Source organism: Carlito syrichta, unplaced genomic scaffold, assembly GCF_000164805.1.
Source record: "Carlito syrichta isolate Samal-C Ts95f unplaced genomic scaffold, Tarsius_syrichta-2.0.1 Scaffold263577, whole genome shotgun sequence".
Classification (NCBI taxonomy): Eukaryota; Metazoa; Chordata; class Mammalia; order Primates; family Tarsiidae; genus Carlito; species Carlito syrichta.
Window position 1 is genome coordinate 293,164 of NW_007207673.1, and position 72,089 is coordinate 365,252.

Sequence of the window (72,089 nt, forward strand, 5' to 3'; positions counted from 1 at the left end):
AAGAGCTTTATTATACAAACACTCATCACAGGTAGGCTGGGTAGTTTGTTAATATAGATAAAATAATATCAGGGCAAAGAAATTACCAGCAATAAAGACAGGCATTACATAATTACAAAAATGTCTATTAAAAAACTCTAATTGTACTAAAGGTGAGTTCACCTAACAACAGAACTTGTAAATGCTGTTGAGGTAAACACTCACAGAACTGGAAGCAGAAATCTATACATCTACAATTACAGTTTGAGACTTCAACATGTTGCTCTCAGGCAAAATCAGCCTGAAAATCAGTATAGAAAAGTGAACAACACCATCAACTACATTATCAACTGGGTCGTATGATATTTATGGAACAGTTAATTCAACCACATCAGAATATGCATTCATTTTGAGTACACATGGATACTCACTAAAATAGACCATATCCTGGGTTATAAAACAAATCTTAAGGACTTAAAAAAATAGAATGAAACAAAGTGTCTTCTGATGATATAGATTTAGCCTAGAAATCAATAACAGAAAGATAACAGAAAAATGTTTGAATACTTTGTAAAGTCAACAACATATATCTACATAATCCATAATAAAAGAAATCAGAAAGAAGACACATTATGAATATTGATAATGAAAGGAAAATATTACTACATAGCCAATATATATTAAAAGATTAATAGAGTAACACTACAGACAACTCTACTTATATAAATTTGACAACTTAGGTTAAATTGATCAATTTCTTTTTTTTTTTTTGAGTTGGAGTCTCACTCTGTCACCCAGACTGGAGTGCAGTGGCCACTCCCGGCCACCGCAGCCTTGACTTGCTGGGCTCCGGTGATCATTCCACCTCAGCCTTCCAGGTAGCTGGAATTACAGGCGCTCGCTACCATGCCCAGCTAATTTTTGATTTATTGTAGAGACGAGGTCTCGCCAAGTTGCCCAGGCGGGTCTTGAACCCGCGGGCTCAGGCAATCCACTCACCTCAGCCTCCCAAAGGCGCGGGATTACAGGCTGAGCCACCGAGCCCGGCTTAAATAGATCAATTTCTCAAAAATTGCAAACAACCAGAACTCACCCAAGATGAAATATATAATATATATAGTCCTATGACAATGCAAGAACTTGTATCCTTAGTTAAAAACCTTCCAGTAAAGAAATCTCTGGGCCCAGATGGCTTCACTTGGCAAATTCTACTAAATATTTAAAGAAGAAATAACATCATCTCTATACAATCACTCTTATAACACAGAAGAGGAAGAAACACTTCACTACTCATCTTATGAAACCAGCCTCATCTGATTGCAAAATCAAAGAAAGTAGAAAAAGAAAAATATTACATCTTTCATGAACATGGATATAAACATACTTAATCCATATATATATACATATATATACATGCACATATATATAAACACATACATATGTGTATATAATGTACTACATATGTATATGCTAATTACATATGTAATGGGATTTATTTCAGGAATGCAAGACTACTTCAGTATTCAAAAATAAATCAATGTAATCCACCAAATTAACAGTCTAAAAAAGTAAAACTATCTGATTATTTAAACTGATGCAGAAAAAGCATTTAAGAAAATTCATTCATAAAAAAATCTAGCAAACTAGGAATAGAAGGGAATTTCTTCAATGTGATAAAAGACATGTACAAAAAAAACCTACATTTAACATCATACTTAATGGTGAAAAACTAAATGATTTCCCCCTTAGACTGGGAAAAAGGCAAGGATGTTCATTCTAATTTATCTTATTCAACATTGTACTTTAAGTCCTAACTCGTGCAATAATGAAAGGCGAAGAATGAAAAAATATGTATATTGAAAAGTAAGAAATAAAACTATTCTTATTTGCAGACACCTTGGTTGCCTAGGTAGAATATTTCGTGAAACCTATAAAAACACTCTTAGAATTAATAAGTTTCTTTGTCTGGATTATTGGGTTGGACACATGTTCAACATACAAAAAACAATCATATTTTTATAGACCTGATGAACTATTGAAAACAAATTTTAAAATGCCATTTACAATGCTCTCACAAATGAAATACTTAGAAATAAATGTAATAAAGAATGTAGTGGAAACTTTATGTTGAAAATTACAAAAGGCTCATAAAATAAGCCTATGTAAACAGAGATACATACTGTGTTCCTGAATTGGAAAACTCAATCTAGTAATAATAGCTCTTCTTCCCAGATTGATCTGTATATTTAATGCAATTAAAATATTATCAGCATTTTTTTACAGATATAAGCAAGCTGGTTATAAATTTTTCATGGAAAACCAAAAGAACCATTGTAGTGAAAACAACTTTGAAAAACAAACATAAAATTGAACAAATTACACTGTTCAATATAAGATTATTGTAAATCTCCAGTGATTAAATCAGGGTGGTATTAGTGAAGGAATAGACACATAAATCAATGAAACAGAATGGAAAATTTGAAATAGGCCCAACCAAACCGGGACAATGAATGTTGGACAAAGCATGTAGGCAAATCAGGTGTTTTCAACAAATGAGGATGGAACAACTAGACATCCATAAGCAATAAAATCTCCATCGAAAATTCACATCTTTTGTAAAAAATTAACTCAGAAAAAAATTATAAATCTAAATGTAAAATATAAAAGCCATAAAACTTTTTAAAGAAACCATAGAAGAAAATCTTCATGAAGTTTGGTTAGGTAAAAAATAACACTAAAAGTATGCTCCATAAACAAAAAAAGTTGATAATCTGGGCCTAATCAAAATTAAAAACTTGTGTTCTGCTAAAGACACTATTAACAGAATAAAATGACAGGCTACAGATTGAGATAAGATATTTGCAAATCACACATAAGATAAAAGACTTATAACCAGACTATATGAAGTTCACATAAACCTCATCAGTAAGAAATTAAACAATCCAATTGAAAAATGGGCAAATTATCTGAACAAACTATTAACTGAAGAGGACATATGGCAAGTTAATAAACACATGAAAAAATGTTCAATGTCATTAGGAAAATATAAATTAAAACTACAAGGAGATACCACTACACACATATTACATATTATAATGAATAATAATTTTTAAAAAAATTAAAAAGCCCAAATCTGACAGCATCAAGGTTTAGACAGCAAGGATATAGAGCTACTAAAACTCTTATACATTGCTGGTAAGAATGCCAAATGGTGCAGTACTCTGGTGAATAGATGGCAGTGTTTTATAATATTAAACTTACATGATCCAGCAATTCCACTCCTAGATATCTATCTTAGAAAATAGAAACTTATGCTCACATAAAAACCTGTGCATGAATGTTTATAGCAACTGCAGTCATAGTTGCCAAGGCAAGAAACATTTCTTCCATGGGTGAATGAATACACAAACCACAGTATATGGCATTCTCAAAAAAACAAAATTATAGTGACAGAGAACAAATCAGCGGTTGCCAGGGGTTAAAGATGAGGAGAGAGTGTGACGGGAGAAATAGCACAAGGGAGCTTGGGGGTTGATGGGATGTTCTCTGTCCTGATGGTGTTAGTGGTTATATAAATTTAATTATGTGCAAATTCACACTGTTGCACACAAAAGTCATTTTTACTGTATATTAATTTAAAAAATAAAATTGAAAAAACATATACCAGGAGGGGTTTTGTATATTTTCTCTGTTCTTTCAGATAGTGTATCTTTAATTCATATAACACAGGCTTGGTACATATTTTAATAAAAATCAAGATAGTATCAATTCCACTCTTAGAAAACTTGGAAATTGATTATCATTCATTGTGTATTTAATTCACCATACATAAATGCCGCACATGTTTTACAAATATGGTAAAAGCATAACATTGATAATAGTAAAATCCAGAGATCCAACATTGCAATATTTTCATTTGCTAGGTATACCTCAAAACTTTATTTTACCTCTTTCTATATCAGTTTTGACACTTTTATTTTATTTATTATTATTATTATTTGAGTTGGAGTCTCACTCTGTCACCCAGACTAGAGTGCATTGGTCACTCCTGGCCACTGCAGCCTCAACTTGCTGGGCTCCGGCGATCCTTCCGCCTCAGCCTTCCAAGTAGCTGGAACTACAGGTGTGTGCTACCATGCCTGGCTAATTTTTTTCTGAATTATTGTAGAGATGAGGTCTCGCCAAGTTGCCCAGGTGGGTCTTGAACCCGCGGGCTCAGGCAATTCACTCACCACGGCCTCCCAAAGCACTGGGATTGCAGGCTAAGCCACCGAGCCCGTCCTGCTTTGCCACTTTTAAATAAGGGTGATTGAAGCATATGGTCATTATTGTCCTTCTACTTAAAAACAAATCTACAAATCTATTCTGACAACTAAAATCTGGTTTAAAAATGGAAATAATACTTGCTACTTCTTTTCCAACACAAAATCCATAATGGTTTTCTTATATCATATTTCGAAGTGTCTCTGTACTCTCTGGACACATATTACTTTTATGAAGAATGAAGTGATAATGTCTCTAGAGTGCATATGACATCACTTATTTTAGCTGCATTGTTTGGTAACCAGCACAATGCTCCACGTGCAACAGCATTAATGAATTACATTTGTTGATGGTGATGACAGGGAAAGACCTAGAACAAAATTCAACAACTAAGAAGATAGGGATTGCATGCAGGGGGATCGCCAAAAGCAAATGTAATTTGTATGGCCAGAAAATTACTCAAACATTGAAGCCTGCATATATATGTACATATATCGTACATATATACTTATAATGTATACAGTCAGAGCTGCTACTCTCAAACTCTCCACAACCCCTATCTCATTGTTTAAGCCAAGTACAGAGTCAATTATTTATGAATCATGTCTATCTTTTTTTTTTTTTTTTTTGAGTTGGAGTCTCACTATGTTGCCCAGGCTGGAACGCAGTGGCATGTTCATGGCCACAGCAACCTCAACCTGCTAGGTTCAGGCAATCCTTCTACTTCAACCTTCAAGATGCTGGAACTACAAGCCCAAGCCGTGAGTTTGTCTTTTGTATAGACATTTGAGTTTCAAACCTTGAGAAGTTCCATCACTTCATAGATATACTCTGTGAGTTCTCAGGAAAATGAGAGTTTGACACTCATAAACAGGGGGCAATTTCTTAAATGGAAAGCAAGATATTTTTGGACCATAGAATAAGTTACCTTTTGTCTATTGAAAATTATATTTCCTGTCTCATCCAAATTAAGTATTTCTTAAAAGGAAAAGTATTTTGGAATGTATTGATATGTTTACTGGAAGGATATTTTAAAGAATATTGTTATAAACATATCATCTTCAGAGAACACTGGGAGAGATGCCATTCCATTTTCCTGAAAACTGATTACTTTTTAAATCTAATGGAGTTTTGAACTATATAACAGACTGTATTTCCCTTTCAGTTTGACTTGCAGAAGGTTTTGGGAAAATTTGTGGCCTACCTATAGTCGGTGACCTCTATATTGTCGATTTTTGTTTTAGTCACATTCCAGATTCTTGGTCCTGTTTTGATTTATTTTCTTTCTTTTTCCCTCTGATTGTTGCATTTTATACATTTCTGTCTTCTTTTTGTGCATTTATGTAAGGATATCATATTTGTAAAAATAATTATGCTTATAAGGGGCCAGAAGAACAGTTGTCAAATTCTAAGAATAATTAATTTTTTTGTATCAGGAGGTAGAATTACAGGTGACTTACGTTTCCATATTTTGAATTCATTTTACTTTTTTGATCTCTTGTAGGTATAAAAAGTAGAACCTATATTAAATTTCTGGACAAGAACAGATAGATAAATGAATATATTTATCTGGTTTTTTTTAAGCTTCTGTGTATTAAATGTGCTTAGATCATGTAGGATTACTTATCAGAACTGTTTTCATTACTTTTATCCCAAGATGATGCAATGAATGTTGTGAAATGTGGGCTAACTACTGTGACTTCATCAATCACTCAGTTTTTCCTAACTTTTCTGAGTCAGAACACTAGGAAGACACATTCCCAGCCCCTTTCTTGGTCCTACCCAAGTGAATTTTCCTAATAGGAAGAGTCTTTCTTCTCTATCATGGTCTATTCCCAGTTCCCTATCAGTACTGCTCTTTCCTATAGTCTCTTGCTGCTACATTCACGTGTTTGTTGCTCCCAGATTACCTTTCTCTTTTTTGTACATGTCCTCACCCAAAACAGGATTCTCTCAACTCTTCTCATTTCAACTCTTTAATTTTAAAAAGTTAGATTTCTTTCTTTGCTGATTTGAAAAGATTATTCAATAAATATTATAGGGACAAGTGGTTTACTGAGTAAAATAAATAAAATTCTTCTCTATGTTATATAATAATCAATTTCCAATAGAGTCTAGGTAAAAAGTGAAAACCTATTATCAGAGGAAGAGCATATTGGTGATTAATTGATTTCTGAGAAAGATGGAGCTTCTAAGCATAAAATAATTGATGAAACCATCAAGGAAAATAATAATAGTATTGACATGAAAACTGGAGGTGACCATATATTAAAAACAGAAATATATAAATGACACTATGAATTGGACATTGAGGATAGACAATAATAGTTAGGGATGTGAGAAAACAATAAAAACGTATTTCCTAACTACAAGATTTGAGCAAGGACCTTGATTTTTTGAGCTCCTTTAATAGACAAACCAAATTTTTGATGAGCCACTTAAAAGATGAATTGCTTTAAAAAGGGGGGGGAGGGGAGCAACCCCTTTTGGTTCTCTCCCACTGTGGGAGTTTTTCTGTCCTCTCAATAAATCCTGCTTTCTCAAAAAAAACAAAAAACAAAAAAAAACAAATTGCTTACATTTTTTCTTATAGTCATACATTTTAATTAGTTGTCCAAAATATCTACAGAGTTTCTTTTGAAATTATTTTTCCCCTCAATTGTCTTCATAATAAGACTGGTGGTAGTGGATTTCTCATGAGGCAGTTACATTTCGTGAAGCTAAGTGATAACATAGGCAAAGGAGGGATTCTACTATAATTAATAATTGTAGATTACATTGGTATATGGTAGAGAACCTATTTTTAAACCTCTCCCCAATGTCTTTAGAATTGTCACCGTATTTAAAGTTTGCAGCATATTTGTGAAAAGGTCAGTTTTCTTCGTATTTTAGTTAAGAAAACTAAAGTTCAAAGAACTTTCATGACTTACTCATAACAAAAGAAATATGAAAATGAAAGCCAAATACAGAAACTCTGGTTTTAATACCTACATCTGCTCCTATATATATAATGCTTCTGGACATTGATGGGGACAGTCAATAAAAAACATTTTGCTGTGTCTGGTTTTCATCTTTGGGCATGGTATCTGCTGTTATATCTACTGTTCTATACTATTTCATTTATTTTTTTCCAGAGTTAACATGTTATTCTTTGTAGAGTCATTAGTTTTAAAAGAATATTTTTCCTCTTGTATTCCTGAAACAGCAACATCAAATACTGAATAAGAGAGTCAGTAATGGCAAATTCTTATAGAGAATTTGACATCTACCATGTAATCTTCACTACTCTCTGAAGAAAGGCTATGCTATTCCCATGTTACAGATAAGAAAACTACAGCACCAAAAACTTGCTCATGGCTACATGGCTACATAAAGCCATTATTTTATAAGTATATAGATCTTCAACTTAATTCCATATATTTTATGTGGAGTAAAACATAGAAAAGATTTTAAAAATAAAGATGATAGTTCCACCATTAATCTTTTACTATGATGATATACTAAATGTAAGTTACATTCAGGTGACTATACCTGCCAGCAGTAGCTCCGAAGCCTCTTATTTTAATCAAGAAAATATTTTCAAAACTGTTTCACAGTTTATGTATACAGTGAGAATCACTTCACACTTTGGGAATGTGGGATAAAACAAAAGTAGGTGCTGCTTCTTTTATCTGAGCCAAGAAAAACGGGTTTGTCAATTCTTTTCTCAGATTGTTGAAACAGTTTTTCTCCTAAACCCTTCATCTCTTTTTTCTTGAAAGAAATGAATGCATATAAAAATGTTAGTGGTGAAAGATATTTCTGGTCACATTTACATCATTGAACTTAGATTATTTAGTGACACATTTTAGATGCTCATGACAAAACAAATGCTTTTTGTCCACCCGCGTTATGGAATAATTAATCAGAACCATCACTCGAGGAGGACCCATCACATTCGGTGTTGGTTTGTAAAACAGGCCTGGGTGAGAGGCCTCTCAGCAGGCCTCGTTACGTTACCTGTAATTTTTCACATGCGTATACTTCATCACTAGTGACATTCTGGCTTTCAGATCAGTCATCTCTTAGGACTTAAAATTGATATATCAGTCTCAGCATAAAATGCTATCATTCCCGTAGACCAACTGTTTACCGGAGTATAACTCCTCCTGTGTCTCATTTCATCACACTGTTCCACACAGTGATGTTTCAATGTGAAATGAAGTTTTTTCATGCTGTGCTTCTGAGTAGAAAAAAGACAGAAACATGTATGATAAATGGTGAAGGTTCCACGATAACCCTTGCAAAACAATACAATGTGGAAGCATTATACTTGCTTTAATAATTTAATGCATAAATGTGGCTTTTAAACTTTTATAACAAATACTATTTATGTGGTGGGGAGGGGAAGATCAATTATATTTGCTGTAAATCACTTTATCTTCCAACTTATTTAGAAATTAGCAAAATACCACTGCTGTCAAATTGTCATGGTGAAATATCTGTGGAGACTACACTATTAGTAAAAAATAAAATTATCATCATGTTTTTCAATTGTTCATATATTTATTTACAGTTTTGTAAGACAGAAAGAATTTAAAATGTTATCAAACCAATACTCTTCCTCTATGTGGAGCTCAGGACTAAATTCTGGTTTTCAATAGCAACAACAGAATTTAAGAAAAACATCTTGTTTAATTCCCTTATTGTCTTAAAGACACTAGTATTTGCATTCTTTCTTTGGCCAGAGAGTGCATTTTCTTTGAGCCTCTGAGTGTAGTCTGGCTGTGATATCAGCATCCCACTGATTTCTAGGGTTGTTTCAACTGATTTGGCTGACTGGGTTGGGGTTTGTATACTTTCTTCACAACCCTAAAAGCTGTGCATTGGTGGAGGATGATGACATCCCTGGGGAGACCAGAACCACTTAATTTTTGTCAAAATGGAAATGATGTTTTCCTTTTAGCATGTCTTGATTTAACCTGTGACTAAAGATCTGATAGACTGCTTTAAAATGAAAAGCAAAATTGTTTAACCAAAAGTGGGTTTAAATTATGTTTTCAATGTAGCATTGCAAATACTCAGTGTTTTCTCTGAAAAAAAAATTTTTATCTTGCACTAATAATTCTTGTTTTTCTGTTTTCAAAAATCTTTAATATATATGCTTTTTAGACTATTATGGTGGAAACTATAATATACTGTAAGATAATATTCAAGCACTAAGCTTCAGCTATAGATGTGCAATAAATTTGTTGAATGAACAATGAGTGAATGATTCCACAGAAATGTAGAAAAAATAGAAAAATATTTTACAGCAAGTATATTTTTATGAAAACAGTTTAACAGACATTTCTATCCTTTTGAAGAAATAAAAAAAGTCACCAAAAATTAATTGGTTTATGTTTCTCCTGTGTGTATGTGTGTGCATGTGTACACAAACAATACTCAAGAAAATAAATAGTTCTAAAATTATTTACAGAACTGACCTTTATATCTTAAGAATTAAAATTATTTTGAATCCAGTGTTCTTAGTAGATGGGATATTCTGGTAATATTAAAGAAATATGGCACACTGAAGGGGAGCTATCCATCCGAAAACTAGAGGTAAGTAGGGCTTCTATGCTTTATACCAGTTTAACAATCTATAGCCCATATAAAGTGAAATGAACACAATAAAGGTTTTCTGTTAAATAGTTAAGATAAGGCTACTCAAGTCCAAAGTTAGTTTGAAAATAGAGTACTCACATATATTCATTATTTAGGAAACTCTCAACAGCAGTTGTATTTTTAAAGCTCAACTCAAATTGGCCTATTTTTAAATGTAAAAAATAGACATTTTTTAGAGTCGTTTTAGGTTTACAACAAAATTGAGTGAAAGGTACGTGGAAGTGTATGGGTTACCATATACCCCAACTCACCACCAACAGTCTCCTCCTACCATCAACATCCCACACCAAAGTGGCACATTTGTAACAATTAATAAACTAATAGCAACATTTTTAGTTTTTGAATAGATAAGTGAGTTTTATTATTCAACTCTTGTAAGAAGCTGTTTAGCCATCAAAGGGAGATTCAAAATCATCCTGGAAAATGGAAACAGTTTGTTAACCTATCAAGTCCAACTAAGATGACTAAAATGCTTATTTATAGACATTCAAACTATTTATTGATTGGTAATATAGGTCAATATGTGATTTTTAATGTGAGGGGGAAAAATAAGAAAAGATCACCTCTTGGCCCCAAGTCTCACGGAGAGGAATACGGGACATATGTACATGAGTGGTTTTGACATGAGTTAGAGTATGTGATATCAAAAAAGAGGCACATTCAAATGCTCTGGAGGTAGCACTGGAAGAAAGTAGGAAGGTTTCAGTAAAGGTTTCAGAGTGGAAGAAACGTTTGAGTCAGAACTTGAAGTATAGGTTGAGCTGTGGCTAGGGTTACCAAATAAAATATAGTTTCTCAGTTAAGCTTGAGTTTTAGATAAGCAATGGATTATTTAAATATAAGTGTGTCCCAAATACTGCATGGGACACACTTATACTAAGATAATTATCCATTGTTTATCTGAAATTCAGACTTAACTGGTAATGCTGTATTACTATACTTGCTAAAGGTGGCAATTTTAGGCATGAAGTACTTTTGGGGAAAAATGAATACATATACATTGCAGAGTATATAGGGAAAGAAATAAATGTTTGACTGTGTTGAATGTAAGGAATGGTTTGAATTGGGTGAAATGAGGTGTATTTATAATTGTGCTGGGATTAGGCATAAACTGCAACTGCCCTGGTCAAACAGGAAGTAATAATGGTGAGACCTGAAAGGATAGTGGGACCATAGCTTAGGAGTTACAAAAGGGGAGAGGTATTTGGATCCTAGTTAAGGTAGCCAGTGGGATGCTCAGGAACAGCTGTCTGTGGCAACCAGAGAATATAATAATTTATGGAATATGATAGTGATCTAATCTTTGAACCTATTGTGCAAATGTCTATGACTTTAGAACATGTTTTTGGGATTGTGAAACCCAGAATGTGTGCTAGGCAAAACTTATTATTATTATTATTTTTTAAGACGTGGGATACAATTCAGGATTAGGTATGGAAGTAGTCATAGTACAGGTAAAGTTTGGTCCCTTTGGTCTTCGCTTCACCTGGTTTGAGATCAGGCACCCTTATTGATGTTGTGTCCCACCCCCTCCCACTACTCTGGAAGTATCCTGCTACTTACTGATCCCTTTCTTATAGTATTATGGTAAATGTTCAGTGTCCACTTATGAGTGAGACCATGTGGTACTTACTTCTTTGTTTCTGTGATAGATCACAGAGAATGATAGACTCTAAATCCCTCCAAATTGCTGCAAACTCCATATGGCAAAACTTCTTAAATGTATCTCAGAATGCTGGTGAGCGATAACGGTATTATTGCTGAGGTTAGAGAATTCATTCCTGGCACCATGGAGGCACAGATCTGGCCCGTTTGGAATGAGATATGGCAGAGGTAAAAGGAGGTTTTCACCAGATACTTGTTTGTTAAAATTGGTTGGGACATGCCTGAAGAGTCTCCTTCATTGCGTCTAGAAAAATTGAGTTAGAGATGGAACAAAGTAAGTCCCTTGCTCAATGCGAAAACATGGAAGTTTATAGTACAGTTTTCCCTATGATATAAAAAGAGGACATGTTAACAAGTGAATGAACATATACTAAGATATTTAAAAATATGACATTTGAATTGGCAGTTAAAAGGCTTAAAAAGTATTTTCACCATGAAAAATTTCAAACATACACAAAAGTAGACAGAATAGTGTGATGAACTCCCATATGTCCACAATCCAGTTTTAGCTAGGATCAAGATTTGTTACTTTTGCATCATCTAACTTCTCTTTCCTTTGTTGAAATACATAAAAGCAAATCATGTGATTGACACTTTTAAAAATCAGCTAATTGAATATACAACAACAAATTGACAGGAGTTTAGAAGGAAGTGCAAGATGTAAATGATCATTTGGATTTTGTTTGCATAGATACAGTCTGTAACTGAAAAAAGCATATTTATATGTTGAAATAATCATATATTACCTGAATTAAATCCATAATGTTTCATGAGGAATGTTGAATTACTAGTCTTTTGCATTTGAATGCTATTTAATTGTATCCTCAAAATCTTGCCTTTTATTAAAGCAGCATGTACACGAAGCTCTAAAAACTTTAACAGGTCTATTTTGCCCTGTTTCAGAGAATAAAAAATTTATAGTGATTTGACTATAGTTATACTAGAATACAATATTATTAGCCTGAAACAGAAAAAAATGACTTTGATTTTATTAATGTATCATTTGCCCTCATAAAATGGTCTTAGTTTATCAGAAAAAATCATCAAGATCGTCCAATAATAGTTAAAAATCTATGTTTCTCCTAGAAACAGTAGTAAGCTTTAGTAAAAGATATTTTATGGATCAGAAAATACAGATAAAAGGACAATATATATGAATATAGTTATTATTGTTAGAACCAAGAAAAAAGGGTCTATTCATATTTCCTTAGGCCATCCCAGTCTGGTTCAAAAAATGAAGTAACTTTTACAAAAATCATCTATAATTTGAAGACTCTTGTGTCCACCTATTAATCCAAGATCCCAGCCATTTGCATTCTGTCCCATTCACTTTCAGAAGTCTCCGTGGCACTAATCCAACTTGTTCCTGATGAAATCTGATGTACTATCAAAGGGCATCTGCTTGGCATCCCTGCTGTTTCTGCTGGTTCCCTGCTGGTGTATTGTTTGGACTAGGTCGCTTGTCTGTAATGGGTGCACACACCATTTCCACTAAGAAGCTGTGTCCACCAGGGATTTTTATATTGCTTACGCTGGATGACTCAAAGCCCGCCATCCGTGCTGGGAACCACCACTGCTGCTGGAGCCTACTGACCAGCCCCACCTCCAATTTTAATTTTTAAAAATGTTTACATTAATTCACCTTTATTGTATGCATTTATGATGTGATATCGTAAAATGCACAACACAATATAGGCAGTAAAATGATTTGTTCAGTCACGCAAATTAACATATCCATTACTTCATTTAATTACTGTTTTTTGTGATAAGAGCAACTAAAATCTACTCTGCAAATGTTCAGAATAGGATACAATATTATTAATTATAGTACTTATGTTGGACATTAGATCTCTAGATTGATTCATTCTACATAATTGCAAACTTGTATCCTTTGATTTATTACACCCCCACTTTCTACCCCTCTCCACACCTGGTAATCACCATTCTACTCTGTGTTCTTATGTATTTGATTTTCTTAGATTTCACATATAAAATACTGACATATTTTATGAGTATAATGTCTTTCAGTTTCATCCATGTTGTTGCAAATGGCAGTATCTCATTTTTAAGGCTGATTAATATTAATATATATGGGGGGGATCCCCCTCAAAGACCCAGAATTATCTTTTGGAGGGCGGGCCCCTGGTAGTACAGGCTTTACCTGGTAGGTAAGTGTTCTGGGATCTCAATGGCATCAGTGTACCAGCTAGCATTGTTGTGAGAGGCTGAGTTTGTTTTGTGAATTTTGGGGAGAGAGTCTTTCATTGTGTCTGCCCATTTCATGATGGGTGATTTATGAGTGCACCTGTTCACACTGAGTATAGCAGTTTTTCAACAAAAACGGTGTGACCCCCGTGTCCCACCCTTCCTATTCACCCTATTTCTACCCAGGCAACTTTTTTTATTTTCCAGGATGAAAAACGTCCTCAGAGGGAAATGTTTTGCTGATGTGGAAGAGGTGAAACAAAACGGCGGAAACACTAAAAGGCGTTGAAATAGACGAGTTAAGAAACTGTTTTGAGTTGTGGAAAAAGTGTCTCTATAGGTGCCTTGCATTAAAGAGAGAATACTGAAGTTTAAACATATAAGAATAAACATAAAATTTTAAAAAATAAATTCCAGCTTTTTTGGGTCCTCTTTCATATTTATATAAGTATATATGCCACAATTTCTTTCTTCATCCATCTATGGACACTTAGGTTGTTTTCACACCTTGGCTATTATAAACAGTGCTGCAATGAATATGGGAGTGCTGACTTCATTTCCTTTGGGTATGTACCCAACGGATAGATTGCCAGATTATATATAAATGTATATATTTATATATTATAAAATTTTTAATTTTTTTGAGAAAGTTCCATACAGTTTTCCATAATGACTGTACTGTTGAATTTTGTTTGACACTTTGATATAAATCTGGAAATAAGCGGGAGACTTCATCAACCATTACTTTATCTGATTAACATTTAAAATAAAAAGTATTTTTCACCCTAATTATAAGTTTTGTATTTTGTACAAAATGTAGCTGACCTTGAAAGAACTGAAGTCAAAAACATAAAGTGTCTCAAATTTGCATGACCATTATCAGCATTTTGGTGGATATTCTTCATAAGGATTCTCCCTCTCAAAAAATGTTATATATATATATATATTTTTTAGCACACATTTTACATTAATTGTACATTGTGCACTTTCCTCTCTGTAAATGTTCTTGTAAAATGATTTTATTTGTTTATTTTATTTATTTTTAAAATTTTTGTTGTAAAGATGTGGGATACAATTCAGGGTTAGGTATACACAAACACTGATCATGCAGGTACCCCTGTTAATGAGGTATGCCCCTCCCTCCCCTAGCAGTTTCCCTCAACTGCCAATCCCACCCCCTCCCCCACCAACAGTTTCCCATAACTACCAATCGCTTTCTTATAGCATTATAAATGTTCAAGTTCCTCTTATGAGTGAGAAAATATGAAACTCTCTTCTTTGTGTTTGCGATAAATCACTGAGTATGATTGACTCCAAATTCATCCAGGTTGCTGCAAAGTCCATATATTTGTCATTCTTTATGGCAGCATAATATTCCTTTGTGTATATGTACCACATTTTTTTATCCAGTCCAGTTTCAATGGGCAACATGGTTGGTTCCATGTTTTTGCTATTGTGAATAGAGCTGCAATAAACATTTGTGTGCAGGTATCTTCATTATAGAATAATTTTAGTTCCTCCGGGTATACTCCTAATAGGGGAATTGCTGGCTCATATGGAAGGTCAATTTCTAGTTCTTTCAGAAATCTCCGGATTGTTTTCCAGAGAGGTTGTACAAGTTTGCATTCCCACCAGCAGTGTAGAAGCTTTCCGTTTTCTCCACATCCTCGCCGGCATCTGTTGTTGTTTATTAATGATGGCCATTCTTATAGGGGTTAGGTGGTATGTGGTTTTGATTTGCATTTCTCTGATGATGAGTGAGGCTGAGCACTTTTTCATGTGTCTGTTGGCTGCCCATATATCTTCTTCTGAGAAGTGTCTATTCATGTCTTTTGCCAACTTTTTAAAGGGGCTGTTTGTTTTTTTCCCATCGATGCATTTGAGTTCCTTGTAGATCCTAGATGTTAGGCCTTTGTCAGATATACAGTTGGCAAATATTTTTTCCCATTCTGTGGGCTGTCTCCCTGCTCTCTTAATGGTTTCTTTTGTTTGCAGAAGCTTGTTAATTTGATGAGGTCTCACTAATCTATCTTATTTCTTAAGGTATTGGCCTTTAGGGTTCTGAGGAGGAATTGGTTCCCAGTTCCAATTTTCATAAGGGTGTCTCCTGCATTTTCTAAGATTCTTATAGTTTGAGGTTTTACATTTAAGTCTTTGATCCGTTTAGAGTTAATTTTTGTATATGGTGAAAGGTAGGGGTCCTGTTTCAGTCTTCTGCATGTGGTCAGCCAGTTTTCCCAGCACATTTACTGAATAGGTTTTCCTCTCCCCAGTAGTTATTGTTGGAGGCTTTGTCAAAGATGTGTTGGTTGAGGAATTAAGACTTTGCTTCCGGAATCTCTAATCTGTTCCATTGGTCTAAGTGCCTGTTTTTGTACCAATACAATTTTTAAAAAAAGATCTGAAATAGTATTCTATTATATGGATATATAATTACTGCATTGATTTCTTCTTATTTTAGTTTTCTATTATTAAAACTATCAAATTTCCAATAAGCATTTTTGTATATACAACTTTGCACACATTTCTGGTTTTTCCTTAAGTACAAATTTTTAGAAGTGGCATTCCCAAGTTGAAGAATACAAAAATGTGCATTTTTTGATACTTGTCAAATTGTCCTTCAGAAAGGTTGAGGCAATTTTCACATCAGTGGTTTACAAAGGTATCTTTGATACTTTCATATTTGCTAATATGATAGTCAAAGAGGGTGTCTCATATTTAGTTTATATATATTTTTGAATAATGAATGACATTAAATATTTATTAATATAATTCCAGATATTAGCCTATTTTATAAGTAATTTATGTCCTTTGTTCATTTTTCTATTAATCTTCTTATTGGTTATAAGAGTTTATAAGAGTAACTTCTATATCAAGCTACTTTTATCATCTATATTGAAAATAGATTTCCATTTTAATTTGAAATATGTAACCATGCAGAAATTTCAAAAGTTTATACAGTCAAATTGATCATTATACTTTCTCATTTTTTGTGAACTTCTCTACTCTCAAGATTATCCAAATATCTATCTGTTCATCCATTTTCATGATTTACATAAAAATGAATATTTATCTATCAAGAATGATACAAGGTGATAATTTTCTGGGGTTGTAATCTGGAAGGTGGCCTACAGATTGTTGTTATATGTGCCCCATTGTCCTAAAGAAGTTTTACAAACTAGATCCTACAGTTTCCTCTGTTTCTCCTTTTCTTTGGACCCAGGCAAAAGTGAATACTATTTTAGTATCATTTCCTCATTCCAACTCCAATGGTGCTGTTTTGGGCTTCAGGTTGCCCTTAGAATGTTCTTTTGTCCCTTCCCCCAGGATGTTCCTTTATAAATGACCATGCAAAGAAAACCCTAGCACATCTCTTAAGGACATGGGACACATCTAGACATATCTGAATCCCTGCTTGACCTGAAGCTGGAGCTCTGCTACATTTGGAAGCATGGTAGCAAAATTAAAAATTTGGGAACAATTCTTAGGTTGTTCAGTAGAACTGATTTTGATTTAGAGCAGGAAGTATTTGTTGAGAGAAAAGCATAAGATATGAAAATTTTGAGAAACTGCCAAGTGAGGGGGGGTGAGGTTGGCAGTTGAGGGAAATCACCAGGGAAGGAGAGGCATACCTCATTATTATACAAATATTCATTACGCATTACCTGCATAATGAACACTTGCATACCTAACCCTAAATTTTGCCCCACATCTTTAAAATAAAATAAAATGAAAAAAACAACAAAAATTTCCATACGTTAGACATCAGTTATAGTGTGTGTGTGTGTGTGTGTGTGTGTGTGTGTGTGTGTGTGTGTGTGAATATAGGCAGGAGGTCAGGAAGATATTGTAAATGAAAGGCAGTAGAGAGTGGTGGTGTTGAACAGTAAAACAAGTCTATGCTAAAAGGATTTTAGCCAATTGTTTCCAAGCAGAAAGTTAATCTAGTATTGGGATATCTTCCAGTATTTCCCAAGAACCAGAAAATTTAGATTCAACATAAAATTATGGTTTTTAAATATTGGCAACAAACAAAAAATTTTAAAATATTCTGAAGATTAAATATAATGTATTTATAAGCCGAAATCTGATCTGTGGGTTGCCATTGCCTTTACTCAAATCAAATATTCTCTTGGGTAAGCAAAAATGATGTAAAGTTATTTGCAAGATTACAACACAAAAAGAATGCCATTACTTGTGAGTAGCAAGATCAGACATATAAAAATAGATTTACCAAATTAAAATGGGATTCCAAAATTAATATGAAATTGCATTACCAAGAGATTTGACCTACCATTCCTTTGCAGCACCCAGATTTGATGTATTTTTTTCTGATTTGTAGAATGGGAGGAATGATGAATTGGTGAAAGGAACAAGGAAGGCCAGTTTAAGAGTTGAGGAAGATCAGCCCATTTACTGTGGTCATAGGACCCTGGGGTCTTCTCTCTGATGCCAGAACTCTGAAAGAGAATTCTCCTAATAAATAAAAGACTTTGAAACAGACTCTCCTGCATGTGATCAACTCCATAGGGTGTCTCTTGAAACAGGATGTGAACAACTGGAATTGAAATGGAGGGACCTTGGAAGGGTAATGAAAAAGAGACCAGAGTGCCCATAAATCTAATATTCAGAATACCTGAGAGGGCTACCTCAATCACTAAAGATCGTTTTTTTTTTCAAGCAATTCATTGAACTGACTCTCTTCAAAACATAAACCAAATAAGGAAAGGCAAAAAAAAAAAAAAAAAAAAGGCACACACACACAAAAAAAGGATAAGCAGGGAACTTAGAGACTCTGCAGTGATTTTTTAAAAAATGAGTGATCATCACACAGATGTGTGTAAAAACCTCTCTTCAGGAACAGCATTCCTCTTCCTTTCCATCTGTTTCTGTGCTAGCAACCTGTCCACTCCAGGAACCTGTGTCTCTTTGGAATTTGGTCTACTTAGAGACTGGAAAATATTATAGATGTTGCCCATTTCCTGCTTCTCCCCTTTCTATACAGAATTAACTTTTATTTAGAATTTCTACTCTATATATCTCCACTTCCAAGGAAGAATCCTAATGTCCTACTAATCTGCATCAACATTCCTCTTCTTGCTGACTTGTTTTCAAGGTTATCAGTGGTGGTTGCACAAAAGGGTTCTTAAAATTGTATTTCAAAGTTGACATTGTTTATGCTCCAAGGAAACATAATGTTGCTTAGACGTCTTGAAGCCTTTAATTATTTTTCTGAGTGTAATGGTATTATTTTTAAAGGAGACTAGAGGAGATATCTGAAAGCAGAGAAAGAAAAAGAAGACACAAATTCCAAATTATGGATTCAACTGCTACTTACTAAATGCCTGTTAGGTACTAGAAATTGTGATAAGCACTAAATAAATATTATTTGATTTAAATGTTTATATGTAGCCTAGAAATGTGATAGTTCTTTCATTTCACATATAAGTAAAGTATGTGAGTAAAAAGTATACAATTTAATGAATCTGTCACAGCTGATCTGTAGAAAGCCCCCTTTATCCTCAAAACTTTATGATTTCAAAAACCCTAAAATTATCCTGAATTTTCTTTTCATAGAATCTCAACAGCATGAAATTTACAGTGAATAATGAATATTGTATTTCTACTGTAAGACTTTCTCTTTTATATGAAAGTAAATACTCTATGGGTATGTGATAGAAAATATATTGCCTGATAGTTCTTAGAAAAATATTCTTTGGATATTGTAGTCATCAGAACATAAGTATATCTAGTATATGCTATATGTGTTTTTTAAGATTATCAAATATTTCTCTGCATAGTTATATTGATATTGATATAGATACTGATAAAGCACTTTCTTTCATATATGTATTTTATTATAGTGAAACAAATAGTTAACTGAAGATGGAACCCAAAGATAACCAAAAGTTAATGCAGAGAAAGAGAATGGAGAGAAAGAAAACAGAAAATATCGATAGAAGATTAGGAACCCAGGGTAGCATAGATGTTGAAAAAAATGTGCTCCACCCCTTTTCTCAGAGCAAAAGAATTCACCTTAGATGAGGCTTAAAATGAGATGAAGTGGGAGGGTTGAATGGTAGACAAGTACAGTGTGGAAGAGGACACTGCTATGTGGAGAATGTATTGGAAGGGCTGATTAGTGTGGAGAAACAAGTCCGTAACAAGTTAAAATGAGCAATCAAAGGATAAAGGGAGGGAGGACAGTTTTTGAATGATGAAAGTATTGGCAATGGGGACTGGAAAGAAAAAGTCGTTCTCAAAAGATGATTAGGAAGATTCTGGGTGATCAAACTCAAATATGAAGATAAAGGAACAAAAAGCATTTATGATAATTCCTTTGTTTATAACATGTACATTAATTTGATGGTAGACTCACTTATGTAATAATATATAGAAAAGGCAGCAGTTTTACAGGGAAAAATTCTGTTTTTTAAAAAATTGTGTTGTGTTTATTGTACTATGGTGCGTCCAAGTGGAAATCTAGTGTAATTTAATTTAATGTTAGAGTAGTACCTTAAATTGACTGAAGAATTCTATATACATTCATGAAGACTTTAAAATGTAATTATGATATATTGGGATATTCTGTCACATAATAATTAGTATTACAGTATTATTTGTTAAATGAAAGCCAACTTACTGTTTGGGAATTCTATGAAATTCACGGCAATGAAGAAAACATTTTAAATTAATAATGGTCATACACATTGCACACAAACTTTTTAATCTTAACATTTCCACTGATTTTAATAGATTAAAAAATTAAAAGAGACAGTGAAATACCACATAGATTTGACTCATGCTTCTGTTTTAATGATATACAGAAAGACTGGCTTGTCTAAATTAGGCAACTCAAACAAATTTTTATTTTCAGAGATGACTCTCATGGGCCAAGACTTTAAACATTCGTGAACTGGATTTCAAGAGTTCCTTGTTTCAAAGTAAAAACTTTAACCTCTATTTTACCATTTCCCCTTCTGTGAAATAAAGTAAAGCATTCAGTATTTATATTAGTTAGCTTCTGCTATGTAACAAATCATGCCATAATTTAGTGGCTTTATACAACAACCATCTTATTTAGCTCACAATTCTGTAGGTCAGCTAGGAAGTTTTCCTGGTCTGGGCCAACTTGAGACACACACGCACATATACGTGTGTGTGTGTGTGTGTGTGTGTGTGTGTGTGTGTGTGTGTGTGTGTGTGTGTGTGTGTATAAACTCTCCTATGCACCTGAGGTCAACTGAAAATTTGCCAGTAGCTGGAAGATTTAGGATAGCCTCACACACAGCTGTTGGCTGAGGTATCTTGTGTCTCTTCCACATGTCTTCTCATTCTTGGTTATATTGGCTTAAATTCATTTACATAGTAGTCTCTAGATTCTGAACACAGTATAAGAAGACAAACCTCATGCTTTTTAAGCTCTTTGTCACATAATATTTGTCAATGTTCAGTTGGCAAAGATCGATATGGGAGACTTTATTAAAGGGCATGAAAAAAGGGAAGAAATTATTTTGTGATTATTTTGCCATAAGCCACAGAAAAATATTTCCGAGATAGTCCTTATGGATCTATGAGATGATTCTTGTCATTTTGTCAGTATCTAGTCGGGAGACAGAAAGCACATAAAAATGTGATCAGAGAAAGGTTATTATAAAGCTTATTAATGAGCAATTGGTTATAGGTGTAATAGGAATTGACCACTAAAGATAAAACTAAAGCGTGAAGGGGAGCAGACTCAGAGGCAGCCACTACTGGTAGGACTGAGGCAGAGTACTGAAAAAAGGAACACATTTGGGAGAACACTCTACACTCAGGGCTGAGATTCAAGCCTTGCTGAAGTGAGTTTGCTATGGCCCACTGGATTGTGGAGAAATTCACTACGGCGCACCAGGCCAAAGATGGTGCTGTACCAAGGCTATTCAGCAAGAAGCTGCCAGTGGTGGCTGTTGCTGACATTGCTGGGAAGCTGCCTATGGACATGTAACTGAAATCGGCTGGGGGGTGAGATCCTCTGGGACTCTCTTACTCGGCTAAGAGTCACAGGAGCAAGAAGGAAAGAAGTCACCAGAAACAGGAACAGAAGCCCCATCCTACTGCAGCAAGCTTCCTGTACCCTCTTTTGTCAAAGCTTAATACGCTAGCTGGCAAAGAGAAATGTTTACAAAATCCAGCTTCAATATTAGAAGTAGAGCAACAAAGGGTGAAATTGGAGCTGGCAGACAATGTATTGATAATTGGTACACAATAGGAAAAAAATTTATGCAAGAGATAAGTGGTTAAGGTAATAAATTCATCTGTTCATTTCCTATGGGAAATGAACCAAACATGGGCAGCAATTGGGTAAAGTTGACCATGACCTTTGCAAGATATGTTTGAAAGAATTAGTGAATTATATTTAACAATTTAAAAAAAGATTTTTTAATAGAATTATCACTGAATACTGAATTGGCTCTTTTTTATCCTATAAATTGTTAATGTCAATAAAATTTCACTTTTACCTGATGGGACAGTTCATTTCTCGTGTGCTTGTCTAGTATAATAATAATAATATGTATGTATAATTTTTTGGTCAGAAAATTGTATGTTACTTTTTACATTGAAAAGAATATTTTTTTCCAATCCTGAGAGAAGTTTAGGTGTATCTTCACTACTTTAGGCAAATTAATATTTTGAGTACACTTGGAGAAGAAAAGAGTATTAGAAATGTAGTCTATTACTAATGTTAGGACCATATGATTGCATTGGGTGCACTTTGCATACACCAGGAAGTTATTGTGACTGAGTGGCAATCTAACCTTTACCTGTGACCTAGTCTATTGAGTTAAAGCTAGAAAAAATATATAGAATTTTCTGTATGTGGATGATTTGTATCTTATAAGTAATAGAATTTATGTTATGTAATTCAGAATTAATTATAACAAAAACTTGTGGAGCCCTTTTGTTGAAGTGAATTAATGACTAGTTGAAGACACATATAAGCAGGAATGACAATGCAATGGAGAAGAGGACAGATTAGAGAGCAAACAGTCTTATCTTGTATCAGCAGGAACCTGATTGAGAAAATGATGTCAAAAAATTGTTCATCATAATAGAGGACTTTAAAGAAAGTACAAATCAGTGCCATAATGATATCAAATTAAGTCCATCCTATTCTTTCCTAAGCTGGTCATACAATTAGGGTAACTTTCTCAAAAAAGTTAGTGATGCTAACAAAATGACTATAGAATTATGATCCATGCAACACACAGAATTGTGGTAAGTCTCTTAGGCTTGGTTGGGTAACAGTTGGCTACACAGTAATATTTTCTCTACTACAAATATCATATTTTGTTTTGCTGCCCAAGAATATTTTTTAGTTTACCCAAAAGTAAAGAATCACAAGTATATTTTATTTTTTATTTAAAGATGCAGTTTTACATAAGTCAGTTGAGATTTTAGACTTTTATCATACAGTTTTCAATAAGAGATTCCTGATGTATTTTGATGAATGTTGAGCATGAAGGAGACGATTAAGTTTTAATATTTGTTAGGTATTAGTTTTGGCTAATGAAAATATTATGATTTAATCCTTTTCTACCTTCTTTTTTTTTTTTTTTTTTTGAGTTGGAGTCTCACTCTGTCACCCAGACTGGAGTGCACTGGCCGCTCCCGGCCACCGTAGCCTCGACCTGCTGGGCTCCAGCGATCCTTCCGCCTCAGCCTTCCAAGTAGCTGGAATTACAGGCGCGTGCTACCACGCCCGGCTGATTTTTTGATTTATTGTAGAGATGAGGTCTCGCTGCCCAGGCGGGTCTCGAATCCGTGGACTCAAGCAATCCACTCACCTCAGCCTCCCAAAGGCGCGGGATTATAGGCTGAGCCACCGAGCCCGGCCCTTTTCTACTTTCATTTCATTTTCTTAAACAGATGACCTATCTTCCTTGGAATTTAAGTATTAAAACTCACTAATTATATGGACTTTAGAATAAATTTCATCAAAATATTTATTATATGATTATCATGTGTAAGAAACAAGGCACCTTAGAAGAAACCATATACTAAAGATATGGTTCCTTACTTTCAAGGAATTGAATATAAGAAATGAACAATTATAAAGACAAAAATTGTATAAGGAGTTTAAATGAGGAAGTGAAAACTGCTTTCTGGGATTTTAGGAGGAGGTGAATTAAATTGGGTCTTCCAGGATACATAAAAGTTAAATTAGCAAAGATGGGGGTAGAGAAAGCTAATTCTGGAGGCTGTGTGTCATGGGTGTGTCTATTGGACATATTGAAATGGTAGTATAGCTTTTATCTCCTCCAGAGAGTACTGTGTAATATGGAAAAAAGAGAAAGATTCAAATAAGGTTGTACATAGTCAAGAACGTTAGAATATGTCTTCAACATGAAAGTCGTTTCAGTAAGAAATACATTCATATTGAATGTTTACTTTGTGAATGTATTGCACTCAGTGCTGAAGAATGCAAAGCAATACACGCTGTTGTTTAAATACAACTACTTTGCATAAAATGGGCGACTCTCTATCCCTGACTCTTGAAATCCTGTTCATCCTTAAAGTCCAGTTTAAATGCTGTCTTCTTCAGAAACTGCCCTGTTCAGCAGTAATATGCTCACATGTATTTCTCCTTGCACTGCTATTTGAGTACATGCATCAGTTCATACATAGACTGTGGGTTCTTAGAGATAGAGATGTCTTTGCTCAAGCATTTTCTGATGGCTCAAAAAATAAATATGGTCAAGTCCAATTTAATGAACTTGACTGAGAAGACTAGAAGAGTAGCTAATGCATTTGAGGTTATTTGTAGCATTTTCAACTTTTCTATTTCAGATGGTGCTTCCAGCTTTTCAGTCTGTGCACATTGGTTTTGTAGTATTGAGCCAGGCTTGCACCTTAGGACAGATAAACTAAAAATGATTCAAGGATGTTGCTCCTTTAAATCCTCATACTTGTAGTTACTTACATTTAGGCAGTATCTATAAAAGTTGGTAGGAAATAATTAAGTGCAGATTTCTACCAATTTAGGGGCATTAGAATAGCAACCATTTAGTTCACTTTTGATTGATCTCACTTGTGAGGTTTGACTAGTTTTCTTAACTCTAACTCCAAAGCCATTTCTTTACTACATTTAGAAATATACATAGTCTCCTAGGGGCATATCTCATCAATAAGGGTACCTGCATAATCAATGTTTGTATACCTAACCCTGAATTGTACTCCACATCTTTATAATAATTTTTAAAAAGAAAGATAAAAAAGAAATATGCACAGTCTTTCTCTTACGGAACATTATATTGCTTACTGTACTAATGATAGAAATTTTTCCCATAAATACTTTTCAATCTCTGATACTATTCTAAGTGCAAGTTTAGTCTCTTCCAGCATTCTCTATTTAAAAGTGAAAGACTAGCAAATATGGTTGTTTCTTGCTATGTACGTGAATCACATGTAAGAAGCAAACAAAAATCTTTTAAGTTATAAAACATGTAAACAACATCTATCAGTCCTGAAACCAACTGCTGACCTATTGCAAGTGCAACCATATTGGGCAAAGTAATGCTGAGATGATTGATCAGTATTCTTAATGATATTTTTGTTGATTTCCTGCTGATTTTCCTATTGCTCTTTGAGCTTTTTTCCCTTTACATATTACTCTTTTCAGTCTGGTAAAAATTTGCAGAAAAAGCATCCAAGTGATGGGCTCACAGCAGGTGCTGGATCAAACGGGCCTTGTTCTTTGGCCCTTGGGAAGTCTGCATGGATCAGAGGAATCCAGGGGCTGCCCTTCAGATGACCTGTAGTAAAACTGCAGAGGACATGCTCAGTTTCTTTCCATAGATAAACAAAGTGTAGATGAGATATTTTTGTTAGCTTGGATGGAGGAATTTATTTTATATACATACTGCCTGTCTGTACAGTTGATTGAAAATAGCATGAAGTAAATCTTGTCTAATAGATACTTAGAGAAGAATATTTTTTAAATATTTAACCATGTAAAGGTCAATGTTTTACCTTTTGATCTTAGTAGGGATATACTGGTTTCGACTGAATATGGAATGGAAAAATATCACAAGAAATGAGAGAGCTTTATAGTGAAAAAAGTACATTCCCAATAACATGCAATTTGAGAAGATAACTGTGAGCCAAACAAAAGTGTTAATTTTGGATTTTGTCCATAGATTTTAGAAATGTCAACTTGTAAAATGGCACTTGGTTGAGAATATACTGATATATAGCTTGCATTTCTTGGTGTTACCTATTGATTTTTAAAATTTAATCAGATATTTATGAAGATTGCAATTTGACAAACATTTGTTGAACATCTATGTCTAAATGATACTGTTTTAGAAACTAGGAATAAAAAAAATTAATATAACTACTGTCTTCACAGAATTTAATATTCAATAAATTAATAGTGGTTAATAAAAGTGGGTGAAAAGGAAAATGAATTAAATGTTTTCAACTGGAAGGTTTAAAATCAGAACAGTTTTGCTATTTGGGCAATCTTACATCCTATTTATTCCTCATCACGGCTTAAAGAAGTATTTGATATTTTCTAGTCTTATCAGTGGATATAGTTCATTATAGGACCTGTGTAGGCAGAGTGAAGGAGATTTCATTTTTATATCACTATTCTGATTTTTTAAAAGCAAAAGTCAATGTTATTTGTTAATAAAATAACTTGCAAACATGTGGATCAATACTTAGGTTAATGTGGTGAGACTTCTATAGTAACATGACATAATTCTCAAAATTATGGAAATATTTATCGGATTTATTTTCTTCATATTAGATGTGAGCACAAGATAATCTTCTAGATATCACTTAAACATTGTGGTTACAGAATTCAGTTCTGTGGAGACTACATTCATTAAGCCTCCAAATAAATGTCCAGCTCTACTTTTCCTAGAAAAAAGTATATAATTAAAAATTCTCCCATTCTTGATGTAAAATAAAGATTGATTGACATTTAAACTTTTTTCCTAAATAATTTCAGTTTTTTATATATTTATTAAGCATCACAAGGTCTTTATTTTTATAATGTAGTAGCTAGGATTTCAGAACGCTTGACATTTACAAGATGAAATAGTTTACACATTTTGGATATGTTGTCTGTTGTGACATGGGAACAATTGAGAGTAAAACCAGGTACAAATAGAGTGAGTATCGAAACCTTGTGAACAACACATACAATTTGCCTGTAATTTTATGTGTGTGCAATACTTAGAAATACTTGCATATTTATGCATGCATTCTCACTGTAGTCATGGTAAAATGTAAATCATTGTACAAGTACACTGTTTTATATTTGTCAGGAAAACACTTACGGGAAAAAAAATCACATGTTAATTTTGAAGTGACTTGTGCTTTCATGGGTATTAAATTAGTTTGGAATGGGGGGAGGACACCAAAAAACCTGGAATTTATCTATAACAAATTGTGTATTTATTCTTAGATGTTTAAACTTCACTCATTTTAAAAGTACTCTCTGTTGAATGCAATGGACCTATTGAGATGCTTTTTTCCACTGCTCAATACAGTTTTTGAACTTGTCAATGTCGATTTTTTTTTAGTGTTTTTGCCATTTTTTGTTTCACGTCTTCCACATTGGCAAAAACATCCCTTTGAGGACTTTTTTCCTCTGGGGAAACAAACAAAAAAGGTTGCTGAGGATGAGATCTGGTGAAAGGAATGTGGGGTATGGGGGGTCATGCCATTTCTGGTCAAAAACTGCTGAACACTCAGTGCAATGTGGACAGGTGCGTTGTCATGGTGGAAGAATTTGTCACTTGTTTGTCACAATTCCGGATGTTTCCTCTGCAAATTGTGATACACAGTAGTGCTAGCTGGTACACTGATGCCAATGGGATCCTAAAACACTTACCTAGCAGGTAGCCCTGTATGACAAGAAACTCGCCTTCCAAAAGATGATTATCCTTTTTTGGGGGGTCCCCCTCATGTAGTTTTCAAAGTGGCCATTATTTCAGACTAGTCAGTTTCAAGATACCTCCACATCTTTAGTCTCAACACCAGATATAAGTATTGTTACCGCCTTCCATAATTTTCAGTTCTTTTATTTCTTGTTAATTGAAGTATTTAAGTCAAATGTTTTGTAGGAATATAGAGTTTCAAGGTTTTCTTTAAATTAAAATAATATGTAACTTTGGAGTTTAATTTTGAGGATGCTAGTTAATCAAAACATAAAAATTAGAACAAAGAATTTTGAATAATTTCATAAAAAAGAGAGGCACATTAAAATGCATTATATTGATTCAAAGGCTAAGAAACATTGAGTGTCACAAGAAAATAAATTCTGATAGTAAGAGCTAAATGTTAGTTTGGGATATTGAAAACACTCACCTCTGAGGCATTTATGCTAGCAAAGAATATATCAAAGTGAACAGGTTGAGGCAGTACACTATAAAGAAGAATTTATACATGTGCTTTTATTGTGTAGATTCCACAGTAAAATTTAGGCAATTCAGCCTAATGGGAGAAGATAGCCAGAATTATATACTCTTAAAATTTATGACAACTTTAACAAAGCTTACTAGGAGTCTTTAGGAGACATGTCTGCAGAAACGGCCAAGAATTATTTGTGATTAGTAAGTTAATTATAAATGGATACTTGTATGATACTGAAGGGGCAGGTGTTAAGCAAATGTATTCTTTCAAGTTACTTAAAATTGTCTCCTACAATTTTAGTTGTACCAACAATTCACTATGAAAACATTTGCCTCAATGATAATACAAAGGCAAACACAAGACCAGTTTCAGTGGAAATGACCACAAAATCAGAACCATCACCACCCAATTTAGTGAGAGCTTCATGTTTAATAGTGAGGATTTCAGAGCACTTGAAATAAAATAACTAATTTTTGCTATAAAGATCCATTTAGCTTTCTCTTTCTTATTTTCCCCTTAGGAGTAATTCCCCCAATGTTTATGGGCCACACTATCACTCCAACTGAGGTGTACCAGGCTGAGCAAGATGATCCTCTCTTTAGGTCCATTGACTGCCTGGCTCATATCTTCCCAGTTGGATGGCAGAAAGCTGGGAGTAGCTGCATGCTTAAAAGCTCTTTCAGGATCTGCAGGAGAGTATAAAAACGTTACGAAAGTAAGGACGTATTCACCTGACCTTAGGACAAGGGTGTGAAGAATAAAAATTCAAATTGTATGCCTGCATAAAAATCACTAACTATTCTTTGAAAAACAAAATTAACAAGTTATTAACAAATAGAAATATTTTATCTTTATTAGAGTTAAGAACTGCATATGATAGGCTTTCCCTTCTAAGCACTTCATGTACTTTCTCTTTTTCTTTCCTGGAGTTACATCAGGTATTAGAAATTAGAGGATTCTTTGCAGATTAAAGAGAAAGTTTAAAGATATTTAGTTACTCTGGGGAAGATTGAGAAAAAATGTTAGGAAGCAAATAATTTCTGGCAAAATGATCAATTTTTAGCTGAATTTTCCATATTATGAGTCACTAATTAGCAATTTTTATATGCTTTCAGATTCAATAAACTTTCCAATATGGATTTTTAAGCAGCTATTTCATGAAAAAACATTTCTCCCTGTTATCTGTTATTTTTTCCCCCTACTATTTGGTCGTTTTATATGGATAAATGCTAACAGCACATGGGCCAGCTAAGCACAGCTGGTTCTTTCATTACCTATAGCTTTAATCCTCAAAGTGTGGTCCTAACTTCAACATAGTTACATCAGCATTATCCCAGAACCTGTCAGAAACGCAAACATTTTGGTTCTACCCAGGACCTACTGAATCAGAACTCTGAGACTGTGGTTTAGAAATCTATGAATTGCCCTTCAGGGCCATATAATGCATCTTAAAGTCTGAGAACCACTGCTTTCCATGATGGAAATAATAATAAAATATTATTTCTCATGAAACCAGTAAATAAAGGTATCACTTTTCTAGTACACAGCGAGGGGAGTTCTACTGGGTGAAGTATTGATTCAGAGAGCATCACATTCCCTTTAATTTTTCTATGTTGCAGAAGATAAATGTGCCAAATTTCAGTTGATTTTCATGCAGTAGTTATTTTGTGAGATAAATATTCTTTAAATATGCAGATATCTAAAGTTCTGATTAAAGCAAGCATCTTGATATCTATCTATAAATTGATTTTTTGGTGGCTTAAATCTACAATTTATTATTTCTGTTAATTCTGCATGTTAAGGAGAAATTCTTCTGCTGAGCTCATTTAAGTGGCTATAATCAGCTAACTGTTTGGGTGACAGCTTCACTATCAGGCACTATATCCACGTAACAAACCTGCACAGGGATCCCCTTAATTAAATGTATATATTTATATAATATATACCGATATTTCTAAAGAAAAACCATAAAGTAGAATTTTTTGACCCATGCATTATCTTTCAGATGTTTTGATGCACCCTTTGGGATGTAGCTCATTTCAAGCTCTATATAGTAAAAAGAAATTGCACATTTACAAGCCAATGACTAACTGAATTCCCTCAAGAACAGTGCTAGGCTTTTATATTTGAGCATGTTCTGTGTTCCGCTATTTTTGCAATGAGGTATGAACAATGACACCTTAATAGCAGTAGAACCATACTGTCACCATATGGGTTATACAATTTAGGACTATGTCCTTTGTACATTTAAAAGCTCCAGCTTAAGAAGATGATAAATTAGGTCAACTTGAACTAGCCATAGACCACATCATAGATTAAACATTTCCTTCAACATGATTGACAACTTATTCAGGAAACATGCTAGGAAAAAGCCATTTGGTCACAGTGCTTAGCTATTAAAAGTGTGCATGGAATTCAAGAAATACTGCCAACATGCCAACCAAAATTTGATTTATAAACACACAGTGACGATTATTGGCTTCATAATTCTATAGTCAATGAAAGTCTTTGTTTATTACTTCTAAGTACTTTGATTTCAAGCTATTTTTTATGAGTTTTGTATATTGACTTTCTTTAAGGAAGACAAGGGACTATAGAAAGATCACTCAAACAAACAGTGTTTGCTGTAATACTCATAACATTTTGGCAGCAGGAAATGGGAAATCTAAGGTGAATAAACAGAAAAAGGGAAAGAGGTGGGAGGTAAAGTGAATCAGGATGATTTTGGTGGGTAATAGACAAATCACTAGTATACCATGTTCTGGGTCTGCAGTGGAAAACTATGTACTTTCGTTGGAGCATGAGGAAAGGGGGCGGGGATTGATTATATTGAAAGACATCTGGTCCGTCTGAAAGCAATTGGCCAGTGACCAGTTAGTTTACTATTAAATGGAATTTGATTTTTTAAAAGACAAAAATTCAACCTAGTCACTAAAAAAAAGGCCTCACACATTGATCATTTTGTGTAAAATATAAAAATCAATTATATGTGAAAAGGCTTTTGCTAGCAAGGAAGGCCCCTGATGTTAGCACCATAAGAGAGGAAAATCTAATTCTCATTTCATAACAGCTAGTCTTTCCTACTCTATCCTACCCTACAGCTGTAGGGGAGCCTTTCAAACACTGGGAGAGAGAAATCCCTCAAGTTGATGTGATATAGTCTCCCTAAGAAACTTATAGTTAAAAGCAGAACTGTCACTGAACAATGCAAAACAGCTTGCATTTTGGGCAAAGTTACTAATGAGCAGTTGTTGATTTTCCCTTGAGATCAAGTTTCATTTGGAGAAATATATTTATGTAGAAGTCCTTTGATATCTCTGTGCACAGAACAATCAACCAAGAACTGTTATGTTCATAGCATTGCTTGAGCCAGACAGCACACCCTTCCACGTGACATTTTGATCAGTCTATGGTCAACTGGGAAGATTGGTGATTCCACTTACAGCACTATGTTGATGAAGTCCATTGAGAAGTGAATTAGTTACTACAGGTCACTTTTATTATGAGAACTTACTGGTTTTGGTCTCAACTGGAATTAACTTCCTTCAAAGCATAAACTGATCTCCAGAAAGAGTAGATTCATTATTTGCATCAAAGTGACAATTTGAAACTTACCATTAGTGTTTTACAGAATATCCAGCTTATTCACTTGGAATGGAGATATGCTTATTCAGTGATGTATTACTTGCATCCAAAGGGTTAATTAAATTAAACAGAGATAAACTTGAACTAACTTGAATAAAAGGAAAACATTATTATAATATTAGCTGGGAGGTTTCACAGATACCAAGAGTGGGAATAAAGGTGGACTTCATAAAGGATTTGGAAGCCACCTCCACCCTGCCCTGCCAAAGCCTTTTCTCTCAAATATTCATCTGACTTCCTTTTTGCATGTTTATTTTACTCTTAATTTTTGGAAAACTAATATGCTATGCTTTTTAGTGCATATGATTAATGTTTTCACTTAGTTTATAAACTTACACATTATAAATCTAGAGTCTAAATGAACGTCTCTTAGTTACAATTACACATTCTCAGGAGATAAAGTCTAATAGGTCCAGGGTAGATTAGGTGTTTATCTCTTGTCCATTTGATTCTGCCCCAGGGAGCAACTATGACTGCACAAAGTCTGGGTAGGAGGTAATTCAAAGCACAGAGCCTCTAGGCAGACTCATCAAGAGGTGTCCATTACAAGGGAGAGGAATAACATAGAAATCAGAAACTGGAAAAACAAAAACAAAAGCAAATGAATGAACAACATCCCCTTCTCCCAGTAAAATTTTGCTGTGTGACAACCACTATGAAATGAAAGAACAATAAGTATGTTATTTTCATTGTTGAAATGTACTAAATGATAAAGATGTCTAGTCATTTAAATATGAATAGTCTTTCATTTAGTTATATTAATTTAGTGGTTATTAATACATTACAAAGTACTAGAATGAATTGTATCTAACAATACTATATATAATGATAGATTGAAAATGGAATTCAGATTCAAATGAAGCATACATAATTTCTCTACTGTGACCTTGCTACTTATCCAGTTTGTTTACATGATAACACATGTAAAGTGCTTCACTTATTAGAAATTATATAAAAGAATTTGAACCTATTATATGTGGTATTTTGTATTTATTTTATTTAGAATTATTATATTTTTCTTTTTATTCATTTTATTTAAAATTATTATAACTATTGTTCTTCAAAAAATTTCAGATTTGACAAACAAGAACACTCAGCACTAAATCAAGGCAAACCATGAATTCACATTTAAAAGTCAATTAAACTAAAACTATATATATATAAGACTTAATACTTGACCTGTAATCAAAATGCCCCTGGGAAAACTTAGAGACCAATAAAATTCTAGTGATGAAAAACTAAGCACTAAATCACTTGTTTCTGAATTACCAACACTTAGTTTAGGACTAGCATGCGGATGACACATCAAAATGTGTTAAGTGAAAATGAAGTTAAGAAACACAATGATAGTGATGTCATCAAGATGACAGAATAGGAAGTTCCAAACCTTATTCTTCCACAAAACATTGACTTAACAATACATAATCCAAAAGGTCTTAAAGCCCTGAAGAGAACTCTAGAAACCAATAGAGAAATTGCAGAGCTTCAGGGACACTTAAAAACAGTCACACTCAAATGGTAAGAAAATCAATTTGTTTCATCCATGGTAGCCCTTCTTCTAAGTCAGTGCAGCTCATTCCATTTGGAAATAGACACCCAACTTTTACCTTAGAGAGAAGTGAGAGTGGAGTAACTGTCTACCATTCTACCTTTTGAGGGGCTACCTGGGGAACTAGTTTCCGTCTTTGACTTGGAGCACTAATGAGGAATGGGCATACTTTGAATGCTTGGAGGTCACTAAGAACAAGAGAGAGCTCAGGGACTTGCTGCAACACCAGATAACCTGCAGTGCCACAACAGAAGCCAGCATAGCTTGGCATACTCAGAGGAGAAGGTTCAGCTGTGGCTTCTCCCATGGGAGAAAAAGAGAAGAGTGAAATGTGCATCTAAAATTCTTGCTTTTCAGGGACTTGCCTGATGGATTGGTTTTTGTCTCATCTCAACTTGGAGTGCTGACGGAATTAGCATACTTTGGACGTCCGGGGGCCACTGACAAGAAAATAGCTCAGTAACTTGTTGCAGTAACTGAGAACCTGCAATCCTGCACATATATAACAGGGAAAGCAAAAAATTACAAACTTCTGACAAAGAAATCAACAAACTTCTCCATCTGGGAAGTTATATGCACAAGCCCAGAGAAGGTGCATCCCCAGAAAAGGTCTGAGAGGCCCTGAGACTCTAGCCATGCTGATTGGTGAGGGTTTTTCCCTGTGTGAATCTAGGCCATTTGTCCTTAACAACAAGGACTTCCCCCTTTTTATTTTTGAATTGGAGTACCACTCCATTGCCCAGGCTGGAGTGCAATGGCACGTTCATGGCTAGCCCAGCATTCACCCTCTGGGCTCCGGTGATCCTTCCACTTCAGCCTTCCAAGTAACCTTTCCGGAACATGCTACCATGCCTGGCTAATTTATTGTGGATACGAGGTCTTGCCAAGTTGCCTGGGCTGGTCTCGAACCTACAGACTCAGGCAACCAACTCGCCTTGGCCTCCCAAAGTGTTGAGATTACAGGCTGAGTCACCAAGCCCAGCTGCGTATTTTCTCTTTCTTAATAATCTCATTTAGTTCATATATAATTTTTCTGATTCATTTATTTACCTGTCTGTAGTCTCTTGTAGTTCATTCAGCTCAGCTCTTTCATTTTTACTTTTTTTTTTTTTCAGTTGTAGTCTCACTCTGTCTCCCAGACTGGAGTGCAGTGGCATGCTTCTGGTCACCGCAGCCTTGACCTGCTGGGCTTCAGCAATCCTTCCACCTCCAAGTAGCCAGACAGAACAACAGGCGCGTGCTACCACGCCTGGCTATTTTTTTTTTTTTTTAAATTGTAGAGACTAGGTCTTTCCAAGTTGCCTGCGCTGTACTAGAACAAGGGCTCAAGCAATCCACTTGCCTCGGGCTCCCAGTGTGCTGGGATTACAGGCTGACCCACAGAGCCTGGTCGCATTCAGCTCCTTTAAAACAATTGATTTGAATTATTTGCCAGGTAATGAATAGGTCATCATTTCTTTCAGGCTGGTTTCTGAAGATTTATTTTGTCTTTGTTTTTCTGATTGGGTCATGTTTACCTGTTACTTTGTATATCTTATTATTTGCTGGAATGTGTGCATTTGAAAAAAAAGTCACTTTTCTCTCTCAGTTTTTAGGAACTAGAGTAGTAGGAATCTGCTGGGGGAGAAGGGGACACACCTCATCAACAAGGGTACCTGCACAATGAACATTTGTAAATCTAACCCTGACTTATCCCCCACATCTTTAAAATAAAATTTTAAAAATTAAAGAAAAAAACCCTGCTGATGTGAATGTCTACGGCTTTATTGAATACTGAACGTTCCTGTAATACTGATCAAAGGGTGAGGACTTGGAGCTTGTGGCAATTCATTAAAAAAAGAAAAACTATAAAACAGAATCAAATTCTGTTGGCCAAAGACATAATCTTATGTGTTGAAAGTCCTAAATATTTCACAAAAATCTGTTAGAATGAATAAATAAATTTGCAAAGTTATAGTATACAAACCAAACCCCCAAAAGTAGTTGCATTTTTTTGTAATAATAAAGAATCTGCAAAAATTTAAGGAAACAATCCATTTACAATAGCATCAGAGAAAAAAATACTTAGGAATAAACATAACCAAACAAGCAAAAGACTTGTAGGCTGAAAAGTATAAAACAATGCTGAAAGAAATGTAAAAAGTCACAAATAAGTGGAAAGATATACCATGTTAATAGAGTGAAGGACTTAATATGGTTAAAATATTCATACTACCCAAAGTGATCTGCATTTTCCATTTAATTCCTTCCAAAATTCCAATGTCAGTTTTTGCAGAAATATAAAAAATTCTACCATTTATATGGAATCTCAGAGAACCCTGAATAGCCATAACAATCTTGAGTAAGGAAAACAAAGCTAGAAACCTTATACTTCATGACACAGATATATTAGAAAGATCAGTAATCAAAACAGTATGGTACTGGCATAAAAACAGATACATAAATCAATGAAACAAAATAGAATCCAGAAATGCAGAGGTTCAGCCTTCATAGAGCAGGGCCTAAGGTGGGGGGAGGGAATGAGAAAGAAAGACAAGAGACAGTGGGATTGGGAGGTCTCTCTCCTCAATAGGTGAGAGCAAGTTTATTATTTAGCATGCCTCTTATATAGGGCAAAATTAGGGCAAAACTGTACAAGGGACTATTGTAAAAACAAGCAGCATCAGTATCTGGGCCAGGCATCCGGGCCAGGTGTGATTGACATTACGTCGCTTTGCTTTATTATAAAGTAACAAATTAAGGTTAGGGGAGATGAGCAAACCACAGCAGAATTATGTTGCTATTAGAAGGCGAGTTGTTTTGCATTTATTTTTTTGTACCTAGGGCTTTATTGTAGTTAAGACTTTATCTGTACTATGTGTACCCGGATGTGTGGGCATTCAAGACACTGTTTCGTGTAGCAGGCTGCATTCCTTACAGCCTGCCTTTGGCTAGGATACAGAGCTTTTAAGTGAAACCCACGAGCTTGGGGTACTTAAGGCCCGCTATGTTTTACGTAGCAAGCTGCATCCCTTACCTGCCTTTAGTTAGAATGCAAAGCTTCCAGGCAAAACCGTTGCCTACAAGCCTGGGGTACTCAAGGCCTGCTACAGTGGCAGTGTTTGCCTGCTCCCCACATCACATCTGCTCCAAGATGAGGGAGTATAGGCTTGGTTCCTTAAACTCAAGGCAAAAACACAAAAACCTTGTCAGCTTATGCTCTGGTCTCCTTTACAGAAATAAACTCATATATGTATATATTCAATAATCTTTGACAAGGGTTCCAACAATACATAATAGGGAAAGGATAGTCTCTTCAACAAATGGTTTTGGGAAAACTGAATATTCTTATGCAAAAGAATAAAGTTAGATCTTTACCCTACACAATATTTTTTTTAAAAAACCTCAAAATGGTTTAAATACTTAAGCATAAAACCTAAAACTATAAATTCCTAGAAGAAAACATATGGGAAAATTTTCATAACATGAGATTTGAAAATTATTTATTGGGTATGACATCAAAAGCACAGGCAACAAAATAACAAAAGTAGGCAAATAGGACCATACCAAACTTGAAACTTATGGGTAACAAATGAAATGATCAACAGCATAAAAAGTCAGCATATGGAATGGAGAAAAATATTTGCAAACCATATGCCTGAAATAAGACTAATGAATATATAAATAACTCTTACAACTGAGTGACAACAAAAAATCCTGATTACAAAATAGTCAAATGGATAAAAAAAAATGTGGTACATATACACGACGGAATATTACACAGCTATAAAGAAGAACAAAATCATGAACTTCGCAGCAACCTGGGTGAAATTAGAGTCTATAATGCTGAGTGATCTTTCACAGAAACAAAGAGCTGAGTATTACATGTTCTCACTCATAAGTGGACCTTGAACAACTACCGCAATACTATAAGAAAAGGATTGACTGTAGTGGGAAACTGCGGAGGGGAGGGAGGTGGGGAGGTGGCTTTGATAGTAGTGGTAATCTGCCTGGGGAAGGGGGGGCACACCTCATCAACAAGGGTACCTGCACAGTGAATACTTGCACACCTAACCCTGAAATGTACCCCATAATTTTAAAATAAAAAATTTTTAAAAGTTTAAAAAGAAAATAGTCAAAAGACTTGAATAGACATTGAGAAGGTATACAGATTATCAAAAGCATGTAATAACATGTTCAACATCACTAACCATCAGTGATATGCAAATCAAACTCACAATGAGGTATCACCTCAAACCCATTAGGATGACCACTATCAAAACAAACAAACAAAAAGTAAGAAGTTTGGCAAGGATGTGGACAAACTGAAACTCTTGTGCCATATTGATGAGTGCAAAATGATGCAGCCAACTGTTGGAAACAGTATGGAGGTTCATCAAAAAAGTAAAAATATAATTACCACATTATTCATCAATCTCATTCAGAGTATATATTCAAAAGAATTGAAAACAGCACATTAAAGATATATTTGCACACCAATGTTCATTGCAGCATTATTCACAATACCCAAGAAGTGGAATAGCCTAAATGTCCATGAATGGATGAATAGGCAAAGAAAATGTTGTGTATACATACAATGGAATATTGTTCAGGCTGAAAAAATAAAGAAATCCTGTTGCATAAATGAATCTTGGAAACATTATGTTAAGTGAAATAAGTCAGTCACAACTGGATGGATTTAGAGTCTATTATGCCCAGTGACCTATCACAGAAACAAAGAACCAAGTACCACATGTTCTCAATCATAAGTGTACCCTTAACATTAATCATGATATTGTAAGAAAGGGATTGGCAGTAGCAGGACACTGTCAGGGGAGGGAGATGGGACACATAACATCAATAAAGGTAACTGATCCCAAAGCAGGCTAGGTAGGGACTTTATCTGCATGACGGTCCCTTTTCTACCTAATTCTGAACTGTATTCACATCTTTAAAATAAAAAATAAAAATAGAAAAAGAGGAAGAGAAAGCAGAAATACCGTGTGCTAGAGTAAAGTAGATTTGAGTTGATACTGTTCTAGGCCATGTCCTTGTTCCATTTAATCAAACAATGCAATCTGTCAGAAAACAAGAGTTTTAATACTAGTTCTGTCATGAAATACAATGATTGAACATTTTTCTAGGCTGAACTGTATAATCTCATAGTCTAATGCCAATTTCATTAAGATCGATGCTTATTAGATTGATTTATTGAAGTTAACTTAATTCAAAGTATGTTATTTAATTTTTTGGATGTTCAGAAGATGACTTTTTATACGTCTCTGAGGCTGAGATACCTCTGCTTATATAATTTTTTATTACTTTTATTGGTAGCCATATGAAGACTGGGATCATGCCTGCCTTGTTCACAGTTCTTTCCCCAGAAAAAATGCTGTGCCTGGTACATAGCGCACACCCAATAAATATCTCTTTAAATTCATGAATGAATAATAGATGAATCTGGAGAATTTTTCCCCTTTCTACTTTGAAGTAGAGTTGGAGATAAGAATATAAATCTAACAAATCCATGGAAAACTGGTACTAAACAGCAACTGAAATTTCAAAAGTCTGTATAAAAATATTGTGAGTGAAAGTGGATCTTTGTATGGTCTTTTGTTTAAACTTCTAAAATAAAGATATAGAAAGTGCCAGTATACATGACTGTTTAATATCTAAGGGTAGCGACAGAAGGCTAAATGAAGAAAAAGATGATTGTGGAAGTTTCATAGAGAATGAATGTTAGAAACTTATTACAGAATGAAAGTCATTAAGGTAAGAATACAAATTGAATATGTAGCACTGGCTGGCAAAGGGTAAAAAATATTTGTTTACTATTCCTAGTTTCTTCTAAATTTCATCTGTTATAGCTCTAGTTTTTTTATAGCTCTGAAGCCTCAAGGAAGGCTGGGCGTGGTAGCTTACACCTGTAATTCCAGCATTTTGGGAGGCTGAGTTGGGAGGATTGCTTGAGGCCAGGAGTTTGAGACCAGCTTAGGCAACATAGTGAGACCTCTATAGTCTTAGTTACTCTGGAGGCTAGGACAAGAGAATCACTTGAGCCAAGGAAGTCAAGGCTGCAGTGAGTCTTGACTGTGCCACTGTACTCGAGCATGACCAACAGAGTGAGATACCTGGGCGCACCAGGGAGAGCCACAAGGAAGGTGAATATAGATGATGTCAACTTCTTGAATTGTATTTTGAAAGCTCAAATTTACAAACTTCAAGGGTTCTGAAAGACCAGATATAGATTTTTTTTTTTTAAAGTTTGACTAAGCCGGGCTCGATGGCTCAGCCTGTAATCTTGTGCCTTTGGGAGGCTGAAGTGAGTGGATTGCCTGAGCCCGCGAGTTCGAGACCCGCCTGGGCAGGCGAGACCTCATCTCTACAATAAATCAAAAAATTAGCCGGGCATGGTAGCGCATGCCTGTAATTCCGGCTACTCGGAAGGCTGAGACAGAAGGATCGCCAGAGCCCTGCAGATCGAGGCTGCAGTGGCCAGGAGCGGCCACTGCACTCCAGTCTGGGCAACAGAATGAGACTCCAATTCAAAAAAAAAAAGTTTGACTAAATCTAATTTAAATTATCCATTGCTTTTATTATCCTTCAAACAGAAAACTTATCTTATAGGGCCAGCACTGCCCTAAAAGGAGATAGCACTATTCAATCTATTAAGAAAATATTGATCAACTAGAAGATGCCATGCACAAGATGCAGATAATTCTTAAAAATGTAATTCCTGTTCTGAAAAATCTAGAATCTAGTAATGAAATAAAATTATAAGCATAGAAATATAACAGCACAAGGCAAGGGGTAAGCACCAAACTAACACAGTAAATAGGCTATAATTGACCTGAAATCCAGTCTGGGATCTACATGGTCAGGAAAAGCGTTATGAGGAACTGGTGGGTGTTGCATTAAGCATGGGCAATTCATTTGTTTAACTAGAGTAGGATTTGTTTTAAAAATCTCTTATTTGTTTATTTTTTCAACTATTTCTCCACCAGTAAATAAGCCAAACTACAACAAAATGATATTACATATAATGCCTTGGAAGAGACTTTAAAATTAAAAATATGTATTAATATATATTTATTATAATATTTTATTCTAATGCAATAGAGAACCAAAAATTTACCAAAAATTGCATGTGGTTTGAGTTCTTGGCTAGTATTTACACTTTTTTTGGTGGGGATTAGGGTAGAGCCATTAAAGTATTGCATATTTCAGCCTGTCTAATGCCAGTGCTTGCTGCAATATGAGATCTTCTGCCTTAGAGTTGTTCACTAGAAATGTTATTATAATTGTGCTCACCAAGTCATACCTTTTTATTATCATATTTTGCTTCTATAGCATGTAATATTAATTGTACATGTACAGTAGTAAAAATTTGCTTTTCATGTACATGAAAGTAAAATGAAGTAGTACCCAGAACTTGTAAAAATATAATGAGGATTGAACACAGATATGGTCAGAAATTGTAAAGAAGGTATGAGAATGACTTGAAATTTGGAATAACCTGAAACTCTTGACCCAGGTGGATACTAATGTGAAAGAGAAAAAAGTTCCATTTCCTAGAAAAATTCTCAGGCCTTACCCAACTTGATTATGTGCCTGCTGGCTTGAGATGCCCCCGTTTATGGGGGACATTTTCTCCAGTGCTAGGAAGGACTGCGGTAGGGGGAACTGCCGAGGATGGTGGATTCTTTCCCGCAGGGTTCTGGAATGACTTGTCCCTTCTGGAAGAGAGAGAAGAAAGTCCTCCCTTTTTGTCATACTGATTAGAAACATATAGTTTCCTCATTTTTAACTTGTTAAACTATTTTTGATGTGCATCATTTAAGATGGGAAAATACTTGATATAAAATATGCCACAAATAGAAAAGGCAAATGATTCAAGATACTACTTAACTCATTATAATCTTTTACTTTTTAGGAAATGGCAACATGCTTCAGTTAGTAATAAATTAGCGTTAATAATTTATTGAGGAATAATCACAGAAAGTTGGCTAGGGTGATGTGATTTAATAAATACTTTTCAAATTCCACTATGCTAAAGCCTAACACTGTCAAGAGAAGATCCTAGGACCTTTCTGTTGAGCTGTTATAACTAAGCTACTTAGAGTTAGAGTACAGCCCAAAGACAGAAGGACAAGCAGAATCACACAGGTGTCAGGACTACAGAGAGCAGAAAATCCAGCAACAAGAGAGGCTGCGGTCGGAAGGGGACAGGGAAGTCGTAGGTTAAAACCACAGAATGAAAGGGGAAATTGAGGATTCTGAGGAAAGTTTCAGCATCTGATGACATCTGGTATCTTCCTTTCCAGTAGAGGTGTGTCACAGCTGAGTACCTAAGCATCTTTCAAGGGTATGTTTTAAGTTTTGCTTATTATTTTAAAAATCTATTTCAAGGAACTAGCTCAAATAAAGTCTTAGTGTTTAGTGTATTATTAGGAATGAGGTAAAAAATAAGTGACTGTAAAGGAAAGATGGGTCTTTGATAGCCCATATAAGTTTCTTTTTTTTCTTTTTTTGAGTTGGAGTCTCACTCTGTCACCCAGACTGGCGTGCAGTGGCCGCTCCCGGCCACCGTAGCCTCGACCTGCTGGGCTCCAGCAATCCTTCCGCCTTAGCCTTCCAAGTAGCTGGAATTACAGGCATGCACTACCATGCCCGGCTGATTTTTTGATTTATTGTAGAGATGAGGTCTCGTTGCCCAGGTGGGTCTCGAACCCGCGGGTTCAGGCAATCCACTCACTTCAGCCTCCCAAAGGCGTGGGATTACAGGCTGAGCCACTGAGCCCGGCTCCATATAAGTTTCTTTATGAAGGTTAGAGAAAAGTGCACCTTCCACCTTGAGTGGTAAGCAGAGTATGTCAGGGTTCTTTAGAGCAACAGGAACAATAGGATGTGTGTGTGTGTGTGTGTGTGTGTGTGTGTGTGTGTGTGTGTGTGTGTGTGTGTGTGTAGGGGGAGAGAGAGAGAGAGAGAAAAAGATTGATTTACCTTAAGAAAATTGAAGCCTGACAAGTACAAATCTGATGTAGCAAGGTTCATGTTCTGAAGACTCAGGGCAAAGGTGCAACTTGCTGGTAAAATTTCTTCTTTCCTGAGAGAGGTCATTCTTTGTTCTATTAAGGCCTCCAACAATGAATGAGACTCACCCAAATTACTGAAGGTAATCTGTTTTACTCAAAGTCTGCCAATTTATTATCATTATTATTAATTTTTAAAATTTTGTGTTTTAAAGATGTGGGGTACAATTCAGGGTTAGGTACACAAAGTTCATTTTACAGGTCATCCTCAGCAAAGTTACCTGCATAATGAAGTCCATCAATTTGAATGCTAATTTAATGTAAACAAGCAAACAAACGACCCCCCCCCAAAAAAAAGCTTCAGATAAGTTTCCAGGTTGATGTTTGACCAAATATCTGTGTACCATGGCCCAAATTAACCATCATTCTGAGCATGGGTTGGATTTCGAATCACCTTCTTCACCCCTTTAGAGATATGCCCATGTGTAGATCCAAACAACACAAATATCACACTGGGCTTGTTTCTGGTACCCCATTTAAGGCCATATGTCCATACCTGTGAAAGCCCCAGTCAAATCATTTTGTGAGTAATAGACTGATATGTGGTCAGGAGGCTCTGCAACTGGCTCTGACCAACAGTCCCTTCCACAGGACTTTGATAAGTGTAGCTTGCTCAGGCAAACAGAATAGAATACAGTTTATCATAGGGTGCTTATAATTCTGAGTTTTCATTCTGGGTCTGCCACCAACTTACTGTGGGATGTTGGGCAAATCACGTTACTTTTTTGGACCTGGGTTTTCCTACTTATAAAACCACAAGTTTGTAATTTAAAAAGTTCCTCTCATCTCTGACATGATGCACCAAACATGTAGGCCTTGACACACCAATTTTTTTGTCCTTAACTGATGTGGACAATGACTGAGAAATGATTATTTTATTGCAATTAGATATCAGCGAAAGCCTTATTTTCTAACTTTGTTTCTAAATCACCTAATCAATTTCTTTGTTAAAAAGTGAAACCGGGCTCGGTGGCTCAGCCTGTAATCCCGCGCCTTTGGGAGGCTGAGGTGAGTGGATTGCCTGAGCCCGCGGGTTCGAGACCCGCCTGGGCAGCGAGACCTCATCTCTACAATAAATCAAAAAATCAGCCGGGCATGGTAGCGCATGCCTGTAATTCCGGCTACTTGGAAAGCTGAGGCGGAAGGATCGCCTGAGCCAAGCAGGTCGAGGCTGCGGTGGCCAGGAGCGGCCACTGCACTCCAGTCTGGGCGACAGAGACTCCAACTCAAAAAAAAAAAAAAAAAAAAAGTGAACCTATGTGATGTGATGATCAGCAATTAATGGAAAGAACTTGGGGGAAAGACTTATCTTCAGGTGAAGAAGCAATTTGATAAAGCAATTATTAACAAATGTCAAAAACCATTGAATGAGACCCATCTTCTACCTATGATAAAAAGGAGCAAGACATCCCTCCTTCCCAACTTTCATTAGTGTCAATTAAGTTTTAAGGTTTAGTCCTTGAAATTTAAAAGAGCTATGGAATAATACTTTGAATTTTAAATACACAATCTATTTGAAATCACTTCAGAGCATAAATGCAATCAGAAAGAGACATGAGACATGTATTTTCTTTTTCCTCATTTTCAGTTCTGTTTTGGAACTTCTTGTATACCAAGGTATTCCTTGGTCTATTAATACTTCTGGATTGGTCGTGTTACATTTCTTTCACCAGTTGCATAAAATGCTTAACAGAAAATAATTATTATCTTCCTGACATTCAGGTTAGATAAGAAAAACAGGTGTGTACCCCTTTATGCTATCTCTTCCAAGAGCATGTTATAGCATGCTATTACAATGTGAATAATTGTGTGGAAGGCATTTGGAACTTTAAAGAGTTCTCAAGTGTCTCAAAGAACTTTATAATGAGTTTCTCATGGAATTCCAAAAAAGATTAGATCCAAACAGACTTCCTAAGGTGAAACTTTTAAGAAGGTGTGCCTTTTTACAAAAGTATAGACATGTTAACACCCAAGTATGTGTGGCAACTTTTAACACTGGACTTTAGGATGGTTGTGCTAATTTCCATTGTGTTGCCACTACTTAGAGCATTTTTGAAATGCCATTCATGGAATTGACTTTATAACTAGTTTATGGACCACACAAGGAAATTAGTTTTATTATTCACACCTCATATAGTTCCATTCTCACGTTCCTCTCAGTTGGGAGGAACTCAACTTGGACAGATTATGCATTTTCTCCACTTCATACTGTCCGTGCTAATACATATTCCAAAGAATGAATGTTTGCTGTAGATATATTTGCAGCAATGTACGTGTATTAAAATATAGTACATTCTAATATAAAATACAGTACATAACCTTTAGAGTACTCTATTATATAAAATAGTTTCTCTAATTGAGGTGGACAGAAATGTCATTTTTCTCAGTTTAAAACCCACTGAAGAATTGGTTTGTTGACATGACTTTAACCTGTTGACTTAAGTGTCTGTTCTTGAGGAAAATCTAATTTTCTCTAAAACATGAGCAACAACAAGATTAGAAACTTATTGTTGATTGAAAACATGATAGAAATGTGTATTTTTTACTATAGATATCATTGTCAAAATGTAGAAATAAAATATTTCAATTATATAATAGAGAAAATAGGGTTTATAGTTTCAAAGATGTGAGATAATCTAGCTAAATAAAGGTTTTCTTATTCCAACTTTGATTTTTCTAGTCTCTTTTTGAAGAATTTCTTAGTGGCTTTACAAAGAACAAAAATTATCAGGAGAGGAAAATGCCAACTGTTTTAGTTTACACATATCCAGGCTGTGTATTTCCTTGTCTTTGGTTCACTGAGGCAATATCACAGCATGGCCTCTGGATAAAACAAGCAAAAGATGACACAGAATAGACCAAACTAGAGCAGGTCAATTAAAAAACTTATTAACAAGCAATTAAAGCCTAGTAGTTTTTTCTTTGTGTGTGTTTGTGTACAGTAGTCAGTGGAGAGTTTAGCATGTTGGGCCTATTCTTTCCCCAGGTGTCATTTATTGGAAATGCCTGAGGAAACTTTGAGAAGAATCAGAAACAATCAAATAAATTGGTGTCCGTTTAATCTGTGTAATAAATTAATAATTTTTTCCATTGAAATGAGTACTAATTCTGTACTGGGTTAAAAGAAAAAAGATCTTGATATCAATGCACCAAACTATGAAGCAATGGCTCTGAAAATGTTGTATCAAAGGCAGGACTCATTGTGAAAATGAACAAAGGCAAAAGCCTTATTAATAATAGGCTAATCCTATGGCGAGCCTAGGTGGGTAAACTGCTCTCTAGAAGTAGACTGTTCACTCATGTGAAGTAAATTAACACTGCCTTGGCACTAGGGTACCATTAGGTGCATTGAAACAACTTATTTACCGTGGGCATCCTGGTGCCCTTGTATATCCCACATCACTGTAGGATCAGGCATAATAACATCATATAGTGCCAAGAAGCCAGACCTTACAAATTTTAGGCAGTAGCCCAGTGAAGTGGCAGGGATTTATGGTACTTAAATCAGCTGGGGCACTGCTGTAGCCATGGCAGAAATTTTATTTTGTCTTCATAAAGCAGAGAAATTGAGGCCTTTCTTTTATGTGTTATGTGATTTTGCCGGCTCACTTCTTGTTCACTGGAAGAAAAAGAAAAACATACCAAAGATTTCATTTTTTTTTTTCTTGAAGCAAAGAACCAAGGAATGAGAGACATTGTTTTCTCATTATTGACTATCTAAAAACAAAAAAATGACCTACAGCTAGATTAGTAGCAAGGCCAAAAAAGAAACAGCCAAATTTCATAAAAATAGGGGATTGTAGTCTTAATGAATCATGCCTTCACTAACCACCTACAAATTAGGCAGAATGTGTTCTAACAAAGCTGATTGTATTGGAAACAAAATCGATTAGAATAGAGATATATGCATTTTTAATATAGTAGAAGCAACATAGAAAGAGGTTAAATTAGTTATGAAAAAAATAAGTGCTTTTCAATGGCTAATTTGGCTAGCTGGATAGTATTAGTGCCCTTTCTGATTTTTTTATTCTTTTTAAAACTAGAATTTAAAACTTATTCAACTATTAATTTCAAACTGAGAGTGAACCAAGATCCATTCATAGTCCTATTTATAATTTGAGTTTCAGAGTATATTATAAATAAATATACAAACACAACAGTTTACTCAACAAATAGGTTGCCCAACAAAAGAATATTCTGTTGAATCTGGGAAAATCATAGTAGTAATTTTTGCTTTCTAACCTGAGAGGGCTTTGTTCATCTGATTCCATGGTTTTATATGTGAATTTTTTATGAATATGGAGTTTATATTTCAAACTGAAGTGTTACCAAATATGTCTCATTATTAAATGATTCCTCTTTGAACAAGGAAAACTTATTCATTTATTCTGTTCATTCTTGAAAGATAGTTGAAACCAAACTGTTATAAAATTATGTTGACTGATATACAAAATGAACACGTTGGGTTCTTTAAAGCTGGAACATGTTAGGAGTAATCATCTTGATTTTCTGCTAAGCACTAGTCATGCTAATTTCTGCCATCAACAAATTTGATTAAACTCAAAAAGGGTAAACATTTTTTTCCTAGCTTGCAAGATTCTTAATGTTTAGAAACAGAAAATTTGTCAACCAGAAATAGGTTTTCCTGACATGAAACTGAAACTATACCTTTTAAAAGACTCCAAGTGAATCAAAATGTATTTTCTCACATTTCTTTCTACTTCTAAGCAAAGAATGTGATGCTGATCATGTGTTTTTTACTTCCCATTGTTTAGTTGTTCAGGTATGATGGCTAGTCTCGTACACGGGGATGACTTAATCTCTCCCGTTCAAATCACTTTAGAATTTAAGTCCGGGACCAAAACATCTGGTCTGGAAAGTTAAAAAAAAAAAAGAATCGATTGGTTTAGATTCTTGATGACAATGAATAAATTAACCAAGTATTTGAAATTTTTTTTGAAAATTAGCTTAATGTTATTTTTACAAATTTTTAATCTTTTTTTCTTTTTTTATCCTCAAACTAAAATAGGCATTATGCAATGCATGTTTATGAGCATGTGTCTGGAATATCTCAACATGGGCTGATTTTCAGCAGGAAGTTGCTGTAAGAGGTTTACTGAGGAACTCTTGGAGACTGGATGTGGAAGATAGAGTTTCTGGAATTAAATTATTAGAAGTGTCCTGAGTTTTGCTATCACCCTACGGTAGAAATAGAGAAGAAATTTGCCAAATAGTCTCAAGGAATGTTAGCATATAATATAATTTAGCTTTTTACATATACCAGTGACATTATAATAAATGTTGACTTCCCTTGTTGCCTTTTAACAAAATGCCTAAGGCCAAAATTTGGAGTTAAATCTGGTGAAACAATAACAAAGATTATATTTTAAAATCCATCTTGGAATGTTAATACTGAGGTAACTTACGAGTTAGGGTTTTAAAATAGTCGTTTATTATTTTAGAATCAACACCAAAAACAGACGCCACCATCTCATAAAATAAACATGCAGTGAAAGGGTAACACACACATTAGCCGCAAACTGAGTCTGTAGCCAATACAGTATGATGAGAAGGAATACTCAGTATGGTGTGATGCGCAATCGGAGCCATTAGCCATATGGTGCAGTGTAAAGAGGGCCTCTGTGACTGAATAACAGTTGTATATTATATGGTTTATTAAATAATTATGCAATGGTAAGTAACACTTTTATAATTATTGGCTGTTTTTAAATATTTTTGTTAATCTAGCTGCATTTACCAGGTTGAGGGATGCATGATCCATCAGGTCTCCATGCTTCATGCCTGCTTTGTGTATAGAATGGAAATCGGCTGCCATATTGAAGATTTAGGGCACATTTCTTGTATCGTACTGTGTATCATCAAGGTATGCCACAGGGCATTTAGAGACACAGGGGCACATTCCTTTTAGAGTTGCTTTCCACCTGCCACCTGTCTGTACAGACACTGCATGTGGGATAGAGAATGTGCTAGTTTTATGTAATTTTCATCGAATGAGACAGAGAAGTATTAAGACATCCAAACAAAAAGCAAAACATTCAATAAAATATACAGAAATTTTGTTGATGCCTGTGTGGTCTCCTATCTGGATACTTAAAAAAATTGCAGACATTCACATGACACCTTTCTATTTATAGTAACAATCCCCCTAAGAAAATTTTTATTGTATTCATGTATTTACCTCCAACCTGTATGGTTTTGTTAGGTGACTTAACTTTATTAACCAGTCAGGCTACTATGGTCTACACTAGATAGTTACTTAGATACACTATGCTGGTTCTGCAATTTGGGATTATCAGAGGACAGACGGCAATATTACAGTTAATGCAGTGAAATGGCTGTGATTGTGATATGCCTGCCATGGGACTGCAGGGCAGCTGCATCTACCACAGAGAGATATGTTGTAGCTCAGTGAAATACATTGGGACAGTAGCATACTTGGGCTTCATAAGCTCACTCTCTTGGCTATGGAATTATGGTAGCTTTAAAAATAGATTGTATACTTTCATGTATGATTATTTTGAAAACGTCTTAGTTACAATTTTGAAAAACTGAATTTAGAGTTAGCAAATGATAGGTAAAAACACTGAGAAAGTAAAACTAATCCAAGTGCCACAGTGACATTGCAAATAATAGCCATGGGAATTATTGTAAAGTTACACCAGCATTTCTCTCTGTCTGTACTTAAAAGCTGAATATGATTATTATATTTTGAATATGTCTCATAAAAACTGATTTTATTACTGTTTTTGATATGTAATTATATACTCCCTTATGCTAAAGCCTTTTTGATTGTATTCCACAAGGAAAAATAAAAGGAAATAAAGGGTAGTAATTAGGGCTGTTTGTGAGTGTTTCAGTCATCTGTGAGACACATAGAGGGTGGCATTTCCTCATACCCTTAATGGTCATCATGGCCCTGAGACAGTTTCATCCAATGACAGTTGCGGCAGAGGTGTTCAATAACCAACAAGCTTTTCAGTATCATGTCTTTCCACTGACACAATGACCAGGAACATTCCACATGGAAAGGCTCCTTCAGCCTCAGTCCTTGAGTGAAGACAACATGGAGAAGAAACTCTGGAGAGCATTCCAGCCCTGAAATGACATGGATGAGCAACCCAAGTGAGAAATGAATCTGTGTTGTTTTAAGCCACTGAGATTCTTGAAGTTGATATTGTTTGCTACTGATTAGCAAAAATATATATCATAATATCTGTGATTTCACAGATATTATGAGTCGGAGTCTCACTGTGTTGCCCAGTCTGAAGTGCAGTGGCACGATCACAGTTCACCACAGCCTCAACCGCCTGGGTTCAGGTGATTCTTCTGCCTCAGTCTCCTGAGTAACTGGGACCACAGGTGCATGCCACAATGCCTGGCTAATTTTCTGAATTTTTTTGCAGAGAAGAGGTCTCACTATGTTGCCCAGGCTGGTCTCAAACTCCTGAGCTCAAGCAGTCCTCCCACCTTGACCTCCCAAAGTTGAGATTATAGGCATGAGTCACTGCACCCAGTCTAAAGTCATTTTTTATAAATATTAGGCAAATCAGATTATTCAGAGTCTTCTTCCTTGTTAGTGAGGTTGGTAGGCTATAATTAATTACCAATGACCTCATCAGCTCACTGGGATCTTGGGTGTGGTTGGAATAGTTATAATCTATTTATCTCTGATCTTGAGCAGTATGGTTGGTGCACCCAAGTGAGTTATACAAATGTTATTATTCTCACATGTTGGAATAAAGTTTGGGAAGTACTAGTGTGTGTGATAGTTGGTGTGGTAAAAATCATGCAGATGGCATGTGTAAAGAACAAAAGTTCCAAAATATCAATGAAAAAAGCATTTAGGAAGAAAGTAAATAACATCTAGGCTTTGCTATTTGTAAATAGATCAAACTTACCAAATAATTGCCAGTGTTCCTCTGTATTTGGCTTGTGTACACATTTGCTAATCCGTCCATTCATCCAGGCAGGCAACTAATCAGAAGTTTTTGAGTGTCTATTTTATATTACAGGGACAGTACAAAATGGTGAGGATAAAAAAGATGGACAATCCTTTGTCTTTTTGTTTTGTTTTGTTTTGTTTTGTTTTTTTCAGTTGGAGTCTCACTCTGTCGCCCAGACTGGAGTGCAGTGACCACTCCCGGCCACCGCAGCCTCGACCTGCTGGGCTCCGGCGATCCTTCGTCTTATCTTCCCTCAAGTAACCAACATTTCCTGGGAAAAAAGATAGTTAATTACAATAAAATACAATATTTGATATTATAAGTAAATTCTATGGTCTGGGCATTTTCTTGGACATCTAATTTCATTTAGTTCTCACAGGCACTCAATGACGTAGGTAGGGATACTGTTTCACTCTGTATAGATAAAGGTACTGATTCTCAGAAAGTTTAAATGATTTGTTCAAAGTCCTACTATTAGAAAATATTGAAAAAGTATTTTAATCCAATTGCATAGAGAAAAAAATGTGTACATGTATAAAATTGTCTTTGGTTATAGCATTATCAAAGTTTTCTTGCAAAGATGGTGTGTTTTTTGCTTATCACCCACCAAGCTATATACATAATGTGGATCTTCAATTGTTATTAAAACTGGTTGAATTTGAAATCACATTCAATCTCTTCCCAAATAGTAAATTTCTTCCCCAGTCGGTATGTATACATCAACACATGTAAAACATCTGGAATGAAAAAAAAGCTATCCTGATGCAGTGTTTTTTCTTTTTTATGGAGTGAGATTGAATTGAATGAAGGAGAGCAAAATTTGAGTTGGCAGTTAAAGGGATTTTAGCCTTTAAAAAATATTTTGTTTTTCAAGAATAATATATTCAGATATTAATTATGTGTGTTACGTTTATTAAGAAAGAAAGTTAGGCATTGGTATTCTTCTAGACATCTTTATTTCTGTGTGAAGCTTGACGCTCTTTCAGATAATCATTTAGCCTCAGAGAATCCTTGATGCTAGGCCTGTTTCATAACAGCTTTCTGTCTTGCATTATCAATAAACATCTTGCCCCTCAATTTCTTCATTTGTAAAATAAGGGCAGAAGTTATACCATGTTACATACAAAATTTTTGCGGCTCTAATGTTGTATGATTTTTTTAGTTTTTGGAACAAGTGAAGTCACTAATAGGAGTATTATTCTCACCTCATTTTAGGGATATACTATTTTAGTTTCTCTCTATATATGTATATAGAAACTAAAATTCTGTGAAGTTAAGGTCACATTGCCAGGGACAAAAATTACAACCAGGAATCTTTCAACTCCCTTTTTACAGAGGTTCCTTTTTAATGCTTTAGACAATTGCTCATTTGTTGATCAAAATACTTTGAAGAAACTTGAGTCTGTTTCTCAGTGTATGATATATTGTTTCAAGTGATTTAAATTGACTGGCATGTGGAATAAGATATGGCACAAATATTTATATTTATTATCAGATTATATGCAGTGCATAATTCCACACTTTTCTTCAGTCTAGTATTTCCGTGTGTGTGTGTGTGTGTGTGTGTGTGTGTGTGTGTGTGTGTGTGTACAGTGAATGACATAAAAATATTAACAGGTGTCTATGATTTCCTCTTTTCTGTTCTAAAGAATTGAAACATTATTAAAACAACATGGGAACACAGCTAATCATATATTTCTCACTTTGATGAATAATTAGCAATGAGGATTGAGGAGAAGGATAGAAGGAGGGTTTTATAAGAAATTATGAAAGTAATAATTAAGATCGCATATATCTCTATTTTTATATTACCTAAGAGTAGTTCTCGAATTTAGTACCCAAGAATTATATTTGGTGTGACGCACAAGAAAAGAATCTTTATTGAACAAATATATGCTTCAGTGATATTAAATATAGAAATGAGGAAAATTAATTGAGGAAAGAGGCAGAAGTTCATGACAAAGTTATATAAAGGTTCTCATGGTGGTAAACATTTACATTTTAAGCTTTTCTCCCCCATTATGAACAACCTGACTTTCTTCGATGAAAGCAACTGGCAGAGACTGCTGAACCAGTTATTTTATTTTATCAGGCATTGCTAGCAGAGATACCGCTTTCATTTTTGCCACCATTTGTAGTGTAAATGAGAAGCAACCTATCGTAAAATAACGCTAAGAAGATCAAAGGAAGCAATCCCAACTACCAAGCTAAAATCATTCTGGGAAAATGTTTTTGATTATGGCTAAAATGTAATCAAGCCAGAAACTTACCTAGAAGTTGGAGTTATAGCAGAATTACTGCTAACATTACAGGATACCTAATCGGAAGTAATATGGCAAGAAAGTTATCGACATATGAAAACAAGGGGCTAATAAAATATTGATAAATAGCCATGTAGTTTTGATTAGAATACTACATATATTTTCTCAGAAAAACAAACTAGTGTTTCTACTGAAGATTTAGAATTAAGGCAGGAAGAGAGAAGCATAAAAGGAAGAAAACCAAAGGAGTCATTAAAAACAACAACAACACATCTTTGATTTCATTCTTTAAAGACCAATTACTTTTCTGTCCCCTGTGGGAAGAAAACAATTTTTTTCTTAATAGCAGAATCATTCTAAGACTTTTCTGATTCATTTTATATTTAGTAGATTACAGCTTCAGTCATCAGTAGGAAAGAGCCTCACAAACTGACAGACCTGAAATCATGTCCTTTGATTGTAATTGACAGAAAAAGCATTTAAGGTAAAGAAAAAAATATTTTATTCATCTTTGATTACACTGTGATGTGATTTGGTGACATAATACAGCTGGGAACTGAGGCAAGAAAGGCAATAATTCCTACTTGAGGGTTTGACATGATGTAGCCCTTTAGTCATCTTCATACCAACGCCTCCAGCTACAATAGTCTCCTTGATGGCGGCTAGACAAATAGACATACAGAGTGTTAGAATTTAAAAGGCAAACAGCCCTAAAATAACGTTTCTTAAGGCAATGTATTTCAGCATTAACTGCTTGACAACTACACATTTGACTGGACCTAAAATTAAATCTATTCAATTTAAACATCTTACTGCATAAAAATACCCCCATTTAAGTAACAATTTCTTTAAAAAATAGAAAATTAAATGGTTTATATACAATAGCTCTTTAAAGAGGTGCATGCTCCCCCGTTTTTGGATATCAGTTTCTGTGAGTGTATACTTCAACTGTGTATGAATTGGTATTTTATTTTTATATTTTATTTGATGGTGCTCTTCATTCCCTTTTATGACTCATTTACTTTTCATGTAGAATGTTTCCATCTATGCTTTGGGCATTTAATAAAAGAAATACATGAAAATAGAATTATAAATATTATCAGACAGTTTGTAAAGTAATACATAGAGTATAACACTTATATCCCTGCTGAATATTTATGTCATTAAATAAATTTATATTATGGGGTTTGAATAATGACCTTGAAGTTCCATTCTATATCTTCAGTGCCACAATAAAAATTACGTCTCTGTATTCATTTACAAGTGGCTTCCTAATGTTCAGAATTTAAAAGACTTAAGAAATAAACTATTGAAGTGTGTTTTGTGAAGAAATAAAAAAGATATTTTAAAATGCACAAAAGTGATCTGTAATATAAAACAAATTTGTTAATTTTTTTTCTAATCAGAGGTTTGAAGAGTTGATGCCTTAGAGGCATATGAGAGATGTAAAAATTCTAGGAAAAACATCATATTGTTTAGTTATATTTTTTAGTGATCAAGAAAAGATCTCCTGAATGTCACAAAGTGTATGTGTGTGGTTCTGTGAGTGTCTGTGTTATGTGCAACCATAAAAAGAATTAAATGAATATCCACCTGAGAATGACTTATGATGTAGTTGTATTTTCTACAGAAAGATTATGAATTGTCAGTGCATGATGATATTTATATATGTAAATCAAGTATTTGAATCTGCAAGTTAATTGTGTCTAGAAATGTCAGACTAATTATAAACTCTTATGCTGTACTTACCTGAATGCCCCCAAATCTGCGTAAAACTAAACATTTCAATTTACAGAAGGTTGTTTTAGTTATCATAAATGAACTCTATTAATCATACCTTTTTAAGAGTAATGTAGATATTATCTCCATGAATACAAGTTCAAGTCAAAAAGCTGTTGAGTCTCCCACAAAAAACATGTCCAGTGTTCTTCCAGTTCATTTCAGCAGTTTGGATTACCTTGTCAGTGAGTTCAAGGGAATATGCCTTGTATCAGAAGAATAATTTGCTATCTAAAAGGACATATGTAAGAAATGTTCTAGCCGGACGCAATGGCTCACACCTATAATCCCAGCACTTTGGGAGGCCGAGGTGTGAGGATTGCCTGAATCCACAAGTTTGAGACCAGACGGGGCAACTTGGTGAGACCTCATCTCTACAATAAATCAAAAAATTAGCCAGGTGTGCCTGTAGATCCAGCTACTTGGAAGACTGAGACTGAAGGATCACCTAAGCCCAGCAGGTCAAGGATGCAGTGGCCATGAGCATGCCACAGCACTCCAGGCTTGGCGACGGGGTGAGAACTCCAACTCCAAAAAAGAAAAAAAAAGAAAGAAAAAATTGTTCCAAGATAAGTAATAATTATAGACATTGTTACAGATACTATTTTTCACCATGGAGATCAACTTCAATTTCATACTGTGCCAATATTTGCTCTTACTGACATAAATAATTTTCAGCCTGTTTTTGAGAGGTTTGGTTTACATGTAGGTCTTTTCTTTTTGCCCTATTTCATATAGATATTTATATTACTGAAATTATATGGAAATTTCAAGACATGAATAACCAACTGTAATTTACAAGATGTAATTATCCAGATGGAACTTTCAAGATATAATAGACATATGTGTAATATCAGTTCATGTCCAGTATGACTAGATGATTTTTATCTTTTTACATAAAGGAAGAATACTAGTCTTTTTATTAATGCTCTTATGTATGTATACCACGTGTATATTTGCGCTTCTGAATATTTTGAAAGCAAAAAGGAGGAATAGTGATCTATTTGCTAAAACTCCAGTATTCCATTTTAGCTTTGACACATTTCATTTTTCATTAAGAATAAAAGATTATGCTAAACAATTTGACATCTATTTTTTCTTTTTACATTCACCTGGATTTTCAGTTTTTTATCTTGCTTTTTTAAAACCACAAATCATTTGGCCAAGAGAGCAATTCAATGACAGATCTTTGCAGAACATTTTGCAAACAGAATTTGGGAACTTTTACACAAAGCATTTTATCTCAAAGTTTTACTTCAGTTTGTTGTCCACAAAGCAGTTATCTATCATGGAAAAACAATTTTGGGAAAACCAAGGATGCTTAAATTGCTGAACGAAACCTCATTGTTTAGAAACAGCTTTCACAAAATGTTTATCTGCACTTTTCAAATTCAATCATGTGAAAACAGTGTTTTTAATCAACACATTTTATTCAGTATAGCCTTTTACACATAGTAACAGTAGCATAGCTCAATTGTAGGAAAATATTAAAAATTTATTGAGTTATTTGTATAATTAGTCTCATATTTTCTTTTTCTTTTTTTGTGTTGGAGTCTCACTCCATCACCCAGACTGGAGTGCAGTGGCACGCTCCTGGTCACCGCAGCCTCCACCCGCTGGACTCTGGCGATCCTTCCGTCTCAGCCTTCCAAGAAGGAACTACAGGTGCACGCTACCACACCGGCGAATTTTTTGATTTATTGTAGAGATGAGGTCTCGCCAATTTGCCCAGGCGGGTCTCGAATTCGCGGGCTCAGGCAATCCACTTACCTCAGCCTCTTAAAACGCAGGATTACAGGCTGAGCCACCGAGCCCAGCTTGTCTCATATTTTCTTAATACTTTAACTATTATGGACACACAATGTGGAAAAGAAGAAGACATTCATCTACTGCCATTTCTGTAAGGTCCAGTCAACAAAGCCTTTACTTAATATTTAAAGGGGAAGTATATAATCCTAATGCTTTTATAATCTTAATTTTGCAGTTTATGATGAGTATTTTTGTCTAAGAAATTCCCTCTTCCCATAAAAAAAGCAATTCCCTCCTAGCTAAAATTCATACTTTTAAATAAGAATAAAAATTATTATATATAGAAGGTTCAATTATATAAAGCAATTAACTTTCATAGAGATTAGTTAACTCTTCTTCAAAGGTTTTTATGCTTATAGCAATTTAAATGATATATTATTTGATAAGTATTGAATATTGAAGTTCAGAATTTGTTATTGAAATTTTACAAAAAGGGAGCCATAATTAAAAGTCATTAGAAATAATTAGACTTTTCCTAATTACAAATTTAAAATATTTAATGTTATTATTGGTATTTATAGACTAAAATCAATTGAATAAAACATTGACCATGAGATTTTTATTTTAAATAACTGAATTGTAAGCAGGAGAGAAAATAACCTTAACATAAGAATTTAAATTTGGTATATTTGGTTTCTTAAGATGAGTCCGCATAGACACAAATGACATGATTCCCAGAAATGCCAGACCCTGATTAGGATAGAGACATTATCTGTTTCACCAAATATTTTGTTCTATTTACTTTTGTTCAATTATATGTAAACTTTGTCAGATAATTGATAAAATAATTAAATTATTTGAAAAATTATATTCCCATACTGTAGGCTAGGCTGTACATTTAAGCAAATTGAAATCTATTATAACAATGTTCTCCATGGTTTGCCACCCTAAATACTGATTTAAAAATATATGATATTTAAATATATGAAATGATATCTAATCTATACTTATGCTGAAGTTTCAGAAAAAAATAAATTGGCGAGTAAAAAGTATGTTGAATGACTGCAAAAATATGATTAGAAACAATTTGCAACAGGTGTGCTACTGCTTATGAAATTAAATATAATTTGATATTTGAGAAAGTGAAAGAGGATGTGCATAAGAACTAGCCAAATTATTTATCATTCTTTTTTTTTTTTTTTTTTTTAAATTGGAGTCTTACTCTGTTGCCCAGACTGGAGTGCAGTGGCAGCTCCCGGCCACCGCAGCCTCGACCTCCTGGACTCCGGCGATCCTTCCACCTCAGCCTTCCAAGTAGCTGGAACTACAGGCGCGCGCTACCACGCCCGGCTAGTTTTTGATTTATTGTAGAGATGAGGTCTCGCCAAGTTGCCGAGGCATGTCTTGAACCCCGGGGCTCAGGCAATCTACTCACCTCAGCCTCCCAAAGCGCGGGATTACAGGCTTATTTACCATTCTTGACCTGTTAATATGGAACTTTGTTTCAATCCATCTGGAGAGTAATATTATTATTTCCTCAGATGTATTCAATTTCATAGTAATATTTTATTTCTAAAAGCATGTGATCCTGCACAAGCTCACCAATAAACCTAGTCTTCAGTGACATTCTGGCACAAAAGGAAAGTTGTTACACTTTTAGAGTGTGATATTCTCTTAAATTAGCCTAATAATGATAAGTAATATTTGAATCCAAAAGAGGTAAATCAACGTATTTGTACTTTAAAATTATTACATTTATTATGTCTGTACTATATTTTTAAAGTACATTAAAAATAAATTCAAGAAAATTTTTTTAAAGTATTATGGCTACAAAAAAATAAAATCCCTAAAATTAACATTTGAATAAGTAATTTTGGGAGTAATTATAGTTCATACTCTACATTCAATGCATTTTGATATATGGATAATTATTACTAGTAATAACCTTTAGGAAGATTTTTGTAACAACAATAACAATTTATTGCAAAATTAATTCTTTGGTGCAACTTAATATTTAATGATTTGAAGTAAAAGTGAATTGATTTTACTACAGACCACTTGTGTTCTGGTTTCCTATGTTCAAGTACTAATTGGTTATTATAGGTCACTTTAGAACTTAGTTTAAAAATAAATTAAATTGGTTGCAAGGTGCACTTAGTAGAAATAGCTTGGTATTTTCAGCTCATGGGGTTTTATTTAAATAAAAAATGGTAACGTAATGCAATCATCTTTGGTTATAAAAGTGATGGATGAATTAAAAACATTTTTGAATCAGGTCAATGGTACTGATGATTAGTACATTGTTAATCAAGTTCCTCAGATTGCTATCAAATGCTTTAGCTCTTTTGCTCAGGCTGGTGAGAGGATCATGAATATTAAAGAGATTCAAATGGATGTGCTCTCATGTAATATGGAGAATCACAAATGAAAAGACTAAATGAGGGCAGATCGTGACTCTATGTACTGATATATCTCTTAAATAAAGAGGAATGCCTAATCAATTTCTTTGCTCACGTATAGCAACCAAATAGAACAATGACCTCCTCTTCTTCCTCCTTCTTCTCCTCCTCTTTCTTCTTCCTTTTCTTCTTTTTGGTGATATATATCTTAATCACATTGACAAATTAATGAACATAGTGCATGAATAATATACTTTTTTAAAGAAAAGTTTTGCATAATAGTTAATAAAGTGGAATAGCTAAAATTTAAAAATATATCAATTAAAGATTGGGGTACAATGCATTTACACAGCTTAAATTGTAATATGTTTTAGAGGCAAATGATGAATACTGTGCTGAGAAATGTCTTCTTGAAAGAGAGAGGATAAGATAAAACTTTATCTTTTTATTCAGCAAAAATACTCTTTTGCTTTTAAAATCTATACTATTAGAAATATGATACCATATGTTAGAAAGGTGACAATTGATTACCCATTACTAAAAGCAACATTTTGTTGTATAAGAAGAAACTGAAGAAAAAGATTATCCATATACATCACTAAATATTTAATTTGGGTATTATATCACTTTTAGAATTTAGATTTTTTATGATGATATTTGTAGTAATGAATTGTAAAAGATTTATAATTAAAACATTGCATATCTATGTCTAATACAGAAATAAAATAATAATATATTTATAAATGACTAAATTAATGCAAAAGCATAACTTGTTTTATTGTACTATCCAGATATTGCTTTTTTTTTTTTTAACAAATTGAAAGTTTGTGGCAACTCTGCACCGAGCAAATCTATCAGTGCTGTTTTTCTAACAGCATATGCTCACTTTGTATCTCTGTGTCATATTTAGGTAATTCTTGTGATATATCAAACTTTTCCATTATTACTCTGTTATAGTGATCTGTGATTAGTGATTTTTTAAATGTTACTATTGTAATTGTTTTGGGGCACCATGAATGGCACCAACATAAAAAGTGATCGACTTAATTGATATTTGTTGTGTCTGTTCTGATTGCCCCATTAGCCAGCCATTCTGTCTCTCTTCCTCTCCTCAGAAGTCCCTATTCCCTGAAACATAGTAATATTGAAATTAGGTTAGTTAATAACTCTAGAATGACCTCTATGTGTTCAAGTGGGAAAAAAAAATCACACATCACTCACTTGAAATCAAAAGCTAGAAATGATGAAACTTAGTGAGAAAAGCATGTGGAAAATCAAGGCAGGCCAAAAGCTAGTCCTCTTGTGCCAAACAGCCAAGTTGCAAAGGCAAAGAAAAAGTTATTGAAGGAAATTAAAAGTGTAGTGAACACATGAATAATAAGAAAATTAAACATTCTTATTACTGATATGGAGAAAGTTTTACTGGTCTGGATTGAAGATCAAACTAGCCACAATATTCTCTTGGGCCAAAGCTTAATCCTGGGCAAGGCCTCAACTCTCTTCAATTCTGTGAAGGCTGAGGGAGGTGAGGAAACTTCAGAAGAAAAATTTGAAGCTAACAGAGGTTGACTCATGAGGTTCAAAGAAAGAATCTTTCTTCTTAACATAAAAGTGCAAGGTAAAGCAGCAAGTATTGATGTAGAGGCTGTAACAAGTTTCCAGAAGACCTAGCTAACATCATCGATGAAGGTGGCCACATCACATAATAGGTTTTTAAATGTTAACAAAACTGCCTTCTAGCGGAAGAAAATGCCATCTAAGATTTTCATAACTTGAAAGGAAAAGTCAATTCCTGACTTCAAAGCTTCAAAAGACTGGCTGACTTTCTTTTTAGGGTCTAATGCAGCTGGTGACTTTAAGTTGTAACCAATGCTCATTTACCATTCAGAATATCCTAAAGCTCTTAAGAATTATGCCCAATATGCTGCTTGTGCTCTCTAAAGCCTGAATGATAGTGCATCTATTTATAGCATGGCTTACTGAATATTTTAAGTCCACTGTTGAGATCTACTTCACAAATATAAAAATTCCTTTCAAAATATCACTGCTAATTAACAATACAACTACTCACCCAAGAGCTCCAATGGAAATGAACAAAGAAAACTAAAAATTGAAAATATACAAATGTATAAGTACAAATCTGCTTGGAGGAAAAGTATTGGATTACATAAGAAAGTATAACAGAAGACAAATTTTATAAGGTCAGGAGCTCAACATTAGAAAAGACTTCACCAGTCATGTGCAGTGGCTTATGCCTGTAATCTCAGCACTGTGGGAGACTGAGGCAGGAGGATTACTTGAAGCCAGGAGTTCAAGACCTCCTGGGTAACATAGAGAGACTTCATTTCTACCAAAAAAAAATTAGCTGTGTGTAGTGGCATGCACTTGTAGTCTCAACTACTTGAGAGGCGGAAGTGGAAGGATTACCTAAACCCACAAGGTTTAGGCTGCAGTGAGCCATGATCATGCCATTGTACTCCAGCTGGGAGACAGAGTGAGACTCTGACTAAAAAAAAGGGGGGATGGAAAGACTTAACTAAGAAAGTCTTAATCAAAACTTGAAGATAAAAGTTTGGCAGATGAAAAATGAGGAAAAAGAATGTTTTAGAGCATGTGGGAAGGACATACATTTATGTTGCACACCACGTGTGAAGAACATGCTTTGCATTTATGAGAAACAGAAAATAGGTCAGAATATAGTGAACAGGTCTTAGAAATTGATGAGAGAAAAGAGTGAAAAAAATTGGCAGAGGCCAGTTTATGAAGAACATAAAGAATATTTGAATAATTGGAATTTTATTCTAGAGACATGGGGAAGCTATTGAATGGTTTCAAGTCAGGCTTCTTAAATGTTCTTACATATTTTTTCCAAATTTAAGCTGACTGTAGGAGAAAGAATGCATTGGAAGGTCACACAATACAGAGAGTGAAATTATTTAGCAAGGTTTTTCAGGCCTCCAAATAAGGAATGCTTGTGATATGGACTAAGTTGGTACCAGGCAAATGGAAAGAAAGGAATGAAATTTAAATATTTATATGTTAAAAGTTGAAGCAACGTAACTTGGTAATTAGTTGTGATAGGTTGGGAAAAGGGCTAACACAAAGAAGTCAGTCAATTATTTCAAGATTTCTGGCATTAAAAATTAGAATGAATAGAAGTTTATTTTATCGAAAAATCAAAGATATGAGAAGGAACAGATTCGGTTAGAAAATTAGGGATTCGTTTTAGATACATTGTTTTAAAAATATCATGAATTGTTGAATAGAAAGGCCATGTAGGCAGTTGGAAAGAGTAGTCTGACACTCAGAATAGATATCTAGATGGAGATTCAAGTCTGAGATATTGTCAAATTTTGGTATAGATGTGATTGCCTAGGGAGTGAGTACAGAGAAAGAAGAGAAGGTCCAGGGTAGAACTCGGAAGATCTAGAAAAATATAGGGGTTGGATAGAAAAGAATGAAGAAAAATGAAGCCTGAAGAATTAGTCTGGAAGAAAACCAAGTAAGTTTAGTGTCCCAGAAGTCGGGAAAGAATAGCGTGATTCTAGAACTTCAAATTTGCTGAATGCTAGCAAAAAGTTGAAGTGAGTTAAATTGCATCCTTGAAAAAAGTACGGCAACCCCTTTGGGTCCCCTCCCACTGTGGGAGCTTTTCTGTCCTCTCAATAAATCCTGCATTCCCCCACCCCCCCAAAAAGTTCAAGTTGCAATCTCCCTGAACCTGTGAATGTGACCTTATTTGGAAATAGGGTCTTTGTTGATGTAATCAAGATGAGGTCCTAATAGATTTGGGTAGACACTAAATCCTATGACTGGCACTCCTACATAAAGAGGAGATGATACATGAAAATATGTGTGAAGAAGCTATGGGAAGACAGAAACAGAGTTTGGAGTGATGTAGCTACAAGCCAAAGAACACCAACAATTGCTGGAAACCACCAGAGCCTAGGAAAGAGCCATGATATGGTTTCTTCTTCAGAGCCTCCAGAAGGACCTAACCTTGCTGATACTTTGATTTCAGATTTTTTTTCTTCCTGTACTGTGAGAAAATAAATTTGTCATTTTAAGGTCACCCAGTTTGTGGTAATTTGTTACGAAGTCCTAAGAAACAAATACGGAAGTCAAATAAGGTGAGGACTGAAAAACATCTATGAGTTAGCAGCATAGAGATAATTCTCATCCTTAACAACAGCAGAATAGTCTCATGTATTGTTGGAAGAAGAACCCACACTGAAGGAGCTGATAAATGAAACAAAGTGATGGGATGAAGACATTGAAGACGTTTGACTTAGTTTTATTTGGAAAACCCTGGTCTTTAAGGTGAGAAGAAAGCTTAAAATAAAGTTGTAAAGGGATCAACAGATATCTTTTTAAAAATAAAGTATGCTAATATATATATTGATATTGATAATAAGGACACAGGGCTATAGTAGAGGAATAGAAGTTAAAGAGCTTCAGAGAGGGACGACTGACAACAGAATTCAGTAAAGACAGTAGGGGAGGGACTTCAGATTACAGGCACTCTCATTTCATTTATTGTTTTACCTTTTTTTTTTTTTTTTTAATCTTTGCAGCTTTTTTGTTTCAATGACTCCAAGGGGGTACCAACGGTTTTTAGTTGCATGGATGCATTGTATAGTGTTGAAGAAATCTGGGCTCTTTTTTTTTTGGAGTTGGAGTCTTGCTTCCTCTCCCAGGTTGGAGTGCAGTGGCATGCTCATGGCCACCCCAACGTCGACCTGCTGGGCTCCAGCGATCCTTCTGCCTCAGCCTTGCAAGTAACCGGGCCTACAGGCACACACTATCACGCACAACTAACTTTTTAATGTACAGACGAGGTCTCTCCAAGTTGCCCGGGCTGGTCTCACACCCACAGGCTCAGGCGATCAACTCGCCTCGGCCTCCCAAAGTGCTGGGAATACAGGCTGAGCCACTGAGTCCAGCTGAAGTCTGAGTTTTAAGAATACTCTCCAAGCTGGGCATAGTGGCTCAAGCCTGTAATCCTAGCACATTGGGAGACGGAGGTGAGAGGATTGTCTGAGCTCAGGGGTTTGAGACCAGCCTGAACAACATGTTGAGACCTTGCCTCTACAATAAATAAATAAATCAGCCGAGTGTGGTGGCACATTCTTGTGGTTTCAGCTACTTTCTGAGGCAGAAAGATCGCCTGAGCCCAGTAGCTGGAGGATGTGGTGGCCGTGAGTGTGTCACTGCACTCCAGCTTGGGTGATAGAGTAAGACTCTGACTCAAAACAAAACAAAAAAAATAACCTTCACCCCCACTTATGTACATTGAAACTGATAGGTGATTTTTCATCCCTACCCCTCCTCTGAGTCTTCAATGTCCATTGTGCCATCATCCTCTATGTCTTTGCAGTTCCTTAGTTTAGCTCTCACTTATAGGTGAGAACATGTGGCATTTGATTTTTCATTCCTACATTACTTCACTTGGAATGATGGTCCCCAGTTTCATCCAAGTTGCTGCAAAAGACATCATCTCATTCCTTTTCATGGCCAAATAGTATTCCATGATGACAAATCTTTCTATCACATTTTCATTACTCACTGATCAGTTGTTGGCTGGCATCATTAGGTTGATTCCAAATCTTTGCCATTGTAAATTGTACTGTGATGAACATTCGAGTGCAGATGTCTTTTTTGTATATGAACCTCTGTTTCTTTGGGTAGATACTAAGTAGTGGGATTGTTGGATCAAATGATAGAGCTACTTTTAGTTCTTTGAGAAATCAGCATACTGTTTTCCATAGAGGTTTTATTAGTTTACTGTCCTACAGTGTGTAAGTTTTACTACATCTATGCCAACATCTATTTTTTACATTTTAAAAATAATGGTCATTCTGAATATTGTAAGGTGGTATCTCATTATGATTTTAATTTTTAATTTCCCTGATGACTAGTAGTGTTGAGCATTTTTTCAGGTTTGTTGGCCATTGTATATCTTCTCTTGAGAGATATGTGTTTATGTCTTTGTCCACTTTTTAATGAAGTTATTAGAAAAGAGAAAAGAGGTGCAAATTTAGTTAGATTTGTAAAGTGAAAAGATGAAGGATATCCTATCGAATAGCTTTTATTTTCTTGATGAAGAATGTTGCAAGGTCTTCTTTTGAGTATAAGTAGTTAAATGGAAGTTATATATTCAGAAAAATGAAGAATAAAATTGTAAGCGTGAAGAAAGGAGAAACAAACTGGTGAGATTATTAAGCAGCGAGTAGCATTGATTTGAGGGTTGTGGTCATGAATTGATAGTGAAACCAACCTGCCCATCTGAGTTTCATAACCTGTGCAGAGAATAATAGTTCTTATTTTTGGAATGCATGGACCTTCAGCTATTCTGCCACAAACCCAAGTTTTTAAGAGATTCTTGAGAGTCCAGTCTCTAAAACATAATCCTTTTATGTTTTATCAGACGTATTATTTGCTTCCCTTTTACTGGTGATTATTATCTTGAAGCATCCCCATTCTTTAAAACAACACAAGTAAAATATTCTACAGACACCAAGTTAAAATGGAGAATAGTCAATATATTGGGGTGAGCCTTTCACTGCCTTCTATTGATCTTTCAATAACTCAGAGTACCAGTAGTATAGCTCTTAGATTATCCTTGCTTTTATTGGTTTCATAGGTAGTTCAACCGACATTTGAAAAGAGATGGCAAAAATCCAAAAAGTTCTGAAATTCTTAAAAATGTTTGGAAAGTTAATATCTTGAAAATTTTTCCTAAAATGCTATTGAAAGTGACTGTAAACCCTTGATTGAAAAATATATTACTTCCACAATGTAGCCCAACAATAATTTATTTTGAAAGCTGTAATTCACTTTTGACATTATCATTTGAAACCTTGGATGCTTTCAACTGTAATGATTGGCTCTGAGATACAATGGGAGATTTCCTGAGAACATTACTTCTTAATAACAGCAGTCAGAAGAGTACAAAGTAAAATGTGCAGAATCATATAGTTTAAGTCCGAAGCTCCCAATGACATAAATCAGAATAGCAATCTATCATTAAAAACATTGTAATCTTTGGACTATAAATGAATAAGGGAGGAAAAAGAAGTTAAAATAAAATAACTGTGAAATTTCACTATTTTTAATGGTTTAAAGTGTCATGCCTTAGTTAAACACTGTGGAGATAAAAAAGAAAAAAGAAAAGGACAGTGAGATTCAAATGCTCTGTCTTGAGCCTTTAGATTGTCCTTAATAAGGTTTCTAGGCTGTTATAACTGAGTCGAGCTTGTAAGTTTGGAATTTAGGATGAGGCTTTCTTTACCACAGGGGTTCACAAAAATAGAAATCTAGAGGATGTTAATGTCACCTGTACCTAACTCAAAATGCAATCCTCAAACAGTATTAAAGATTATACAGGAATAAAGAGATTTTGATTTCATTTTTTCTATTCTCAACATGATTATTTCAGTATAGGATTTTTACTATGAAAGGCTGCCAGGATTTCCTACGTATTACTATAGGTGATAGGGAATAGGGACTGAATACTTAATAGGAGATAAAGTCCCACTTTCCCCCATTTCTAGTGATAGCTGGTTGAATTTGGAATATGTCGAATTAACATATGTTACTTTGTCAGAAGGACTTCTGTTGAAATTTTTAGAGCAATTCTGCAGAACAAAAGACTCATTACTTTTGCCTAATTAAAATAAGGAAGGAAGCAAACAGTAGAAACTCAAATAGCAGTGTGGTATCACGTGGCAATCCTTTATTAGCCATCCTTCCCCTACCCCCTGCCCCAGTCTCTGGACATTCACTCTCCATTACTGGGTCCAGCTCCTGTGAGACTTCACTCAGTCAAGCGGCACCTGGAATTGAGTACATATGTGACTCCGGCGTCTACCAGGTTGTGTGTTGGACCATAATCTCCCTCAGATTCTAGAACAAAGAGAAAACAAGTAACTGCTGAAGTGAAAGAATTGAATATTCCATGTGAAGGTCAAAGAAACTGGAATTGTTTAAGGGGAAATTTGTGAACAGATATGAAAATTTGAAATGGATATTGATAATGACATCTTTTCTTTCGCTGAGGACTAGGGAGTTAAGAACCAGGGATGGGGAGAATGAAATGACTTGTAGTAGTATTAAGAGGCAGGGAGGAGGAGGGAGAATGTGCAACGCATAAAAAGTGTGGGAGAAAGAAAGCAGGATAGAAAAATAGAGAAAAAGAAAGAGAGGAAAAGAAAATGCAAGGAATGCGATGGAGAGAACGATGCTTGAGCTGTCAGCTTCTCATCTAAAACCACTTGTTCACATGACTTTTCATCACAAGATCTACTACTCCAAAGAAGAAAAGAAGAGGGTGTAAAATTTAATTTGAATAGTTCGTATTGTTCCTTCTGATAACACAAATTCGATCACTTAAGCCAACTTAACATTGATGTAATAGTTCTATCTAATTTACTATTCGAAATCTAAGTGTATCAACTGATTCATCAATGTCTCTCCTATAGTAGATTTCTCCTCCAACTTAGGATTCAGCCTAGAATCAGGAATTACATTTAGCTGTTATTTCTCTCTTGTCTCCTTTAGACCGGAACATTTTCTCAGTCTTTCTTTGTCTTACATAACATTTACCTTTTTTCATTTTTAAAGAATTTTTTTCAATAAATGATTCTTCATTTTGAAAAAACAAAAACAAAAAATGCCTAATATACACAATGAATACTTCATTATCCAGGAATATATGTATGTGTTTTTCTTGATAAAAGCAATGCACATTTGCTTTCAGATGTATCTATTTAGTAGATCTACAAAGAAATCCTTTACAGATCAATGACATTAGTTATCAATTTGGGAAGAAATCTCTTGGATAATTAAAAACTTTTCCTAATGAATCTTCGCACATCTTTAATATTGGGAGGTTGCATGGTCTTCATTAAGAAATGTGTGTAAGCCGGGCTCGGTGGCTCAGTCTGTAATCACGTGCTTTGGGAGGCTGAGGTGAGTGGATTGCCTGAGCCCGTGGGTTCGAGACCCGCCTGGGCAGCGAGACCTCATCTCTACAATAAATCAAAAAATCAGCTGGGCGTGGTAGCGCATGCCTGTAATTCCGGCTACTTGGAAGGCTGAGGCGGAAGGATCGCCGGAGCCCAGCAGGTCGAGGCTGCGGTGGCCGGGAGCGGCCACTGCACTCCAGTCTGGGCGACAGAGTGAGACTCCAACTCAAAAAAAAAAAAGAAATGTGTGTCGACCACAGAAGAGTCAACAGAGGAAGCCCTTTGTGATCATTTTGTTTCCATTGTGATCGTTTCATTTCATTATAGCACTTTGTTCTCATGTTTGAATGCTTTCTGCTTTTTTTTGTTGTTGTTGTTTAGGCAGTTCAGTAATTTAAATTTTTTTATTGTATAAAAAAGAAGAAAATATCAGTTATTGTTTAAAGAATGTCTTCCTTCATTCTTACCCATATATACACCTTAGATTACATTTCTTTTACTTGGTATAATCACCTTAAAAAATATTTCAATACAGGAAAGACCATAAAACATCAGTAAAATATCATACTTGGGTATGTTGTGCTCTAGATATTTAAGTTACTAAAAAAGTAAGTGAAATTTTATAGGGCTCTGTTTTTAAATAAAGTGTATATTCTTGCTTTAATTCTTGAGGTAGCCCTGGGTACTGGAAGCTGTAGTATAAAAGTGGCATTGATACAGAGTCCCACTAATGTCTCTCCTTATTTCCACAGCAGCTAGGGAAGGGCATGGCGGGGATTTAAGTCCTCCTGCACATTGCTGAGCACATTCCTGAGAGTCCCCTTGTCTTTGGTGTACTCCCAGTAAGTAGCTTCAGGGGATTCTTGATTTCCCAGTAGACTATGCCCAGAGATGTAAATCCCTATTTACTCCCTTTCTTTGAACTATATAGTATCAATGTAATCCTAAATCTTGTGATTTGCATAACTTTAGAAATACATGATATGTTAGTCCTTGTAAACTTTCTCTACTCTAAATGTCACTATCTAAATGTAAAATACAGCTGTAACAAGTTCTATATAATGCTTTACTGGTCACGTGGCTAATGCATAGGGACCAACAACTCTGGACTATAAAAGTGGATTGTGAGGCCTGAAGGCTGACCAGAACCATTTTAGAAAGACCACGCGAGGTGGTTCAGCCTGTAATCTCAGAACTTTTGGAAATCAGAGGCGAGAGGGTTGCCTGAGCGCAGGGATCTGAGACCAGCCTGGGGAACTTGGTGAGACCTCCTTTCTACAATAAGTCACAAAAATATTCGGGTGTAGTGGCATGCATCTGTAGTTCCAGCTACTTGGAAGGCTAAGGTAGAAGGATCGCCTGAGCCCAGGAGGTCGAGGCTAAGGTGGCCGTGAGCATGCCACTGCACTCCAACCTGGGCAACAAAGAGTGAGAATCCAACTCAAAAAAAAAAAAAAAAAAAAAAAAAAAGAAAGACCTCAAGTCCGGCTCTGTTCCCTGATTTCAAACTCAGAAATAAACTTCTTTCTACCAGTTCCCTGCCCCTTTGATTTATTGGTATCAAGGGTAGCAGCCGAGCATTACTCGGACCATCATAACAGCATGTTTTCTGGGAATGTTTATGTTACTCTGTGGAAATTAATTTAAAACAATAATTATATGAACAAACTCAAATGTGGGAACAGAGTATAAAACTGGCCTGCATTTAAAAAATAATACATGGGCAACCCCTTTGGGTCCCCTCCTACTGTGGGAGCTTCTCTGTCCTCTCAATAAATCCCGCTTTCTCACTTAAAAAAATGAAAAATAAATAAAAATAAAAAATAAAGTAATAAATGAAGAATCAAAGAAATTTGGGGATTGGGACAGCCATCGATTCTTTTCTGTTTTTAGGAAAAACAGAACAAAATAAGGCTAGCATTGCTATGGTTTGGAGATGATGTGTTTGGTCTTACCAAATTTCATGTTGAATTTTTGATCCTCAGTGTTGGCGTGGGTCCTGGTGGGAGGTGTTTGGTCATGGAGACAAATTACTGATGAATGACTGGGTGCCATTCTCATAGTAGTGAGAGAGTTCTCATTCTGCTAGTTCCTGTGACAGCTGCGTGTTTAAAAGAGCCCAGGATACTCCCACTCCCCACTACCCCACCCACCAACCTCCTCTATTGCTATGTGATCTGCACATTCCAGTTCCCCTTTGCCTTATGCCATGAGTGGAAGCTTCCTGAGGCCCGCATCAGAAGCAGATGTTTGTGCCCTGCTTCCTGTACAGCCTGTAGAACTGTGAGCCAGATAGACCTCTTTCCTTTGAAAGTTATTCAGCCTCATATATTCCTTTATAGCAATATAAATAGATGAAGACAAGCACAGCTACAAAAGGTGTAAGAATTATAATTTATGAGTCACTTGTAGGTAGCTAGATTATACTCTGATACGCTGAAAGAGATGTCCTTATTATAGGGACAAACGTTTCCCAACTGAAAAAGAAATTTGCAGTTGATTACTCGGATAAGCAGACTTAGAAAACAGAAAATGTCTTTGCTGTTATAAATAGCACAGATAGGCAGGTAACAGATGATCATAGCCTAGAAGTTTTGAGCTAAAAAGCACGATTAACGTTTACTCTCAATTCAGATCCTCAACATTCGTCTTATCTACTCTTTTGTTACCAGCTAACCCAGGCAGGCAGTAACAGGAGGCAGGAAATGTGGTTAAATGCTTTGATATTTTTAATTCTATCGTACACACAAAGTTTCTAGTACTTTTTCATTTCATTGTACACAGATATAGTGTAAACAATAAAAATTTTCACTAGTATTTCTAAAATAAAATGCTAATGATATATAAAACAAACAATAAATTTAGATTGTTGCAGAGCTAGTAGGCACTCATAATTTTTCTGTTCTTTCTTCCTTCCTTCCTCTCTTCCTTTTTCTTTCTTTCTTTTTTTTTGTAGCCTCTGCTATTACTGTGCAAGGACATTAATAAAGAGCAGAAAATAACAACCTTTTAAAATTTATCAAATGCTTGCAAATATTAAAAAATAATTTTTTCACACACCATTCACCTTCCTAAATTCTTAGGTAAAGATAAAAGTAGTTCTTTTGTCATTTAAATATATTTAAAGCAAGTCAGTCTCCTCAGAAAATTAATATTAATTTCCTTTTTCTAAATATTGGGACTTTCTTAATCCCATCAAAAGGAAATGCATTTTAAACCTTCTTAATTTTAACAGGGTTATTATTTTGCATTGTAAGCAACTCATGTAAGTAATCTCCAGCCTGACAGGCTGGCACCATTAGAGACTGGTTAAATCAAATATTTCTGTGACCTATAATTTTAAGAGCAGGAGAATTCCAGTTCTGATTTACAGAGCTTTTCTGTATCTTGTCTTCCAGGTAATTTTCAACTCACAAAACCAATGTCGGTTCCTGTCAAGTCTTCTTTTTCTTATACAATCTCTCAGAATTAATATGTATCCTCTGAAGCAAAATCTGCTATTAAAGTACTTCCTTCTTATTCCAAAGCATTATGTGGATTTTTCTGCTCTTAACTATTGGTGTTCAGGGAGATGTTTAGTCACATGACATACCAATCCTTTCATATCTCCTCCCTTTTTTCTCTGAAGCTGCAAAGGAATGTGAAATGATACCCAGCTTACATCTGCTGTCCGTGCCTTACCACCACTCAGTTTCCCAGACCACATGCTTTGGTTCCTCCTCTTAATTCATGAGTACTGGAGTTTATAGCATTCTTTCTAGCACATTTATCATTCTATCTCTTTCATATTGTTATTTCCGTTTTTTCCCTCAAACTTCAAAGTCATTCACTTATATCTTGGATAATGCTAGACAGAGTAACATTGAATAAAACTAAATGCATTTTTCTCCCTGTAAAATATGTTGAAGGTGATATTTTGCTTGGGACTTAGAACATTTTCTTTTCTTGTGATTATGGTCTCAATTTTGGATCTTTGCTGAAGTAGGTAAATGCCTAGCTTATTAGAAGACATCACATTGTCCTATACATTTTTTTCAGCTAAAAATTTTTACCAGACATCCAGGGGGAGCAGTGTGATGCAAAAGCCAGAATAGCCATTAGGAGTCAAACATGCTGTCTTAGACTCTGGTATAATTCCTTATCCAGTGAAATTCTCAAGGCTTATATTTCTCTTCCTCTAAGGTGACTTTCCTTCTTTTACTGAAATTGCTCTAACAGAAGTTACTAGTACTCTTTATCTACAAAATGAATGGCTTCTTTCTTGACCAGCAATATTAAACTGACTGACATTAATATTTGACATTGTTGCTTACACTGGAACTCTTCCCAACTTATGTTTTCCTGTTCTTTCTCTTTTTTTTATTCCTTTTCTGTTCTCTCCTGTCTTCTAATGCATAGTGAGGAATTTCTCAAGGTTTTGTTTCACCTTTTCATTTTTTCCTTAACTACTTTATCTGTTTTTACCATTTTAAGTCTTTAAACAATGTTTTTCCTAAATTGACATTATCATCCCTGAGTGATTTTCTAATTATATTTCTAATG